Raw genomic sequence first — 72,089 nt, 5'->3', positions numbered from 1 at the left:
AAGTTTGGTGCACACACTCACAACTCTAGATTTGTTTAAAGTAATTTTGATAACTCTTATTTACTTGTTACTAACATTTTGTGTTACTTAAGTTCTTTTATAATTTTTGACCTCGAATATATCATGTTGACATTTATCATTTCGCTTGAATTGCTAGAGACTAGCAATAAGCTGGTTGAGGGTTGTGATTAGTGCTCAAAATATCATTTTATTAGTTTTAAAGTTTAAAATTAATTAAGTTTTAATTAATATTTTCATGGATTTATTGTAATATATTTTATATTTGAAAATATTCGTTTTAATTTAATTTGTGTTCAAATTTTCAGGAAATAAAATGTATTTTGACACAAAGAAAAATAAAAAATAAAAAAAGAATTATAATTGAAGAAATCATGAAAAAGTAGAAATTTTTAAGATGAACCAGGCCCAATCTGGCCCAGCTTCCCTTCCACTATCAGCTGCCACGTGTGGGCTTCTGATTCGTTGAGACAAGCTAAGCCCAAGCCAAGCCGCCTACCCAAGCTCCTCTACAAAATGTGACAGGTGTCCCAAGCCAAGCAGTGCTACACGCCTGACAATGCTGCAACCTCCTGATGCAGCGGGCCCCACTCGCCTGACACGGTCCCACTCTGCCTGACGAAAACCTGCAGCTGCTCCCCACGTGCCTGGCCACTCACCACACAACATGTGTCCTAGTTGTCTCTCACTAGTCCCATTTTCCATCAATTTTTGTAGCCATTTTTCCCACTCTTTTGTACACGATTTTACACATGATCAGATGGTGGAATTAAGAGTAGAGAGTAGAGATTGTGAGCAATACACTTATTTCTTATTTTTCTTTCATTTCTTTTATACATTTTGGGTGAAAACAATGTCTATTTTAGGCTAAATTCTATCGTGGAATAGCTAGAGTGAAGTTCATGTTTCACATTATATTTTTTAATATATTGAGTCTTTTTTGTTCTTCATTTCTATATATGTATTACAATTAAATTTATTTTCTTCTAATTTTTATTCTAAGTATGTTGGTATCTTTTACATAAGTCTAGTCATGTTCTTCTTATGTAATTTACGCTCTTGATTTAATTTAGGATATTTGTTATATTCAATGTTTTTTACTGCATTCTGCCATTGGTATTTTTTCGCTCTAAGATATATAATATGATAGGTTTTTAAAATTAGAAGTTAGTATAATTTAATTAAGAGCATATTTTAAGGTGAGCTTTATTATTTATATTTTCCAACTATAATTAATGGTGTAGAATTATAGTTAAGTAGAATGAATCAATTTTATTGAAATATATATATATGTTTGCATGAATGAAACTTGTGTCTTTCATATTTTTTTCCGACTCTAATTCTTTAATTTTGTTTATTTAGTGTTTAAAAATTATTATTTTTCAAAGTTATATTATTTCTAGGTTTCTTATTTCTAATTTACTAATCTTTATTTATACTTGTATTTTACCTCTCTATGGATACAACATAATTGATTACTACTACGACCGCTTAGGAGTTTAATGGGCGATATCAGGTACCAAATATATACAATTTCAAATTTTAGAGTACCATATAAGTATTTACCCTATACATTATCTAAAAAAGAGTGCCACTCTTGAAAAAATTTGAGAGCAACAAATAAATAATCATAAGAAAGGTTTTTTTTTTCTCAAAACCCATCAAAAAAAGAAAGGAAATGTCACGAAAGCCTTTCTTTCGTGAGAAGATTAAAAAAAAAAAAAAATTTAAATAAAAGCTAATTTTCATTAAGATAATCTCTAATAGAGATGCAAATATATGATGCATTGTTAAAATATAACACACTTCAATAAAATTTCTCCAATGTTATGTTAAAAGTGTTGTCAAATTTGACATAAGCTAAAAGTTTATCCAAATTTGAATCAGAATATAACATGATCTAAATTTAGATTTGCAATAAATGATCACTTTTTATTTACTTTTTTGCTATTAATTATTATTTTTAGTATCTTATTTATTATTAGCATTAAAAATATAAGAAAGAACATTATTATTTTTTATATTTACAATAAATATTAAATGGATCATTAATTCAAGATTAATTCATTTTTACTTCTATGTACATTAGAGCACAATTGTAAAAGTTGTGCCATATATATCATTTATTAATTTTTTGTGCTAAATTTAGCACTATTTTTACATCTTCCATGAAAGATGATCTAATAAGATCAACCATATAGCGCCGATAATAGGTAAAATTGCTTACAAAATAAATTAAAATGACCAACATAGGTTTATCAAGCTATTTACAATATTCAAACATCAAAATATTATCAACCCCAAAAACGCTCAAATACCAAAGCTACCATTATTAAAAATAAAATAACGATCTGTAGATTCCATGAAAGCCGATGTATCACACCAATCAATCATTAGCTAAGGGATCAATAACCACTGTTATCCAAAAAATTGGCATTGATGACGTGGCAAGTGATCCTGGACACGTGGCTGACATCTGGAGGAACTCTGCTAGTGTATCGACCAGAAGGTACATTATAAGCAGGAGGCGGCCCAGTCTCACCTATGACCAGTCTGGTCGATGGTTCCGCATGCAATGTAATATTACTATAAAAGATCTTTGTAGATCCCGAATTTAACTCACACAATCTTCTGAGTATCCAATTATTTAGGAGAGAATATCTGTAACAATCTTGTGTAATCCCCCTTGAGCCTATAAATAGAGAAAGATAGCTCAAGGAAGGGATTTTTGGCTTTCGAATGACTAGAGACTAGTGTAATTCTATTTGAAATATTGTATTGTTCTTCAGAGGTTGGTGAAACTCATTGAACCCTTGTTCTTTGATCACTCCTTTGATTCTCACATCAATAACAATCTAAGTGGAGGTAGGTCATTACTAGTTCTTGGGGCCGAACCACTATAAAAATATCGTGTTCTTATTATTTTTGTCATTCGATTCTTTTCAACACATTCATTCACATCAAGCATATTCTGACTCCGTGTCAGTTGACCAAAATCTGGGTCAACAACCACCTAAACAATGCCAAGATCTAGAGTTGAAAATGTTGCGATATTTTTGCTATGCAAGTGCACACAATCGCAAACTCGTAATAAAATGGTAAAACCAAGTATCGTCCTCAAGGACTGATTTATCAATTACCAGTCAATTAATTTCTTGTTCTATTTGATGAATTGAAATTCTTGATTTTTGCAAATACACCAAAAGAAACTATAAATTGCAGAAACAATAATTAAAAATTAAATGGAATAACAACTAATAGAAAAACTTTTAATTTAATCACTGAGAAACAATTAGGATATTCAATCTCATCAACTATCCTCCCTATTATTCTCTAATGCAAAGTGTGAATTCTTCTTCTTTTGACCTAATTCAATTAACAAGTTGATACAGCAGCCTATAATCATACTATGAATTATAAACTCAACCTAGGTGACAATTTCCTATATTTCTATGGTAAATTGAACCACACAGGTAGCATTAATCTCAACAGTTAATAACAGTTACACAATTAATTCAGATACTTTCGTTCTAAATTAGAATTATGTCCGATATAACCACAGCAGAATTAAATCTCACTTCTCAGATTTTGACTTAAAAACATATGTAAATGGCTAAAGATGGCCAACCAATAATCAATCTATAAGAACAGGTTATATGGAATTGAAGAAGATTGAAGAAGAAGAATATTAAAATTGCATTAGTTCATAACAGAGATTCAAGTGATTCAATTAAACATCCTAAACAGAAAATTAGTTCATAGCCATAGTGCCAATCACAACAGAAATTAAGAATAACATCAGGAAGAAGAAAAACATGTAAAAATACTCTAAGCTTGAGTCTTCAAAACCAGCCCTTTTCTCCTTCGTCCGTACGTCCCCCTTTGCTTCTCCTTTTCGCCATATTAAAACCTAGGATTTCAAATTTTAAAGAGGCGGGCCGCGGCTCTACATACACTATGCCGCGGCCCGTGTCCAAATTCCTGGGCGAAAAGCCCTTTCCATGCCGCGGCCCTCTGAAGCCATGCCGCGGCCCGCATTGACGAGTTCTGGGCAAAATGCCCATCTATGCCGTGGCCCGAGGACTTCCTTAAAAAACAATGCTTATGTTCCCCCCCTAGCCGCGGCTCCCCTTTGCTCATGTCGTGGCTCTTAAGGGATTTCTCAATTTTTCAAGTTTTCATCCCAAAATTTCACCGACACTTCCAAATTGTGTTGAGAACCATTCTTTATCAAAATATGATGAAAAACTTGGTTATTTCTTCCCTTTCTTTGGCATTTTCTTCCACATGCTCAATTCTTCCTGATATTCACAAAGACAAACAAACAAAGCATAAACCCGCACTAAATGAAAGAAAAACGAAATAAAAGACTACTAAAAACATCACCAAAACATAACAAAAACTAGACTCAACAGAAAACAATCAATCTCAGTATTGTCCAAGATAAATACACCAAGTGGCTCTAATAAAAAACCACAACAAAACACCGCCATAAAAATCACTATTCCCATTAATAAGCTATTGAGACGGTGGGTGATAGACACCATTATTACAAAATCTAAACAACTAAACAAAATAACACATAAAATAAAACACATGTTAGCAACAATGTGAAGCCTACAAAGACCCTGCCCCTCAACAACCACTGGTGTCTCCAAGCCCCCTGAACCCAACCCCATACGTTGAGCCACTAAGCCTACCCAACCAACATAGAGACCGCCAGGCACAAGCCACTGCCAACGGGAAGAAGGACAACTCAACCATAGAATATTGTGTCACCCTCACCATATGGTACCAAATAAGGCTGGAGACAACCACAAATTACGCCACCAGAAACGAGGAACCATAACTCTATTAGAGATAATAATATCGTCTTAATGGAAAAGGAAAAACAAATACAACTCTAGACAAAAAGATACAATTGACTAGATGATTAATTAAATAAATTTACAACTCTATTACAAAAATACAAGTAAATAGAGAAAGGTATAAATGAAAAAAAATAATAGAAACAATAACTCTATAACAAAAGATACAAAGAAACTAGAAAATGTAGACTAAAAAATGTAGATGGAAATACAACTCTATAGCAAACGATACAACTAAATATATAAAGAAGAAGAAGAAGAAGAAGAAAGATTTAACAAAAGTAATAGAAGAAATAAGATAAAAACAAGAACAAAGTAGAAAAGCTCTTCTTACTCACACAACCAAAGTAAAGAGCATTGGGAATCACCAACTTGAACAAGGTTTACAACATTTGTCAAAAAGCTTATTTCTCTTTATCTCAAGCACTAAGGGACCTCACAAATGAAAATAACTCTCTGGAATAAACAAGCCTATGGTAAATTTCTACCCAAGTGCTTTAGTGGATAGAAATGGTGTTTCTTACAAGTGAGCTTTAAGCTCCTATTTATAGAGTTTTGAGACACCTTTGAATTTCAAATTCCACCAACCCTCTTGGCTGTTACTAATGTTTAATTGAATGTTTATGGAATTAAAATGAAGATTTGAGAGTTACTTGGGATGTTAGAAACATTCAAAACTGAAAAAGAGAATGAGAATTCGGCTGTTAGCTAGCCTGGCCACAACTGTTGTCCCCGAGGCCGCAGTCAGGGATGATAGTGGCCGCGGCCACAATCATTTTCAGCCTCCTAAATTCTCACAAATTTCTAAAACGTCACAAACTCATTTCCACTTGATTTTGAAGCCTCCATACACATAATGGGAGTTAAAATCATATCTTCAACAACCATATCACATTATGACTTTGTGAAATTCAAACTTAAATGTGTAACTCTCAATCTACACATTATGTAATATTTGAGAGTTATACCAATTTGTAACTAAATTGTAACTTCAAAATACATTACACTTCGGACACACGCATGTGTTTAATTTGTGTAATTCTCAATACTATGTTACAATGTATGACAAATCATATTTATGTGAAAAATCACATTTTGTCACATTATTCAATCTAACGTTATATTATATAAAATAATATAACAGACTCTCTACACCAACAACAAAAGGAATAATCAGGCACCAAAGAGGAAGAACCACTGGATAGAGGATGAAGAACAAGCTATTGGACCACCGTCTGTATGGAAATGCGCTCTCTCAGCCGGAGCCATTGTCCAAGCCAAGTCGTCGAGTCTGACGACACACTAGCACGAGTGAGAGTGAAAGAAACTCAGGGTTTCTCTCCAAAAAAAATACTAATATTTAGAAGAAAAAAAAAAGCAACAAGTAATTTTTTTTAAAACTCTAATGATGATGATGATAAAACATAGTGATTCTAACGATGATAACAATGATATAATGGTTCAGATGACGATGTCAATGACTATGACAATTGATAAAAACGACTTGGACTAACATCGGTTTATTATTTGATGGCCTCTTTGGTCGTGAGGTAATCATAGTTCATGGAGAAATTCCTATGAAGCATAAAAAACGAATGACTATACATAGACATGCACATGTCATTCATACTGAGTTTACGTATTGAATAATAAAAAATTATTCAGCATCATCAATACATATATTTAATTGTTTTTTTTTTCTTTTCAACTTAGCACCTTGACGGGTGTAATGCACATTTTATGGATGATGCTAAGCGGCATTATTAGTGTCTAACACCACCTTATATGGCATACCATTATTGATGTATTTTAGTATTAGGTCCTATATATTTAAATTTAAAATAGAATAAATTGGTTCGATGCTAAATTGCACCAATCAACATAGAGTGGTGTTGGACACCTTGGGTTCCCTATAATAATGCTCACATTTTATGCATATATACATATATTGTAACGCCCTGATTACCCCAAGACAGTTACGGTGAACTTTGAACCGTGATTTAACTCGCTAATCAAGTTCTTTTGTTAAAAACGTGCTTCTAGGTGTTATTAATAGGCTAAGGTGGAAAACCAATCAAAAGGAAATGATATATTTTATTTAAAACATAAAACTGTTCATGGGCCCATAAAAACGTTTACAAATTATTTACGATACAAAATTGTCATTACAGTATAAAATTTACAACCTGCCAATCTAAGCGACAAAAATACGGTAAACCCCCTAGTTCCTCTGAGAACTCCTTGGCCGCAATGGTCAAGCGGCCGCATATGTATGCATCACCACCTAAGCTCTCCACTCAAGGCTAGGTTAGCTTTTCTTTCCCTTTACCTGCACCACATAACACCCATGAGCCAAAGGCCAGCAAGAAAACTCAATACAACAAGAAAATAATATCAAACAATGATCATAATAACCATCCAGGACTTTCAGTCTAAAATAGAGGAGTGACAGTTGTAAAAGTCACTAAAGTGGGTTCCGTTCCCTTTACAAATAAGTGATCATTTCACTAGCTTAAATAGGATAGGAATCTGATGAAATAGTCACCAACATAAACCTACCGAGTGACCATAGAGTCACCAAAGTGGGATTCCGTTTCCTCAGCCATGTGACAAAACAGTCACCTAGGCCTTTGGCCTTGACTATGAGTAACTATTCACATACTAGACAAACGCTTATAATTTTCATCGAACTTAGGGTAGGTCCAGCATTAATGCTCCATATGAGTCATTCAATGCAGATGTCGATTAGATCTAATCTTTTATCGGCTCTGCGTTCATGACGCTTATGCCGTTTCTGACTCTTAGGTCAGTAACACGCGACCAATGTCGATTCAGATTAATCAGTGCCATACACAAGTAAGCAAGATTTGCTAAGCATTTAATATGCAATCGATGTCCACATTTAAACAATCAACATGCCTCTATAATAACCACGCATGTCATATACACAAAGTGCAGTTTTCATACCTTTGGTTCGAGCGAGAATTAATAAAAGAGCGGCCCTTGAGAACGATCAACATTTTAGTTCCTTAACGGTCACCTGGTCATAACCAAATATGGGATTCCATCAATAAAATGAATAACAAAGGTTCTCGAACCAAAACCTAGCCTCCAAGACATCGAATTCTACTAAACTGGGTAGTAGGATCAATCTCGAGGCCTAAGGCTTGAATCCCCAAGCCAAAAACCTACTTTTGGCCAAAATGCCACTAAGGGTCGCGGCCCTCCCTCGCCATGTCGCGGCCCTCCCCTAAACCAGAAGCGGCCCCCCCCTTCTCTTCCCCAGCACGGGCCGCGACCCTCCATCTTCATGTCGCGGCCCAACGGCCTCGTAGCTTCTCCCTTCCTCTTCCTTGAGCTTGGGCCGCGACGCTCTAGAACAGAGCCGTGGCCCCACCTGAAACTCAGCTAAAAACCCATGTTTTACCCCTTCGAACTCATTCTAAAACCTCATTAAAACTCCCCCAACATCACCAAGCAAAGCCACCAATTGTTACTACAACTTACCCACCATACAAGCATCAAAACCCAAGTAAATTTCCTCAAAACTTCCATTGACTCTCAACTAAACACTTCAGATTTCTCAACTGAAAACCTTTAGAAAAACAGAGTATAGCTAAGGTTTCATGGATGAATTCTTATCTCAAGCTGGATTTAATTCCTCTTCAATGGATGAACTAGAGTCCTAAGCTCCAAACTTTAATTCCTAGCTTGGTTCTTCAAATTGAGGTTCAAAACTTGCAAAGAAGAAGAGAGAGGAGTGATGATCGGATGAAGGAATGAGAAAGCTCTATTTTGGTAAGCTTCTACAATATACAAGCTCGATATATATCTTAGGGGTGAAAAGACTATTTTGCCCCTAGGTCATTTAAAGATTTCTAAAGACTCACAAGGGTAAAATCGTCATTTTCCACCTATTGTGTTAATCATAATTAACGCCCTCCAATTCCTGTTATTCTCAATATCCTCAAATACCAATAATTCATATCTTGTTACCCTTTAATTCCCAGCAATGCTCTAATCACCAAATTACCCCGAGACTCATCCCGAGCCTCGAACTCAAACCTGTTATGACCAAATCGATAATTTATATTCAAAGATCTACTCATGTCGAATAACTCGAACAAATCCACATTATAATGTGGCATCAACAACAGTTCACCGACATGCATACAAATATACAATTATGCCCTCAGCGGGCCAAATTACCAAAATACCCCTGTGACGAAACGTGGACCCACATGCATGCATTTAACATTATATTATAATATAATTCACATAAACATGCATATAATAGTTTAATGGCATAATAAAACAATTATGGCCCTCCCGGCCTACTAATCCAACCATTAAACCACATTAGAGATTTTGGGGCATTACATATATATACTAAAATTTATTATATATAAAAAAATTATTCAATGATAGTAATTTACTAAGCTTTACATTATTCTGTAAGTTACTATGAGTTACAATTTAGTTACTATAAGGTATGATTTATTAAAAATTATTTGTTACTATTTATAATTATTTCAAAATAATAAATAAACAATAACATAAAAATAAGTAAATAAATATTTAAAAGATAAAAAAATTAAATGGTTACATAAAAAAAAATCAATACTTGAAAAAATAACATATTTTTACCAATTACAAAACACACAATAACATTATATTGCTATTATGTTTAATTATATAGTCTTTCGACTCTATAGTCTTCTATTGTGCTTAATTAAACAATAAAATCCTTTTATATGAATGTTTTAAAAAAGAAAAATTACAAAAATTAAAACAAATCATAAAAAAAATCAATAATAATAAAACAATTAGTTACTAGATTCATAAAAAAAACAATTATTAAAAAAAATGAACATAGTGGTTGATGATTAATCTAATACTTGATTTAAATTATTTGAAACTCATAGTTACAAGTGTCCAATCTATTTGTAATTTATAGTTACAAAAGAAATTATTTAGATGTGTATTTTAACTTATAGTTACAAAATTGTAACTTAGTGTTGAAAAATTGTTAGTGACGGATTTTGTAACTCGACCAATCTATTTGTAACTCATAGTTACAAAAACAATTATTTAGGAGTATTCATAACTCGTAGTAAGAAAAATCGTAATTCATAGTTACAAACAAAATTATTTATGAGTATTCGTAACTCGTAGTTACAAAACCGTTGGGGACTAATCTCGTAACTTATCCAATCTTCAATATCTCAACATGGTTACAAAATGTAGCAAACAGAATATTTAATTAATTAATTATTTTATAGAAATATGTTTAATTTATGATTATTTAAATAATGGCTTTGTTGTATGATTCTATTTAATTAGGATGTGAGTGTGACAACAACAGTTACTTTCTTTTTGTGGATTTTATTTTACTTTTCGAATAATTTTTTATTTGTTTAATTTGATTTTTTTTTTTTTAAATAAATGATAGTTTGTTTCTTTTTCTTTTTCTTTTTCCTTGTTTGGTCGAGTGTGTAGTGTGTGGGTGTGCCTGCATGAATCTGGTCTCCATAAGGACCAAGAACATGGTGAATAATAGTTTCTTTTATTTAATTACTTTGTGTTTAATTGTTTTTTTTTAAAAAAAAATCAAAATTGAGTTGTCATTTTTGGAATTCTTGTAACTTTGTACTCAACCTTAGTAAAATGATCATAACGTGAGTTGTAGGTACTCGACTTAGACAAACTTAGTACTATTGGAAAGATAATTCGATAATCTACAACTTTGTAGAAGGGACTAAACTTTAGTTTACAAGATATATATGTCAAAACTAAGCCTCAAAGTAGCAGGCTCTTAGAGCCACGAAAATTAATAATATTCCCTTTATTAGTTAATAAATTGAATACTTTTATTATTTGATTTATTATAAAATAAAAGTAATAAAGAAAAGAAAGGAAAACAAAACTTTCTTGTCTTGGCTCCATAGGGTTTTAGACTTGAATGGTATATGAGGAATTAAATGAGTCTTTTTCTTTCATTTCGCTACTGTGGTCGCAGCACACAACAAGGGAAAAGAGAGTGATATTGAAGAAGAAGAAGAAGAAGAGAAAGAAGGAGATCGGTGTGTTCTTCAAGCTAAGGTGCTGGGTTCAAAAGATAGTAAAGGGAGGAAGAGTCATCTAGGGTTCGGTCACCACTAGATCAAGAAGTAAGAGAAGTTGATTCTTTGTTTTATTTTCTCATCGTCTCTCCTTAGAAATCATTTTAGGGACTCTTGTTGATCAATGTGCAATGATGGATGTTTATGTTTTATTAATTATTATATTATTTTCTTGTGAATTGTATAATGATTTTGGCTATGGTGCATGCTAGGGTGTGGCATATTTCTTTTGATCTTGTGAGGAGCATGTGGAAATTTTACAAGCTTTGATTTAAAATTTAAGAAAGGTGTAGTGATTTTCACGAATATATTGATGAAAGCAAAAGTGTGCATTGGTGATGTAATAGGGAGCATATTAGTTTTCTATTAATTACTTTATGTGTTATTTTGTGATGCCTAGTATTGTAATTTTTGTAAGTATGCATGAAAGAAATATAGACAAGTTTTGTGTTTGTTTTCCTTGAGGTTTCAGCCATGATTAAAAATAGGCTTGAGACTCTATTTTAAATTAATTCAAGGCATGATGAATATTTATGTACTATATCTAATATAAAAGCATGCTTGGTTTTGTGTATTACTATTGTTGACGCCATTTTTCGTCCACTTAAAGAAGAAGAGCAATTAAACAAAAATATACCAGAGGATATAAAAAATGTAGACAGAATCTTTTACGTGGTTCAGCAGTTAAAATCTGCCTAGTCCACGAGTCTGTGTTATTAACTCTTTGGGATTCTTTGATAGCTTTCTGGAAGCAATTGTACAGAGTTTATCCAATATCCATATTTCGGTCCCTTACAAATGAATTACCCCACTTTATTTATAGAGGGGTCTTCCGAATCTCTTCCCACATATTTTGGGAAGTTATTCTCTAAATGAAATAAAATCATTCCATTAAATCCATACAATTATCACGTACGCGGTAATATCCCATAATATGTGGGATTTAATAACAAATTACATCAGATCCCTTAAACATAGGGAATTTATAACAATAAATACGTTTACACACAGCCGACGAGCTTAGACACAAGATTCATGTGCCTTCATGACCGTTTTCCTATTACGAGCTCGTCATCTTGGTTCGCCTATGCTCCCAACAAGTAATTATTTACGAAACCATCCTCTTCGACCTTACACCTCTCGAGCTCGAACCGTCTTGTCTGAGGGTAGGAAATAAATCAAGGAGTTTATACAAGTGTTGAACCATTACCACTGTGAGTTACGAGCCTAACTTATAAGCTCGGAGCATTTTCGAGGCTACATAATGCTTGAGCGCACCAATCCGAGATTGTCACTTACAACTTTAGCGAGACTGTCTCTAACTTGTGGATCACATGATGACTGTGTTAGTCTCGAGCATACACCTTACGAGACTGAGCTTCGAGACGAAGATTCCTATTCTCAAAATCGGGTGGTAACATTTTGCCCCCTCAAAAGTATCAGTTCGAATACTATGAGAAGTAAACTTTTGAACTGCTTCTATCGAAAAATGAGCCGCTTAATATACTCGAGTGTGGACACGAGTCATCCATGGGCTGCTCAACCAGGGTACTCAAGTACCTTTTCACCATACCCACGTCTATTCACCTGCCAACTTTTTGGGCCATTGGCACTTTTGCACCTGACCGTTCGATCAGATATTGAATCCGGCCCATGGTCCAGATCAGTTTGACCCTTGACATTCCTTGGGGCCTATAAATACACCCATATCATCTTCTTCCTTCTACTTTCGTGTCTTGAATTTTCAAAGAGAAAGAGAGAAAAACCAGAACTTAAAAAGTGTGTTTCATCTTTGGATGCTTTCCAAACCAAAGAAGCAAACTATCCCTGGTATTTTCAACTCTGTGAGAGCTTCTCTGACACCGCTCCTTCAATCGTCGATCTTACTATACCCGCAAGTTGCTTCTGTGTGTAAGTTCCATTTCTTATTCTTTATTTTTTTCATGCATTTTTTTTGTACTTCCTTTCCTTATGAACGCATTCACTTGTTTGTAGCCTCAACCATATAGTGTAGCTAATACTACATAAACTTTGGAATTTCTTTTTGAAATCATGGGTTTCAAACCCAGATTTAGTGCAAAAAACGTAGATGTAGGTTTTTTTATTTTATTTTATGGGTAAGGTGGCCTTCTTATGAAAAACCGTACAACGTGGTTGCACAAGTTTTTAGGTCACGAAGCGCAAGTCCCATCTTTTATAGAGTGTTTATAGAGGATATTCACCGAGCTCTCATTATCAATCAAGACTCAGTGTACCGTCTTGTTCGCGAGCTAGAGGGTTATGACCAGGGGGTCGTTATGGGGAAACTGGACGTGTGATGCGTCCTCTTCAGTAAAGGTTATAGGATGAGTTTCAACCCTTTTTTGTTTCGGAGCTCTTGGTTCAGGTTCGTAGGGGGAACCATCACCTGTCTTGAGCTCATTTACATAACTCTTTTGGGAATTCTTGCCCGATCCTGCGATATGGGGTCCCCCCTAGATGGTTATTACATCTTCTCCATAAATCGGAGGGGGTCACTCATCCTCCCGAGCTCGAGAGTTACTGTTTTGGGCAGGTGGTGCAGCCGCTGCCTTTTGGTTGGTAGAAGCCTGATTGGGGTTTCGGTTTCTTACGTATTGTTTGAAATAACCCCTCGAGATCAAACCTTCGATCTCTTCTTTTAACTATCGACACTCATTGGTTGTATGTCCGATATCTCGGTGAAATCTACAATATTTATTAGAATCTCTCTTTGCTTTTATGTTCCTCATTGGTTCAGGTCGTCTTAATGGAACCTGGTTTTCATTAGCCAGGTAGATGTTCTCCCGAGGCTCATTGATCTCAGTATGCACTTTGTATACGGAGAAGTATCTTTCCCCTTTCTTCTTCTTTCCCCCATCTGCCTCGGGGTTACTCCCTTCGTTTTTATTCCTTTTAGAAGGGTTGTCCCTGGGGGGTTTCAAAGTTGAGGGGTCTGCTGAGGTCAAAGCAGAGTTTGCGTTCGACGTTGTAGTTACGGGTTGAGAGGTCATGTTCAACGCTGACCTCGCCTCTTCTACATTGAAAAACCTCTGGGCTCTTCGATTGAACTCAGTTAAAGACTTGACAGGTTTCCTTTGTAAGTCTTCCCAGAGGGGACTTCCTGGCATTACACCAGCTCTAACCGCAATCAGGTGACCACTATCGTCGACATCTCGAGCTCGAGCCACCTCTAAGTTAAACCTCATGAGGTAACTTTTTAGTGACTCGTTTTGTTGTTGTCGGACATTGGTCAAGGCTGAAGCCTTGGACCTAATGCCAACCATAGCTTTAAATTGTTTTTTGAAGTCCCTAGATAATTGATCCCAAGACGTGATCGAATGCCTTTTGAACTTCTCAACCCTATTTTTTGTTGGTCCTGTAAGTGTTGCTGGGAACAACATGCATTTGAGCTCATAGCCCACATTGCTGGCTCACATGATCGTGTTGAATGTGCTCAGATGGCTATATGGATCTGAGTTTTTGTCAAATGGCATGACATGAGGTATTCTAAATCCCTGGGGAAATGGGGTTTTGGAGATATACGGGGCAAATGTGTAATGACCCACTACTCTAGACTTTTGGACCATTAACGAAACTATACATACAAATCCTTAATAAAACATACATTTGCGAAAATACCATAAATTTATTAGAAACTTGTAGAAATAAAAGTTACTCTCATAAAATAAGTAGGATATGGGATCCCATTGTCTTTAAAACAAAACATAATTTAAAGTGAAAAGGAGTTACATAGAAAGTGCGGAAAAATACATGTAAAACCATAAAAAAGGTAAAACAAGACTACATCCTCGAAAATCGAACTCTCGACTCCTTGACTCCATTCACCACCGATACACATTCTCCCAAGCATCCATGAATCTTACCGCCACTATAGCTATTTTCCTGCACATATAAACAAAAAGGAATGAGCCTAATGCCCAGCAAGAAAAAATCTAACACATAGTTCATATACATAAATTTCATAAGAAACATAAAAACTTAACATAACACTTATATCATACACATACTATAATGGCCATTATTACTTGGGGTCCCATAGACTAAACAAGTCATATGCCCATGAGATTAGTGGGGTCCTACTAGCTAAGTAGGTCATATGCCCATAATCTATTTGGGGTCTTGTTAGTCATATGGGTCATATGCCCAAGCCTACAAACATACATATCATAACACTTGTCATAACATAAGAAACATAAGATAACATATAGAACATATAACATATGCATTTCTATCCTATTTTCCTTACCAAAGTTACCGGGATAAGAGGACAGCGTTGGGACTTTTGGAACACTCCTAAAACCATATATAACAGGGTGAGTAGATTGAAGAAAAAGTAATGAAAAGAATGGAAGGAATGAAATGACTAAACCTTTGAGAAACATACTTACCAAAAACTTATGTGTAAGTTCTTAGATTTCCTAACCAAAATAAGAATAAGGTTAGAAGACTGAGTAGAAGACTATGAGAAAGAAAATAACATAATACCAATGAACTAGGGTATAGAATACCTTGAAGACTTGTAGACCAATCTAAACCTCGAACCGAAATACTATAGAACCTTACTTCCCAAAGTGTTTGATAAGCTTATGATGATCAAGCTTATGATTTCCCCAAACCAGGTGTTTACACTCTCACACTCACTTAGCACTTGCAGCCTCTGAACTTAGAGCAAAAGATGAATAATGGCTGGGTACTAGGTCCTATTTATAGAGTTTAGGAATGAAAGGATCTAAATTTTACTTGAATAAAAATAATAGCTTTTTAGGTGAAAATAATTTGAATAATCGTTCAGCAGAGGCTGAAGACTCGTTCAAAAAGGTGCTGGACTTATCAAGAGGTTGAATGGCTGAAAGGAAAAAGAATTCAAAAACTTTTGAAATATACTGAAGGAGGCGATATATTGCCTGGGCCAGTATGCCCGAGGCTGTCGTGCATCGTCTCGTGTTTTCCGTATCTACGTGCTGCGATATATCGCCCCCCATAGCTGCGATATATCGGCACACGCAAATTAATTAAACACGAAATTACACATTTTTAGCTAAGTTTGAATGGAGTAAACAGCCTTGACTAAGCCCTCAACGTATTCAAAGCTGCTGACTGACCTTATAGCATTCAAACTTTTACCCTTATTAAATTTAATCCTCAAAATACTTAATCCTTAATCATCCATACATAACATGTGCTTAAAATCCTATTGGTCCTTATCTAAACCTTATAGTATAATAAATATTATTCTTAATATCAGTCATATAATCAAACCTTAGGTTAACATTAATATTCTTAAACTATAGGTTAAACTTAGAAAATCTACAAGTACTACTATGAGTGTCCAAATAATTCCCAGTCTGAACCAAAAATCCACAGTTACAAAGATAATGCTATAAATACTATAATACTACTATCTAACTAGCTAAGTAAAGTTCTTGGACTCTACAATTCTCCCCTACTAAAAAGAATTTCGTCCTCGAAATTTACTTACCAAATAATTCCGGATACCGGCCTTGCATGTCCTCCTCCAACTCCCACGTTGCCTCTCGTTCAGAACTATTACTCCATAGGACTTTGACTATAGGAAAGCTCTTGGACCGTAACTGCTTCATCCCTCTATCTAGGATGCTAACCGGTCGTTCCTAGTAACTTAAGTTTTTCTGGAGCGCTATCGTATCGTACTTGAGGACGTGAGATGGGTCTGACACATATTTGCGTAGCATCGAAATGTGGAAGACGTTGTGACTATCGGCTAATGCTGGCGGTAGGGCTAGTCTATACGCAACTGGTCCCACTTTGTCCAATATCTCAAAAGGACCTATGAATCGGGGACTAAGCTTGCCTTTCTTCCCGAAACGCTTGACACCTTTCATAGGAGATATCTTCAGGAAGACTTAATCTCCGACTTGGAATTCCACATCGCATCGCTTGGCATCCGCATAGCTTTTCTGACGGCTTTGAGCAGCAAGCATACGCTGTCTAATAAGCGCTACTGCTTCTTGAGCTTGTCTAACAGCTTCGGGCCCTAGAAGCTGCCTTTCTCCTACCTCGTCCCAGTACAACGGTGATCAGAACCTTCTTCCATACAGCAACTCATAAGGTGCCATCCCGATCGTTGACTGGTAGCTGTTGTTGTACGAGAACTCGATCAGCGGCAAGTACTTGTTCCATGATCCTCCGAAATCGAGTACACACGCGCGTAGCATATCCTCTAAAATCTGAATCGTACGCTCGGACTGCCCATCTGTTTGAGGATGGAAAGCTGTACTAAGGATTAACTTAGTACCCATAGCTTGCTGTAAACTTCCCCAAAATCTCGATGTAAACACCGATCCTCTATCTGACACTATCGTCTTGGGGACTCCATGCAACCGTACAATCTCTTGGATGTAGATGTCTGCATATTGGTCTGCCGTGTATGAAGTCTTAACAGGCAGGAAATGAGCCGACTTGGTTAGTCTATCTATCACTATCCAAGCGGAATCATGCTGCTTATTCGTCTTTGGCAGACCCATCACGAAGTCCATGGCTATATCGTCCCACTTCCATTCTGGCACGCTAAGTGGTTGCAATAAGCCTGCAGGGCATTGATGCTCCGCTTTCACTTGCTGGCACACCAGACACTTAGATACATACTCCGCTATGTCCTTCTTCATCCCTGGCCACCAATAGATTGCCTTGATGTCATGAGTCATCTTGGTAGACCCTGGATGAACTGAGTACGGGGTGTTGTGCGCTTCTTCCAGAATCTTCTTCTTAATACTTTGATCATTTGGCACACATACACGATCCTTATAGCTCAATAAGCCTTGGCTAGATATTGAGAAATCAGTATTCTTGCCTTCTTTGACTGCTTCCATATGTGGTGCTAGCGATTCATCATGTCTCTGACCAATCCGTATGTCCTCTAGCAGATTCGATTGGGTAGACAAGTTAGCCAGCTTGCCTATAACTACTTCTATTTCGGCACTAATAAGCCCCTGCTGTAGCGGCTTTTCTATTCCGGATAAGGCTGCTAAGTTCCCATAGCTTTTCCTACTAAGCACATCGGCAACTACATTCACCTTTCCTTGGTGGTATAGGATTTCGCAGTCGTAATCCTTTACTAACTCTAACCACCCGCGCTGCCTCATGTTGAGCTCCTTCTGCGTAAAGAAGTATTTTAAACTCTTGTGGTCCATATAAATCTCGCACCGTTCTCCGTAAAGATAATGGCACCAGATTTTTAATGCAAAGACCACTGCTGCCAACTCCATATTGTGAGTTGGATAGCGTTGTCCATACTCCTTCAACTGACGTGAGGCGTAGGCTATCACCTTGTCATTTTGCATCAGCACGCATCCCAATCCTTGCTTCGATGCATCGCAGTAGACAACGAACTTATCGTTGGGTGTCGGTACGCTGAGTACTGGTGTTGAGCAAAGCTTATCCTTAAGCAACTGGAAGCTTTCTTCACACTTATCGTTCCAGTTAAACTTTTGTTGCTTCCAGGTCAGGTTAGTGAGTGGAGTGGCTATCTTTGAAAAGCCCTCTACAAACTTCCTATAATAACCTGCTAACCCTAGGAAGCTTCTTACTTCAGATGCGTTCTTCGTTCTGGGCCAATCCTTCACTGCCTCTACCTTTGATGGATCTACTGCAACTCCATCTTTCGATATAATGTGTCCGAGGAACGCCACTTGCGAAAGCTAAAATTCGCACTTCTTGAACTTTGCGTAGAGTTGATGTTCCTTCAATCGTGTCAAAATCAACCTCAAATGTTCCTCGTGCTCTACTTCATCCTTGGAGTAAATTAAAATGTCATCGATGAACACAACGACGAATTTATCCAAGTAGTCTTTGAAGACCCTATTCATTAAGTCCATAAACGCGGCTGGCGCGTTAGTAAGACCAAAAGACATAACCAAGAACTCGTAATGTCCATAACAAGTCCTAAAGGCTGTCTTAGGAATATCTTCTCCCTTGACCTTGAGCTGATGATACCCGGACCGTAAATCGATCTTTGAAAATACAGTCGCGCCTCGGAGTTGATCAAACAAATCGTCAATCCGAGGTAGCGGGTACTTGTTCTTAATCGTTACTTTGTTCAGCTCACGATATTCTATGCACATCCGCATACTTCCGTCCTTCTTCATCACGAATAGTACCGGAGCTCCCCATGGTGAATGGCTTGGCCTAATAAAACCCAAGTCTAGGAGTTCTTGTAGCTGCGTCTTTAACTCCTTGAGTTCCGTAGGTGCCATCTGGTATGGTGCCTTAGAGATAGGCTCGGTGCCTGGTACTAATTCTATCGTGAAGTCTATTTCTCGATTTGGCGGCAATCCTGGCAAGTCATCGGGAAATACCTCTGGAAATTCCTGTATAACTCGAACATCTCCAACCTTGAGTGGTGCCTCCCTTTCCACATTCGTGATGCTAGCTAAGAACGCTTGACATCCTTTTTCCATCATTCTCTGAGCTTTGAGAGATGATACTAACGGGGTGTGCAATCCTGAAGCTTGTCCCATGAAGCATCGTCTCTGGCCGTCAGGAGTCTCGAACATCACCTTCTTGCATTTGCAGTCGATCGTTGCGCCATGCCGTGCTAGCCAATCCATGCCTAGTATTACGTCGAAGTCCTTGATCACTAGTTCTATCAGGTCTCCTTCTAGTTCTATTTCCTCGATCTTGATCGGTACGCCTCGTACTATTCGTCAACTTAAAGAAGAAAATCAATTAAACAAAAATATACCAGAGGAAATAAAAAATGTAGATGTGGATGCTCAAATTCCACCAATGGAAAATATGGAGGTCGACCCTCATTAGCCTCAGACAGTTCAAGCAACCCGATATTTTTCCCTCAACCCATGTCTCATAGGAGGCCTTAATAAAAATGCATCAGGAGATCCGAGGAGCCACGCGAGGCTCCTCCGCGTGCCCCGCGCAAAGCCCCCGCCTCGCTCCACGGTGCGCCCATGCGAGCCCCGCCTCGCTCTGCGGCACGCCCACGCGAGGCCCTCGCCTCGCTCCACGGTGCGCCCACGCGAGCCCCGCCTCACTCCACGGCATGCCCACGCGAGGCCCCCGCCTCGCTCCACGGTGCGCCCACGGGAGCCCCGCCTCGCTCCACGACACGCCCACGCGAAGGCCCCGCCTCGCTCCACGGCACACCCACGCGAGGCGCCCGTCTCGCTCGACAGCACGCCAATAGGTCAGCCGCGCCGGGGGGACGCGAGGTTGACACCACACCCTCGTCACGCCTGCGCACCCGCCACGCTAAGGGCTCACGAGGCCAGCGCCTCGCCCGCATACAAGTTGCACCAGGGGCTCGCAAGAGACACCCCCACCATATGAAGGGGAATGACCAAGTATGATTCATAAAGGTCATGCTAGTGTAATCTTGTACGGGGTACGACTTTTAGGAACCCATACGCCTGACCATAGCCCTCACGTTAGACAAGCGGTTGGAGCACTAGGAGAGAGGACATGGCCTACATGCTCCCAACCAGATGCCAGAGCCGACACCACTACCACCTGCACCACTCCTCTGACATTCGTACGGTCAAGTAGTGGAGACATCCTCCTCGCACCTGTCCCAGTACTAGTTGCAAGACCACTACCTCTGAAACCACTCTCCTAACAGTGTACTTATGTACTACCTGGTCCCCTGGACCACAGTGTATCTAGGGCCATTAGAGCCCACTATAAAAGGAACCACACTTCCACATGGGAAGGGGTTGGAAAATTTACTGTAGCAAGTGCACCATAGTGAATACGAACTGATTTCACCATTGTTCTTCTGCAATTGTTCTTGGAGTTTATACTTAGATTTCTAAAGCTTTTCTTTTGATAATCTTTACTTTGCACTTTTTCTAACCTAACTTAGTTGACGAGTTCTTACCGTCAACAGTAGACATGATCTTTTACGTGGTTCAGCAGTTAAAATCTACCTAGTCCACGAGTCTATGTTATTAACTCTTTGGGATTCTCTGATAGCTTTCTGGAAGCAATTGTACATAGTTTATCCAATATCCATATTTTGGTCCCTTACAAATGAATTACCCCACTCTATTTATAGAGGGGTCTTCCGAATCTCTTCCCACATATTTTGGGAAGTTATTCTCTAAATGAAATAAAATCATTCCATTAAATGCATACAATTATCACGTACGCGGTAATATCCCATAATATGTGGGATTTAGTAACAAATTACATCAGATCCCTTAAACATAGGGAATTTATAATAATAAATACGTTCACACGCATCCAACGAGCTTAGACACTAGATTCATGTGCCTTCAAGACCGTTTGCCTATTACAAGCTCGTCATCTTGGTTTACCTATCCTCCCAACAAGTAATTATTGACGAAACCATCCTCTTCGAGCTTACACCTCTCGAGCTTGAACCGTCTTGTCTGAGGGTAGGAAATAAATCAAGGAGTTTATACAAGTGTTGAACCATTACAACTGTGAGTTGCGAGCCTAACTTATAAGCTCGGAGCATTTTTGAGGCTACATGATGTTTGAGCTCACCAATCCGAGATTGTCACTTACAGCTTTAGCGAGACTGTCTCTGACTTGTGGATCACGTGATGACTTGTTAGGCTCGAGCATACGCTTTACGAACCTGAGCTTCGAGACGAAGATTCCTATTCTGAGCGACCTAAAAGCTTGTGCAACAACGTTGTACAGTTTTTGAGGAAAAGAGATTGCCTGTATGGGATCCATTGAACTCCCTGTGACCTTGGGAGACTATCCAGTCTCTGTAACCAAGATGATGGAGTTCGACGTGGTGGATCTCTCATCTGCCTACAATGTACTGCTCGGGAGACACGCCCTAGTAGGGCTGGGGGCAGTATCATTTGTTAGACACTTGGCCATCAAGTTCCTGACTTCTAGTGGCATTGGGATGTTGAAAGGGGACCAGCTTGCGGGGAGGGAATGTTATAGCATCTCCATTAGAGGAAAGAAGCAAACAAGCGCACATGCACTTGTAATAATACAGAATAAGGATGGGATGATCTTCAAGATAGATGAAGAGATTGACCCCAGAATAGAGGAAAGGACTGACCTCGAACCTCTAGAGGAGCTCGAGGAGGTCAAGCTCGAAGACCCCCAAAAAATTGTAAAGGTGGACAAGAATCTTTCTAGAAGAAGCGAAATAGCAATTAATTCTCTTCTTAAAAGAAAACCAAGATGTATTCGCATGGTCACATTCAAACATGGTGGGAGTCAGTCCAAATGTCATGAGTCATGCACTAAACATCGACAATAGCTTCCCCTCGAAGTAGCAAAAGTGAAGACTCCTGGACGACGACAGAAAGAAGGCCCTTAAGGAGGAAGTCGATAGGTTAAAGGCAAATCGATTCATACGAGATGCCTTCTATCCTGATTGGAATGTCAATCCAGTGTTGGTTCCAAAACCCAACGGAACGTGGTGAACTTGTATTGACTATTCTGACCTTAATATGGCGTTCCCCAAAGATTGTTTTCCCTTACCTCGGGTCGATCAGCTCGTAGATGCCACAGCAGGTCACAGCCTCATGTCGTTCATGGACGCCTATTCAGGATATAACCAGATTGCCATGCACACACCAGACCAAGAGCATATGAGCTTTGTAACCGATAAGGGACTGTACTGCTACAATGTCATGCCTTTCGGGCTTAAAAATGCTGGAGCAATGTACCAAAGACTTGTGAACAGAATGTTCTTCGAGCAGATAGGTAATAACATGGAAGTTTATGTTGACAACATGCTAGTCAAGTCTAAACATGTCGATAACCATGTGGACAATCTCGCAGAATGCTTCGCCGCATTGTGAAAATATAACATGAAACTCAACCCACAAAAATGCTCTTTTGGAGTATCTTCGAGAAAGTTTCTAGGTTTTATAGTGAACATGTGAGGGATAGAGGTCAATCGTGACAAGATCAAGGCATTGATTGATATGCCCTCACCTCGAAAACATAAAGATGTCCAGAGTTTAACTGGACGAATGGCGGCACTAAGTAGGTTTGTTTCAAAATTTATAGACAGTTGTCTTCCTTTCTTCAACCTTTTGAGAGGGGGTAAAAATTTTGAGTGGACAGAGGAATGCGAGCTTGCATTCCAGGATTTAAAGAAACATCTCGCCGAACCTCCGATCTTGTCGAAGCCTATCATAGGAGAGTTCTTATACTTGTATCTCGCTACTACCGAGCACGCCATTAGTGTTGTGCTCGTCCGAGAAGACAAGAAGGTATAAAAACCAGTATACTATGTCAGCAAAAGGTTACTGGGGACAGAATCGAGATACCCTTTAATGGAAAAACTGACTCTCAGCCTGATCCACTCATCTCGAAAGCTCCAAACTTATTTCCAAGAACATTCTATTCATGTGTTAACTGATCAACCACTGCGACAAGTTTTATCTAAACCAGAAGCCTCTGGAAGATTGTTAAAGTGGGCGGTTGAACTCGGACAGTTCGAGATCACATATCACCCGAGAACGAACATAAAGGGACAAGCCCTGGCGGATTTCATCATAGAATGTACTGGAGTATCTAACAACGAAATTATAACCCCAACCCGCGAGCTGATGAAACTTTATGTCGATGGATCCTCCAACAAAAATGGATGGGGGGCAGGTATCATATTGATCACTTCTGCGGGAAGTCGATTTCACTCCGCATTAAGGTTCAACTTCGAGGCATCAAATAACGAAGCTGAATATGAAGCATTATTAGCAGGATTTCAAATAGTCAAAGAACTCAAGGCAAAGGCTATACACTGCTATAATGATTCACAGTTAGTGGTCAACCAAATTTTAGGGGAATATCAAGCTCGTGGCATGAGGATGGCTATGAATTTAGAGAAATCCAAGGCTGCACTCATACAATTTGAGTTCTACGCTATAGAGCAAGTTCCCCGAGAGCAAAACTCAAATGCAGATGCATTGGCCAGGCTTGCTACGACCAACGAGGCCGACACATTGAACGTGGTCCCAATAGAATTTCTATCGAACCCGAGTATCAGCGAGCCTGACAAAGAAGACGTGTGCATGATTGACTCCCAACCGACCTGGATGACCCTAATAGTTAATTACCTCGAAACTGACATTCTCCCAGCAGAGCGGAACGAGGCTCGAAAATTGATGTATCAGATCCCGAGATACACTATTATGGAAGGAAGGTTGTACAGAAGAGGATATTCTATGCCACTACTCTGATGTGTAACTCCGCCCGAGGCAAAGAAAATTCTGGAAGAAATTCATGAAGGATTTTGTGGAGATGACACTGGGGGCATAGTCTGTCCAAAAAAGTTATGAGACAAGGATATTTCTGGCCCACAGTCAAGGCAGACGCATTCGAGTATGTCAAAAGATGTGATAAGTGCCAGCGATTTGCCTCGATTCCACGAGCTCCACCAACTGAGCTAACCATGATGACCTCCCCATGGCCATTTCCGGTATGGGGAATCGATCTCATAGGCTCATTACCAACAGGAAAAGATGGAGTGAAGTATGTTGTGGTCGCAGTCGATTATTTTACAAAATGGATTGAGGTCGAACCCCTGGCAACAATTACCTCGAAAAAAGTTTTAGACTTTGTGGTAAAAAACCATCATCTGCTGATACAAAATGCCTAGAGAGATAGTGTCGGACAATGGTACCCAGTTTGACAGTGATTTATTTACCCATTTCTGTGAAAAAAAAAAGGAATAATAAAAAGCTTCTCCTCTGTCGCCCATCCCCAAAAAAATGGCCAGGTCGAAGCGATCAACAAAACCCTTAAAAGCTTCATGAAAAAATATTGGAGGAGGCTAAAGGAAGATGGCACGAGAAGTTACCCCAAGTTTTGTGGGCTTATCGAACCATAGTTCGCACTTCCACAGGACATACTCCCTTTTCCCTGGCATATGGATGCGAAGCCATGTTGCCAATTGAGGTTGAAATACCCACAATTCGGAGCCATGCTTACGATCGGGCCTCGAACCAATCTCAGCTCAAAGAAAGTTTGGACCTTATTGAAGAAAGGCAAGATGAAGCTCAACTGAAAAATGCCGCATATCAGAAATGAACTACTCGATACTTCAATAAAAAGGTTCGAAATAGAATATTCAGATTAGGAGACTTGGTATTAAGACATGTATTCCTGGCTACAAGGGACCCATCTGTTGGAGTACTCGGACCTAATTGGGAAGGACCTTACCAGATCGAGTCTATTATTCGACCTGGCGTATATAAATTGGCCAAATTAAATGGAGGATTAGTATCGCAAGCTTAGAATGGCGAACATCTACAACCTTACTATCAGTAGTATAGGAAAGATGCTTTTGTTGTAACCAAGCTTGTTTATTTTTCAGAATTTTGTTAATAAAGTGTTCAACTTTGCTTAAAAGTTATTTTCTTTAATAAATGTTGTATTTTTTGCAAACTCTCTTAATTCAATAACCTATGGTCACACTCATAGGATATTAAGGGGGAATCAGTGGTATACAATAATACCATAAGTTTGAAAAAATAAATAACATATAATAAAAAAGTGTATACGCAAGCTAAAGTTGTCTGGACATAACCAGATGCGCGAGCTAAGATGGCCTGGATATAGCCAGATTATCAAAATTACAAGTGTATGGAATACAAACCAGACACGGGCTAAATAAGTTTGGAACAAACCAGCTAAAACTAATCAACAGAAAGTTGGAATATAAATAAACCTACTTCGAGCTAAGTCTAAGTCGAGGCTGGAATATTTTTTGCAAAAAGGTAGTTTCGACCACACAACCTTGAGGAGCTACTCGAGGAAGAGGAAAAGTAACTAGAAAATCAGGATATAACTAAACTACCTATCTTGCACGCCATATGAGTACTTTCGAGTGCATGGTAAAAGTAAGGTCCGACCTTGATAAATAACGAGATCAGACATGGATACATCGAGTAAATTGTGCATGAATGCATTGAAACTCGAGCTTAAATCCGACAGATGTGTTTGTATGAATAAACAAGCATAGAAGCGGACCTTTAATATGAAATGCTTAAAATATTTTGACCCAGAAATGTAAAGCAAAAATGTTAAAGTAAAAGTTTAATAAAGGTTTTCGAGCAAAGAAAATCATATACATAAATGACTCTGAATAAATATAAAATATCCCTTAAACGAGCTATAGATTGTCTTGTCCCCAAGGGCATAAATAAAAAGTATTACAAAAATATTAATGGGACACAACCCATGGCATCGCTTCTATGAAGCAGGTGCATCCCCCCCAGCAGTATCCGGCTTCTCCGTTGCCCTTTCAGCCTCCTCCTTGGCATCCTCCACATCGAGTCGAGCTTGCCACCTCGCCAAGAATTCCTCTTCAAGAGTATCAAGAAAGCTCGTATTGAGATCAGCATTGTTGGCCCAGATTCGGTACATGGTCATATCAACCGCGTGATCCTTCTTTTGCTTGAATTCCTCAAGGAGGTGAGCTTTCTCACCCTTGATGATGTCAAAGGTGGCCTTCTTATCCTCCTCGAGCTTGGCATTTAGCTTTTCAAGCTCCTTGATTCTAGAGTCCCTCTCCTTGATCTCAGCATCTTTAGCCTCTAGCTTTGACTTTGTGGCCTTAAGCTCGTCTGCGAGCTTGATCTGGAGATTATTTGACTCATGACCATAGGACATGCTCGAGTGGGCTACATTGTTCAGCTTGTAGTTAAGCTGAGCAAATGCAGCAAGGGCCTATACACAAAAAAATTGAGTTCGAATACATATAGAATGAACTTGAACAGACAACATGACAGAGTAAAAAGAGAGAATTACTGAGGATACGAGCTCGCTACCCTTATCGTAAAGGGTGCTGGTGTCCTGGCTGGTAGTTAGGAACTGCCATTGAGGAGCGTCGAGATTGCTAAAACTCTGACTAACTCGAGATAGAACGTCCGAGCCAAGGGTGGCTCTGTGTTTCCCCATGGCATTGTCAATCACGTACTCATTGGAATGATTCAAAATCGACAATAGGAGTTCCTAAGTGGGAACTAGCTTAGAAGGTCGGGGTAGTTTTGTGAGACATCTGGATGGCAGGAGGCAGGGGGAGTGTGACTTCGGCAGATACCCCGGCCTTAGGATCTGCAGCAGTAGCTTGGCTCGAGCCCTAGGAGTCTGGAGGAGGAGGGGTCTCCTCAGTTCTCTTAGGGACCTTAGAAGGTCGTCCCGCTCTCTGTAACGCTCTCGGGCGCTTGCTTTGTTTTGCTCCCGAGCGGCGGTTGAGCACATTGTCGAGATCGGACTCCATATCACCTGCATACACAAGTCGCGCATTAGTTAATGAGTTTAAACTACAAAAAGAAATGAATGTTCAAGTAAAAAGAAACCTAACTGGAACTCTCCCCTGAGCTTGTGCTCGACAACCATGTAATCCCCCTATCATCCGAGGAGGCTAGGGGAGTCCCTTCCCTATACGAGGGTGACAGACTCGAAAGGTCCCTATACTCGTTGGTACCGTACTGAACGACGACCCCATCCTAGACTTCATTTAAACTATACATAGTCTAGAATTTTCCTAGCAAACTATCGAACCTATGAACCCTCTCATCTACCCAAGACCGTACATAGAAATTATCCCTGGAATCCAGGAATAGGATCAAGGTATCGCGTTTATGCTTTAACAGGGAGGGGGACCACATAGCCGAGCTAAGAATGACTTTACCTCCACCACTCGAGCTCGTAGCCTCGTCATTGGCTTCATTTCCCAAGCAAGGGCGTTCATGACGACGAGCCACTGGGGAGCGGGCCCTTGAGCTCGTTGACCTCTGTCTTGGAGGAAGCTTCTTGGTGGGAAGGGGTACGTGCTCCCACTCAATATACTTACGATAAGCGACGTCGTCTATCGACTGATCCTGCTCCAGGAGGCAGGAGGCTCGAAGTTTATCTTCATGAAGAAGATAAGACAGAGAACACCTATCGTAAGGAAACTGGAGTAGAGCCTTCTTGTGCTCCACCATCGAGTCCGTAGGTGTGGGACGGTGATAATTGGCTGAATAAATGGATATGTGTCATTAGTTCGAGCCTAATCACTAATCGAAATAAGGAAAAATAATAAGTATGTGAACTTACGAATTCGTTGGAACAAATAAAATTTGGAGGGAGCAAGGCTGTCCATCCAGAAGAAGCCTAGCTTGAAGTTTGGAGGATGGTTGGGCATGTCCTCGAAGATCTTCTTCTCCTTTGGGTAGCTCGATAGATAGTAGAAATTGTCTCCTCCCCGAGCTCAAGAGGGATTGCTTTTTAAACAAAAGAGATAGAGGATCTCTTTTGGTGAGGGTCCTTCCCACTTTAACTCATGGTATGACGACCTCAGGGCAGACAAGACCCTGTATGAATTGGTCTGAAGTTTGAAGGGCGCGAGCCCGACAAAATCCAGAAAATCCTCAAAAAAGGATTTCAGGGGCAGTAGAGCCCCTGCCTTCATATGCTCGCGACTCCAGGCCGTGAGCTTAATCTTATTATCAGGTCGATCATCACTCAGGGCGTAGTAGCTCTGCTCATTTGGAGTAACAACTCAACACATCAGTGAGGCAGATAGTCTCAAGTCGTGGCGAGCGAGGATGTCATAAAGTTGTCCCGTTGAAGTCACCAAGCCGAAATGGTTAAGGTCGTGCCTCTGACCACCAATTCAGATTTTCTATAAGCAGGGAGGGATGAATACCTTGCCATTGACGAAAGTCTATTCCTCAAAGAGTCAAGTAACGAGGAGGAGGAAGACATGTTCCTAGATGACTAGGGTTCCAGTAGACAGAGTTCTAGATTTTTAGCATGAATAAAAGTTAGGAACTTCCTTTTAACATTCTTAATAAGTAGTATAGAACACAATTTCAGTCTCAGTTGAATTTTGATTTTAGTAAGTAATTAACACAAAAAAAACCTTGTGTATGACATTAATTAAATGGATTTAGTATTTATGAATTGAAGGTTGTTACACCCGAATTTCAAGAATAAATAAACAGCCTCGAAGTATAGGCTCATAAGGTGTCAACTCAGGATCAACATGTGTTAGCATCACAGTTGTATAATTTGTCACAATGTTCCAGAGCTATGTCATCAGCACTCAAGCATGAGTTGCAGACTCAAAGGCAACAAGGATCTTCCTCGAAAGACCAACCAAGCAATGAGGCAGCGACAACTGGAATGATGAGCTCGAAGCTATGTGTGATCTCGAAAGCACATTGGAGTGGTGTTCAAGCTCAAATACGCGTTAATTTAATGCACGAAGATGTTATTGGGAAATCCCTGCAATTAGGGGATTTAGTCTAAAACCATATAATTAACCCTATTGTTTAGGGATGTTTATTCACAATAAATGCGATCGATTGTTTTTATACTATGGGATTTGTTATTCTGATTTAGACCTGATATGTATCTTGTGATATCCCTAAGATTAAGGAAGAATTCTTATAACCACACCTATAAATAGTATGGGAATAGTCATTTGTAGGGACACGCCATTTTGTACTGAAAAACACTTTGTGAAATTGCTCTTCCTTGAAGCTTTCACGTAGAGTTCAATAAAAGTAACTCGTGGATGTAGGCAGATTTTAACTGCTAAACCACGTTGAAATTGTTGTTCTTATTTTCTTACTAAATTATATATTTGCTTAATTGCTCTTATTTTTAGTTGAAGAAAAACATCGTCAAACAATTTTGTGCTTTCATTGAGAGCATTAAGCAACTCTTTTCTTCCCAAACCTTGCGTTGAACAAGCAATGGTTGTGCCCGCTGGAAGCGTTCCTGGAACTGGAAATGGTCCACCACTGCCAAAAATCCTGAGGAGAACACTCCCCAAATAGAGGTACCTCCCCAACGGCCTGGAAAGTAGCCAGTGAATGAGGAAAATCCTGTTGAAAGGAGTGTGTCATTAACTCCACGAGAGCCTGGCCAGGGGTCTAAGCCTCCTGATGAGGATTACTACAATCCTGAGAGATATGTGCCAATAGTGGAGCTGGAGAATCAAAGGCTGAGAGAAATTTTGGCTGAGGCCTTGCGGCTGAATGAAGAAATGATGAGGATGGCCGCAGAAGTCCGAGCGCCCCCACGTCGGGCAATGGGGTGCCCTCAAGGTAGCACTACCGCAAGGGCAGCCCAGCAAAATAAAATACCAAGAGCTGGAGAAAATGATGAAATTAACCAGTCTAGGGTGCCATCTCAAAACCCCTCGCGAACCAACCATCCAAGAGAAGTTCTGGTCTTCATTGGGAACAACCAAGCTACCCTTCAAGTAGCCCGGAATCATAACCAAGAACCAACAAGGCCGACCGCGAACAATGAGAGACCACCTCACTCTCCAATAAGGCATCCTCCATCTCCAATAAGGTATCCTCCATCACTTATTAGACATCCATCTCTGGCTCAAAACATATCCCAGCAAGCTCCTAGTGGAGACCGAGCTGGGGACGGGCACCTCAGGGGCCTGCCCAAAGTGTTAGGAGTGGAATTCGGGACATAAGCCATCAAGCTTAGCCCGAATAAAGGAATGATTGCGAGATCCAACCAGGGGCACGCCAAGGACAAAGACAAGCTAGGCCACCCCAGTCGTCAGGTTTTCATGTATCTAGGTCACGTAGTACCAAAGTTAGAGTCACGTGAATAATCCACCTCCAAGAGATGCCGCGCAATGACAGTCGCAAAGGACTGTTAGCTTCCTAGAGGAAAGCCATGATTATAGAAAGTCGGTGTGTATCTATAACACCAAGCATGGGTATTATGAGAACTATCTGAATGATCATCCTGATCTTTGAGACCAATTGAACCAGAGCCAGGGGCAATTCAACCAGCAAAACCCGGACTTAAGGGCACACTTAAATGCTCAAAGGGAGCCCCTACATGTGGCATACGGGAATTATTATAACCCTATGCAGCCACAAGGAGCTGGAGTTCCTAGGAAAAATAACCAGCTCCCAGTGGTACAGGCTCACCCCTCGGTGGAATCAGTCCAATAAAGAATTAACTAACTCGAGGAAGCATTCATGCTTCTTCAAGAAAGGAAAAAGAATGAGGAGGCTTATGACACAGATGAAGAGCTCGAACCCTTTGCTCCACATATCTTGAGTACGTCTTTCCCTAATGGGTTCAAGATACCTCAAGTGGGGCCTTACGACGGGACTACCGACCCAAGTAGCCTCCTGAGCACTTTCAACATAGTAATGAGGGCTAGCAAAGTTAGATACGAGCTCAGATGCATGTTGTTCCCAACCACACACAATGGACCAGCAAATAGTTGGTTTGAAAAATTTCATAAACACTCGATCTCACCCTGGGAACAAATCTTTAAGGAATTCAAGAAGCAATTCCAAGCTGCAAAAAGCATCAAGCTCAAGGCTTCCTCCTTGACAAATATAAGACAATATCCAGGGGAATCATTGAAAAGTTACTTGGCGAGGTTTAACATAGAAGAAGCCCAAGCTCACAATGGTGATGTTGAAAGGTTACTTGGTTGTGAAGTTCCCAACACCCATCAGTATTGGGATGTTGAGAGGGGATCAATTAGAACTCGAGAATGCTGCAATATCTCCGTGAGGGGAAAAGACTGAACCAAGGCATAGGCACTGGTTGTCATAGGGGAAATTTAAGAGAGAATCTATCAAGTTGGAGAAGAAATCAAGCCTAGAATAGAAAAAGACAGGGTCGATCTCGGTCCCATTGAAGAGCTCGAAGATATTAAGCTCGAGGATAAGGACACCACCAAGGTGGTAACGAATGGGAAGAACCTCGCAAAGGAAGCAAAATAACAATTAATTCACTTCCCGAGGGAAAACTAGTATGTATTTGCATGGTTGCACTCAAATATGGTTGGAATCAATCCCAACGTTATAAGACACACACTAAACATCGATGAAAAAACTTCTCTCTAAAACAACAAAAAGAGAAGACTTCTCGACGATGAGAGGAAGAAGGTTTTGAAAGAGGAGGTTGACAGATTAAAAGCAAATCAGTTTATCCGAGATGCTTTCTACCCAGAGTGGGTTTCCAACCCAGTATTTGTCCCAAAACCAAACGGTAAGTGGCGAACTTGCATCGATTATTCTGACCTTAACAAAGCATGCTCGAAAGATTTTTTTCTGTTGCTTCAAATTGATCAGCTCGTGGATGTTAGAATTAATGCCCTAAAAGAATGTAAAGACATTTTATTGAATTGAATAAAAGAACAATTTTATTGTATTTGAATATTATAATTATTGTTTGAATTAATTATATGACAATACCAAGGAAATTCCTTATTCATTCATGAGAATATGATCTTGTCTTAATACGAGAGAATTTAGATCATATACAATGACTAAAATAGGCAGTATCACATTAAAGTATGGAATCTTTAATGAATGGTTACTAGTGCGGTTTACTAAGCATACATGATGCAAGTGATCTAGATTCAAATTACTGATGTGGATAGACATATTAGTAAAGATGCAGTATATAAGAAAGATTATATATAACAGGACTGATAAGAATTAATTATCTTTATAAACTTATCGTTTGACATATAGATTTGATTCTTATCATAATAGAATATCTTTTGTAGACCAGTCTAAATCCTGAGTATTCATGAACTCATGTTTGTGTTTGTTGGATCGTTGGATTCACTCGTTAAGGTTTCTTAGTATGATGAGGCTAATGACTTTTGTTTTGGAGATTCAATATCATGAATGACTTGGAAGATGAATTACAATAATGGAATCCATACTTTCATAAGGGGTCGAATATTGGTTCCCTTAAGGGTTAATTCTGGAACTGAATAGTTATTGAGCTGAAATCTATAATTTGAATATAGATTAATTATTTGCTAGTAAATTAATGGCACTTAAGGATCAAGAGGTAATTAGAAGGGTCAAACGGTAATTTTGACCAGCTCTAATTAATGAACTAATAAATGGACGGCAGAACTACATTTATTGATTATATCAATGGACTACAAGAGAAAACTTTGTAAATATAATTCTATAAATACTTAGAGTGAAATTCCATATTTATAGTGGAGTGATTATAGAATTAATAAATAAGATTATTGAATTAAAGAATTTAATTAATAATCTGGTTTATTGGAGCTTCGTATTACAGGTCCATGGCCCCCAAATCACCTCTGTCCTACACTGTCAAGGGTAAGGATGTCAAAAGAAAGATTTGTAGAGAGAATGACTTAATTGCAAATAAATTAATTTTCCAGGGCTGGGAAATAATTATGTAGTAATTATAGGAAATTGATTAATTATGAATTAATTAATTATTTAACTATATAGTTTTTATTTTGAAAAACTATACGGTAAAATAAATATTAATCTTATTTGGATTAATATATAAAAAAATATTAATAATTATCTTATTTAGAATAATATATTTATTTATTTATTTAAAATTAAAATTATAAGATAAAGTTAACATTGAATTAACTGATATTTATGTTGGAAAAAATATATTTTCTTAAAAGTTGATTACACAAACAAATGAAAAAAATTAGGGAAAATCCTAATATGTGGGGCGATACACTTACTATACAATGAGTGAGTGTGGCGCCACACACAGGGATTCTCCAATCCCTGGGATTTGAATTTTGAATTTCAAATTATTTTTTTAATTAGTTATTTAATTATTCCCTTTTAAATATGATTTAAATTAAATAGTTATAATAGATCAATTTTAATTTGAATTCTATTTTTAATAAAATAAATATTAATTAATTAGATTAATTATCTTTATAAAAGTTGATAGAGGGATACTTAAAAATCAAAAAGAATATTTTTTGATGTGATTAAAAATAGACTCTCTCTGAGACAAAAACAATAGTTTTCCTAAACCTGAAAATTGTTCAATTCCTCTTCTCTCAATCAAATCACTCTAGGTCTCATGTGTTGAGTACATCTAGAGAGTCATAAATCAACCTTTTGAATCCGTCCTTGTGTGTTTGAGGATTGGTATGGAAGATCAAGGTGTGAGCTTTCAGAACTTGGATAGGAAGATCGTCGATTTTATACAAAACAATTCGAGGACACTTGATAAGCTACAAGAGGTAATATCTAATCTGATTGTAAGTGATTTAATATATGTATATATATATTTGTATGGTCTTAGCTGATATTAATATTATTAAAATGGCCCATTCCCAGTTGTGTATCTTTGATTTAATATTTTAATACCAATAGTGGATGCAACCTTAAGACAAGCATCATGTCACTCATGGATGCGTATTCTGGATATTACCTGATATTCATGCATGCACCTGACCAAGATCATACGAGCTTCATGACAGATAAATGGCTATATTGTTACAACGTGATGCCATGCGGGCTCAAAAATATTGGGGCTACATACCAGAGACTGGTGACTAGAATGTTTGTTGAACATATAGGAAATAACACAGAATTATATGTGGATGACATGATGGTCAAGTCCAAACACAATAATAACCATGTTGATGACCTAGCGAAGTGATTTTTTATACTTCAGAAATACAACATGCGACTTAACCCACAAAAATGCTCGTTCGGGGTATCTTTGGGGAAGTTTCTAAGATTTATAGTAAACGCTCGAGGCATCGACGCAAACCCGGATAAGATAAAAGCCTTAATTGATATGCCTTCACCTCAAAAGCACAAACATGTTCAGAGCCTAATTGGATGAATGGCGACGTTATGTAGGTTTGTTTCAAAATCTACGGACAAGTGTCTGTCGTTCTTTAATCTTTTGAGAGGAGGCAAGAAGTTTGAGTGGTCAGACGAGTGCGAGGTTTCCTTTCAGGCTCTAAAAAAACATCTCCCTGAGCCACCAATCTTAACCAAACCAGTCATGGGGAAATATTGTACTTGTACCTCGCTAAAACCGAGCATGCAATAAGTGCATCGCTCATTCGGGATGATAAAAAAGTACAAAGTCCGGTCTAGTATGTCAGCAAAAGACTATTGGGAGCTTAATCGAGATATCCACTAATAGAAAAACTAGCACTATACCTGGTCCATGCATCTCGAAAGTTTCAATCTTACCAAGCGCATCTTATTCATGTGTTGACCGAACAGCCCCTAAGACAGATATTAGCAAAACTTGAAACATCCAGCAAACTATTAAAATGGGCGGTCGAACTTGGGCAATTTGAAATCACATATCACCCGAGAACGACAATAAAAGGTCAGGCCTTGGCTAACTTTATAGTTGAATGTACAGAAATCACTGTCTAAGGAGTCATAACCCCAGCCCACGAGCTGTGGAGACTTTATGTTGATGGATCTTCCAACGAAACTGGATCAAGGGCAAGCATTATCCTCATAACCCCGTCAAAAAGCATGTTTCACTCAGCCTTAAGGTTCGGCTTCGAGGCTACAAATAACGAAGTTGAATATGAGGCATTGTTATCAAGACTACGAATATCTTCCGAGCTAAAAGCTAATGCCATACACTTTTATAGCGATTCTCAGTCGGTAGTTAACCAAGTGTTAGGGGAGTACCAGGCTCGGGGGATTATGATGGCAGCATACCTTGAAAAAGTCAAAAAGGCATTCGAAAAATTCGAGTTCTAGGTGATCAAGCAAGTTCTGCTAGAACACAACTCAAACGCAGATGTCCTAGCTCAACTCACCACAACTAGGGAGGTTGACACGCTCAACGTGGTGCCTGTAACGCCCCAAATTTGTTATTAAGGCTTAGTGCTTTGATTAGTATGACGGGAGGGCCTAATTGGATTTATATGTGAATTATGTGAAATTAATTAAATATATGTGTAATTATGTGGCATACATGATTTATATGGTGATATGAGTATTTATGCATGTTTATGTGTATTAAATATGTACGTGGGCCCGCTTTTGTTAATAAGGGCATATTTGTAACTTTGACCCATTGAGGGTATAAATATAATTATATGTGTTATGTGATTGAGACCACATTATTATGTGGATATATTTGCGATATTCGGCTCGAGGCGATCCTTATGAGCGAGGTAGTAGAAAAAGTCACAACGGGGTCAAATACCCGATTCGGGGTGAGCCTAGGGGTATTTGGGGAAAACCTAGTGCGTAGTCAGGATTTATTAGGTGATGGGTAGTAATTTGGTGATTATTTGAGTATGTCGGGATTAATTGGGAATTTACAAACTACTTGAGGATTAGCGGAAATATGGTACAAGGACGATTTTCCCCTTTGGGGCGTTAGAGAACCAAGGTTAAGGATAGGGATAGTTGGGTCTTTTCCCTAGCCTTGGACTGCCTTAGCCACTTAGGGACTTTAGGATACCTTTAGAAACAAGCAGAAAAACACTCAGTCTCACTCTACCTTGTTTTCTCTCTCTTACTCCCACACTTGAGGCTTTGGAAAATTGAAGGGAAAAAGCATTGATTCTCTTAATTTTGGGGCAAGGATTGTTGGGGAATTGAAGCTCAGTTGGAGCTGGGAGTTTCTAAGCTTAAGGGAGCAGCTAGGAACGATTTGAACAGAGGTAATTTGAAGTTTTAGGTTCTGAGTTTTAAAAGTTCTTTATGAATTCTTAGTTTCTATGAGGATTTTGGTTAAGTTTTTAGGTGTTCGTGTTGCTCTGAGTGTAGTATTGAGGTGTAGGGGTTTAATTTTGGCTTTGGTTCATGTTTGGGGTGAATTTTGATGATTTTGGCTTGGGTAAACACAGGAAAAATCCTAGAATTTCTGGGTTTGCGGGTTGCGCTGCAACGTTGTTCCTGGAGCGCTGCAACCCGCATGAACTCAAAGGCTAAGGGGGGTTCATTGAATCGCCTTAGCGCAGCGGCGCATGTCTAGAAACTATGGGGATTTTTCTCTCTGTCTTGTTGAGGGCCGCAACGATTGTGGGGGGCGTCGCGGCTCAAATAGACAAATTTGCCCAAATAGGGTTTTTAAGCTCGATAACTCAAATCTAAAGGTTCGGGAAGGATTCTACTACCCGTTTTAGTAGAATTCGAGATCCTAAAGGTTAGAAATTTACCTTTAAGCTCTTAAATCGTCTAAGTGATTGATGGTTGTCTGTTATTGCGTTGTGACTAGGTTATACCACTAGGGCTCAGGAGTAAGGATCATGCTCGGGATCGCCATACATTATCTGCTTGGGACTCGAGGTAAGAAAATTGCACCCTGGTTGTAATCAGGGCTCAGACTCTTGTTAATGAATATGATTGTGGTTATAAATGTGATAATTCGTTAGGCATGCTTGTATATGCTGCATCTAATTGTGTTATGCAATTTTGAGGACGAAATTCCTTTTAAGGATGGTATAATTTAACAACCATGAATATTGGTTTTGTTGTTTATTTAATGGATTTAATTGTTCATGTAATAATTGATTTTTTTTGTGACAATTATTTCAATCAAGAAACGTAATTCCACACTTGAAGGCATTGTACTGCTGGGAATGAAGAGGAATATAGTTGAAGTTGTAGCCAAGTGCCCGACTTATCGACAAGTGAAGGTGGAACACCAGAGACCATTAGGGTTACTACAATTGTTGTACACTTCAGGGTAGAAATGGGAAGATATAGCCATGGGTTTTTTGGTAGGGTTATTAAGGACCACAAAGGAACACGGCTCTGCTTGGATAATAATAGATCGACTCACCAATTTCGCTCACTACATACCATTCAAGGCGACTTATACCACAAATCAATACGCAAAATTGTATGTGAGTGAGATTGTGAGACTTCATGGGGTGCCAAATTCAGTAGTCCCTGATAGAGAATTCATTTTCACTTCAAGCTTTTGAAAGGGATTTCAAAAAGCTCTGGGTACAAGATTAAAGCTTAGTACTATTTTCCATTTGCGAGTTGATGGATGGTCTAACAGGATTGTACAGATCTTATAAGACATGTTGAGATCAGGTGCATTGGACTTTTCAGAGTCATGGAGTTGGTACTTACCCCTAATTGAGTTCTCAAACAACAATAGTTATCAGTCTACCACAGGTATGGATCCCTACGAGATGTTATCTGGGCGCAAGTTCAGATCGCCTCTACACTAGGATGAAGTAGGAGAGAAACAGACATTGGGCCCGGAGGCAGTAAGGGAAGCCAGTGAAGCAGTGGAGAAGATCCATCAGCGGATGCTGACTGCTCAGAGTAGACAATTTAGATATGCAGATCTGAAAGAGATTAAACATCAAGTTGTCAGTAAGGGAACATGTGTTTATGGGAGCTTTGCCAAGAAAGGAGCTAAAAATTTCGTGAAGAAAGGAAAGTTTAGCCCGAGGTATATAGGTCCAATTGAGATTTTGGACAGGGTTGGGCAAGTTGCTTATCGCCTAGTATTACCGCCATCGCTCACTGAAATGTACAACGTCTTTTATATCTCGATGTTGCACAAGCATGTGTCTGATCCCTCCCATGTGTTGAAATATGAATTGTTAGAGCTGAAGCAAGACCTGAGTACGATAAGCCACCATAGCAAATCAACGAAAGGGGAGTTAAGGAATTGAGGTTCAAGAAGATCTCACTAGTAAAGGTCTTGTGGAAGAACAGTACGGTGAGAGAATCAACCTGGGAGCGAGAGGATAACACGAAAGAGAGATACCCTGAGATAATCTGGAAGAAGAAAAATTTCGAGGAAGAAATTCCTTTTAAGGGTGGGTATATTGTAGCGACTGGAATATTTAATTGATTATTACTTTTTATAGAAATGTGTATTATTTGTGATTATTTAAATAATGACTTTATTGTATAATTTTATTCAATTAAGATGAAAGTGTGACAATAATTGAGTTACTTTATTTTCATGGATTTTATTTTACTTTTCGAATGATTTTTTATTTGCTTAATTTGATTTTTTTTTAAATAAATGATAGTTTGTTTCCATTTCTTTTTCTTTTTCCTTGTTTGGCCGAATGTGTAGTGTGTGGGTGTGCATGCATGAATCTGGTCTCCATAAGGACCAAGAACATGGTGAATAATAGTTTCCTTTATTTAATTACTTCGTGTTTACATTTTTTTTAAAAAAATCAAAATTGAGTTGCCATTTTTTGAATTCCTGTAACTTTGTACTCAGACTCAGTAAAATGACCATAATGTGAGATTTAGGTACCCGATTTAGATAAACTTTGTACTGTTGGAAAGCTAATTCGATAATATACAATTTTGTAGAAGAGACCAAACTTTATCTCGCAAGATATCTATGTCAAAACTAAGCCTCAAAGTAGCAGGATGCTAGAACCACGAAAATTAGCAATATTCCCTAAATGAGTTGTCTACTTAAGGAAAGAATGAATGAAGATTTGGCTTGGTGTGCTCACAATTAGTTAATAAATTGAATACTTTTATTATTTGATTTATTAGAAAATAAAAATAATAAAGAAAAGATAGGAAAATAAAACTTTCTTGTTTTTGCTCCATAGGGTTTTAGACTAGGATGATATATGAGGAATGAGATGAGTCTTTTTCTCTCATTTTGCTATTGTGGCTGCAGCACACAAGAAGGGAAAAGATACAGTGATATTGAAGAAGCAAGAGAAGGAGATCGATGTGCTCTTCAAGCTAAGGTGTTGGGTTCAAAGAAGGAGATCGATGTGCTCTTCAAGCTAAGGTGTTGGGTTCAAAAGATAGTCAAGGGAGGAAGAGTCATCTAGGGTTCAGTCACCACTAGATCAAGAAATAAGAGAAGTTGATTCGTTGTTTTCTTTTCTCATCTTCTCTCCCTAGAAATCATGTTAAGGACTCTTTTTTATCTATGTGAAATGATGTATGTTTATGTTTTATTAGTGATTATATTGTTTTCTTGTGAAATTTTATAATGATTTTGGCAATGGTGCATGCTAGGGTGTGACATATTTCTTTTGATCTTGTGAGGAGCATGTGGAAATTTTACAAGCTTTTATTTAAAATTTAAGAAAGGTGTAGTTATTTTCATGAATATATTGATGCAAGCAAAGGTGTGTGCATTGGTGATGTAATAGGGAGCATGTTAATTTTCTATTACCTTATGTGTTATTTTATTTACTAGAAATCATGTTAATAATATGATGATGATTGTTGCCCTGTTTTGGTGTTGGAGAGGTGTTTGTCCTACACTAGATTATAGGGTTGGGAGTTTTGTTTATTAAATTCTCATGTTTAATGATGTCTATGAGGTATTGGCATGTTTTGGTAGTGGTGATTAAGTGGATCTTTGCACTATGAGAATAGAGGGAACCCTATGTGTTTTGGCCATACATGTGTAATTAGGGTTTTTGTTTTAGTTTTAGTTTTTTTTTTAAGAATGTTAATGATGATTAGTGGTGAAAATGTACATTTATTAGTCTCAAACGTTAAATTAAATTAATATTTAATTAATTTTTTCCAGGAATTAATGAAATATATTTTTACAATTGAAAATATTAAGTGTGAATTTAATTTGGTTTATTTTGCATGAATTATGTTGCATTTTGGTACAAATAAAAAGAAAGAATCAATTGTGAAAGAAAGAAATGGAAATTTGATATTTTTGCAAAGAAAAGCCCATGAAGTAGCAGACCAGTTCGCCAGCCTTTCTTCACGGTTGAGCCTGGTCGTAAGTCGTTTTTTCCCTTCAGATGTCACGCGACAAGCTCTAGTACATTAGCCAAATACTTTATTTCCTTCACTTATGTATGAAGCGCATGAAGCTTCCTGGAAAAATTGATTGCACAAAAATCCAAATTAAGCATTTATTGTGTTGATTTACGCGGATTCTGAGGCAACATTCACAAAACAATAGTCTTGATTCTCTCCACCAAATTCAGATTGATTCCAATCACAAATTGAAGAATATTAAAAGATTGCAATTGAATTTTGATGCATTTTCATTGGGATAACCGAATAAGCTAATTTATTTGGAATTAAATTAGTTGTTTATTTTTTTTTAAATTTAGGTATTTCAAAACACTATAAATAGAAGTATGTTTACTTCTTTTTTATTTGTAATTTTTCTTTAGTCTCATTTTGTTTATTTTTTCTCGTATTATCTCTTTGGAATATTGTGAAAATGATTAGCATTCTAGGCTAATTTCCTAGATAAGGTAAAAGATGATCATATATGTGAGGTAAATTTTATTTGTGTTTTGATTCACCAAATGCCTAAAGTTTATACATTTGAATAATATATTTTCTTCTATTTTTTTCTTCATCTCTATATCAATATATTTATCTATTTAGTATTACATAGAAATAGTCATGTTTTTTCTATGTGAATATAATTAGTACAAATATATTGATATATATTCTAATTTTATAATTAGTCTTTTATTGCATTATTGCCAATAATAAAGCATATTGTCATTCTTAGATATTTCGTAAGATTATTTTCTAAGTTCTTAAGGTGAGAATTTTTATTACTCAAATATATTTTAGTATATATGTTTTTCAAGTTTAATCTTCCAATTAAATTGTTGGAAAGTGAATAATTTAATTGTGTTATATGTGTGAATTAAAACCCAAATAAATGAGCTAAATATATAGGTGATTCTTGAAACCTTATCACTTTTGTTATTGAATTTTCCTACCAATTTTATTGGCTTTAATTTTATTATCAATATTTTCTGAAAAACCACCAACGATTTCTTTACTTTTTGTGCTTTTGTTATTCTAATCATCTTTTGATTAAGATATCTTTATGTGGACACGACCGCTCATATTATACTACAACAACCGCTTTGTGAAGACAAGTTTGGGCATTAATCAATTGTCATGATGAATTATATGTGATTGGTATTTTGTGTAGCAACATGCTAGGTATATATTTTTTATGCCTAATATTGTAATTTTGGTAAGTATGCATGAAAGAAATACAGGCAACTCTTGTGTTTGTTTTCCTTGAGGTTTCAGCCATGATTAAAAATAGGTTTGGGGTTCTATTTTAAATTAATTCAAGGCATGATGAATATTTATGTACTATATCTAATAGAAAAGCATGCTAGATTTTGTGTATTACCATTTATTTTTACGAGCATGTTTTATTATGGTTCTTATCTTGATGATTTGGATGGGAGCATGATTAGAATTTTAAAATGTGTTAAAAATTTATGGTAGGCTATGAAAAGTTATGATTTTATGATAAGATTTAAAATTGGGAATTAAGTGTATCATTCATTATAGAGCTTCGGCCATAGGATGTATCTATGCATGAATTCTTGCTCATGATTTTATGTAACATTGTTTCATGATGATAAGGTGTTGAATTGGCTATAGGCATCTTTTAGATTTACCCTATGATTTTATAGGGTTTTCGACCCATGTTTATTAAAAGGGAAAATACCAGTTTGTCCCATGTGTTTTTCCCAAATGTGCGATTAGTCGATATGTTTTGTTAAATGACAATTCAGACTCTGTGTTTTACAAAATGGATCAAAATAGTACCTTATACCCAATTTTGGCCAAAAAAGATTCAAATATAATCTTTCATTCTTAGCTCCTTGACCACTTTCTCCACTTCCCTGAATCCATCGCATTACTAACGACCCGAGAATTGTTCTTATAATTGAACATATTTTAACCGGAATTGGGTCTAGGATACTATTTTGATCCATTTTGTAAAACACAGGGTCCGGATTGTCATTTAACAAAACACAGGGGCGGATAGAGTATTCGGAAAAAACACATGGGCCAAAATGGTATTTTCCCTTATTAAAAAGAATTTTGATTTTTCTTCGAGTTATTTGTCAAATAATTATCATGATTTGTTGCTATGAGTTATTTGCATGGTTTGAAAGATGATTGTGTTTGAAATCTTTTTATTTTTGCTATAGTTGGTTTGACTATACGGTGTGAATATGCATGTGATATTGTTTTCATGACCTTATGTATTATGCAATCATGTTTAAATGTTGTGTGTGCCTATGATGGTTTCAGCCTAGGCTTTAGTTTGCTTCGAAGGCTTATTTCCAACTAATTGAATCAATTATGTGTTCTAAGTTTTGATAGTAGAGACATACTTAGTATTGTGTAATTTTTCTTAAGGTGATTGTCATGTTTGCATGGCCCATGCAAACGTGGGATATATTTCTCAATAGTTAGGTGTGATTTTATGTGATATTAAGACACATATTTTGTTATAATTCTAGGCTCTTTGTGAAGTATTTCTGCTCTTTGAATATTGCTTGGAATCAAGGTAAGTAAGTTAGCTAGATTTCTGTTTTGCTTTTTAATGGACTCTAGTTATGAGATATGTATGGATTTGTTTGTGTTTGCCTAACCTAGTGCTGCAACATTATTAAAGGCAGACGTGCCTAAAGTCTGGACAATAGTGGTGTCAGGTAAAACATGGACAATATGGGCACCATGTAAATGACCAAAGGAGAGTCACATGTGCCATGGACAATAGGGTACCATGATCTTATGTTGTATAATTATAGTTATGTTTCATACAATCTTATGTTTATGAATATGACTTATGTTATTATGGTTATGCTTTCATATGACTTATGGTTATAAATGATTGTTATAAGAAAGGTATGTTACGAATCTATGAGATAGGTTGTTTATGCTGTATGATGAGTTTTTCCTTCATTGTTTGTACTTCCTTACTAGGCTTTTAGCTCACCCCTTTAGTTTCTCCCTTGCAGAATTATACTTAGAACGTTTGATTGTTGATGTGGAGCACGATGTGTCGGGGCCACTCCATTGTGAAAGTGTGTACTACTATGAGGGGTCATTCTACCAAAGAAAAGATCCTAGAACACCGTGGTTTAATGTTTTCAATATTCAATTATATTTAATAAAAGTGTTGTAATTTATTTCTTTTAGTTTATTTTATTATCTGAAGTTATATTTTGTTTTGAAAATCGAGATTCAACCTAACTGTATTTTAGAACTTGTATTTTAAAGGAATTTTCAAGATCAATTTTCTTATGTAAGGTATTTCGCTAAGGAAGAGAAACTTAGGGAATTACACAAAAATAATCATTTGAAGTATTTGTAACTATGAGTTACAAAAATTTTGGTGACTAATTTGGCAACTTGACCAATTTATTTGTAACTCATGTTACAAAAACAATGAGTACTCACAGTGGATGAATTATAATAGCTAAAATTATAAAATTTAGCTCAAAATCATCGAAAACACATTCCATTGGATGAGTTAAATCACTCCTTTATTTTAGCTCATCATATTTCCAACTCCACATGTAGTTAAGGTTTACCTCTCTTTCAAACATTTTTTATTATTATTTTAGTCCTTTTCATTCTTTCTCTTTCTAAATTAATTGCTTTTTATTCTTTCTCTCATATTTCTATTATTTTAATTAATAAAGATATTTAAAGATATATTATTTAAATAATGTAGAGAGAAAATATAGAAAAGCTAATGTATGGTATAATGTAAAAGTTAGAGGTAAAAAAAAAAAAAAAAAAAAAAACTTTTGTGAGTTATTCATAACCTGGTACCAGCTATGAAAATGTCAACCATCAAAACCTGCTATGACAAGACTAGTCATTCAAATCATTAATATACAACACCCTTTGTGATTATAGGGTCATTTGGCACACAAACTTGATTGGATTAGATGGAATTATGTGAGTATTACATTATGTTTAGTGTAGTTCGGGACTAAATAAATATTTGAATTTTTCTGTGGTGCGAGCGTACGAAATGTCTACACTTTGTGCAGCTCTTTTTCCTGAATTGTGATTGGTTAAAAGTTTGAAGTGGTTATTTACGAAGGTGTGGATGCATGTATTCTAAAAATTTTCTCATAACTCTTTCCAAAAAAAAAGCACGCGTGTGATACGAGTTTTCTATTTTTTAAAATTTAAAGTGGGCCATCTCATTTGACAGGCAGAAGTATTTTGTTTTATATATATATATATTTATTTTTTTTGCGCATCTAACTCATTCATAGAGTCATCAGATCAAGAAATTAAGAGGGTGTTTGACTCCTTAACTAAAAAATTGTTTTTTGTTTTTAAAACCTAAAAATTATTTTCTGAAAACAAGTAAGGGTGTTTGAAATTGTTTTCAGAAAACAAAGTTACAAAAAATATAAAATTTTGAGAACAACAAAATGTTGTTTTTAGCTGTTCTCAATTTTTTTTTTGTCAATTTTTTTTCACATAACATTTTTAATTATTATTATCATCTCACATCACTTTCTCTCTCATTAATTTATCTTTCCTCATTTTTTCTAACATCACTTTCTCTCTCCTCATTGTCTCTAACATCACTTTCTCTCTCATCAATTTTGATCTCCTTATTTTCTCTCTCATCACTTATTATATCATTATTTTCTCTCTCATCACTTCCTATATTCTCATTTTCTCTCTCCTCATTTTTTCTATCCAACCATTTTCTCTCTCTTTTTTTTTTCTCGCATCAATTTTTCTTCCTCAAAATTTCTCTCCTTACTTTCTCTCTCCTTATTTTTCATCATTTTTTCTTTCACATTACTTTATCTCATTATTTATTCAAACTTTTAAAAGATTTTTCTCTTTGTAAATATATTTATTTAAGATTTTTTTTAAAAAATTATTTTAGAAAACATTAAACAAATACATGTTGTTTTTTGAAAACCAAAAATATTGTCTGTTCTCATTTCTGAAAACACAATTTTGAAAACAAAAAAACGGAAAACAAAGCCAAACATGCCCCAATATTTTTTTTCTTTTTTCACATAAACGTCTTCCTTTGACTCAATTCAATCTCACTCTATTCTATCTATTTGTTATTATCCATGATTGCTCGGAGGCTATGCTAGAGGTGGGTCATCGTCTCCGTCCGCCACTACCTTTCTCCTTCTGTATTTCGAGGTGGTTCGTCCATGGTGGGGAAGGGTTTGTGACTGTGATAGAGTAGACGATTCTCAAGCTTGCCTACAGTTTTGCCAAAAGCAGAAAGTGCTTACTTGGAATATCTAAGTCAAACAAACAATATTCCACCACACTATTATTTCTCACTAACTTCTCACGATGGAATCAATGAAGAAATTATTCTACTTTAGCATTCAAAATCATCTACCGATACATTAAATATATATATATATATACATATACACCCTTTCTCTCTGTCTCACGCCCTCATCATTTTTTTCCTAAAAGAAGTAGGCCCAAGAGCTTTGGAGAGACTGAACCAAAGCGTCGGGCAACAAAGTGTCACCTTACCTCTGCAATTGGGTCAAAGATTTATCTGACGTCTTTCCTGTGTTGAAGTGCTTTTCGTCTTGTCTTAAGACTTTTTCCTAAATACACCGAAGAACAAAAAAATTATATATTAATATAATTAGAAATAGATTAAAACAAAGAATATATATATAGTACATCCATCTCCACTGTACAAAATAACACATAATGCTTGAACCAATCACAACCCAAAGAAAACACCCGCACATATGCAACCCTTTCGTACACCCACACGAAAGCCATACCCTAAATATTTATATGTATAATTAAATTTTATCAAATAAATATTTTTTTTTGACAAAAATCAAATAAATAAATTTAAAAATTACATAACATTTCAAAAAATATATATAAATTTAAAATACATATTTGAAAAATAAGTTATATTGATATTTTAAAATTTGTTATTTAAAATTTCACATTGGACTAATAGTAAAAAAAATATTCTAATAATAGTAATAAACAATGTCTCATCATTGGACTATTTTAACCCACTCAACCCATCTTTTTTATTAGTTAAAATAGTCCCTCTTTGGAACTATTTTGGTGTCTGGACAAAATTGTCTAACCCCCAAAATCACCCAAAAATGAACTTGAATAAACAGTCAAGTCTCATTCTCTTTTCCTGCAAACCAAGCAGGGTCATAGAGAACTAGATTTGCTCCAAAATATTCTACATCATGTGCTCATTCAATTCTTAGTGTTGAGCCCATGTGCCCTTTGAAATTTGACCAAAGATAGCCTAAAATTGTTATTTTATCTGTTGAATATATGTTTCAATCCATTGCATCATCGAGTTCAGAATGGAGATCATATGTAAACCAAGAATATTTGAAGCCTGGATTATCGGGTTCCTCACACCCCAACCACACGCAGCCTTATTGATGCCCGAAACGATGAACACTCACCACTTCGCACTACCATTGACAACAAGAATTCATACTCCACTGTTGATTGAAATCATAGACTCGCACAACACAGCTATATGCTCCACAACCAGCCAAAACTACAAATCTACATCGTCAACGACATACATGTTGAGCAAGGCGCCCATAATGTATGTAGTAAATACAATATTTATGAAATTTGTAAAAGTAATATTTTTATATAATTAATATTTATAATATATTTAATAATATTTAAATATATATAAAAAATCTGAATTAATTAATGTAATATTGTATAAGTACAAAATGATTAAAATTATAGATAATTAATTAAATAGTTCACAATTTATATTGAAGTTATGAAATATTTAATTAAATAATACTAGTATTATAAATATATGACAGTTCTTCTATAGGGCTTCACTTTAAGCCCTACTAGTGGGGCTCTTCACTGTTTTTGACTCATGAACAGGTTTCGGTGCAATTTTTTTTTTCTAACCGTGTATATTGTAGTTGTTTAGAACATCCTGCAAATTGTTAGAAAATTCTAAATAGTTTACAGTACCGAAAATTAGGTTCAAACATGTTGTTTTCCACGCACATAAAAAAAATTAGTCACGCGTGCAACAACATGTTTGAACCTAGTTTTCGGTACTGTAAACTATTCATAATTTTCTAAAAATTGCGTCGATGCTCTAAATAGCTACAATATACACAGTCATAAAAATAATCGCGCCAAAAATTGTTCAAATGTCGAGAACACTGAGAGTCTCACCAATAGGGCTTAAAGTGAAGCTTCTATAGGAGAATTGTCCTATAAATATATGTGATCTAGATTATGATCACTGAATATAAGATTGAACCAGATATGCATTTAGCTCTTTAACAAATATCGTATGCCTTAAAGAGTATAATCATATCACTTGATGATCATATGCATATCAATTTGAATTCTGAAGTGCTCATTAATTTTTGTTTATGTCATTTGGATCTTTTGATTCACTCGTTAAAGTCCGATAGAAAAATCAAGCTAATGACTTTTAATTTGAAGGCTTATTGGTGTAAATGGCTGGGGGCACATGATTTGCAGATGTGACTGAAATTCCATTTTTTATAATTACTAACTTAATTATTCTAATTAAATAATTAATTGTTGAACTGTTACAGAAATGTTTAAACGGACACAAAGACTGTTTGAACAGAAATCAGATATGTTTAAACAGTTTATCACCAGAAGATAAAAACAAACATAAAGTAAAGAACACACGAAATTATACGTGGTATCAGCAATCTTTGCAGATTGCTACTAGTCCACGGGGCCACGCCCAGAGAATGAAATTTATTAGAAGAATATCTAAACGATTACAAAACCAAATTGACTTATACAAATAGAGACTCCCTCTTGAATTTATCACAACTGTTGTAATCTAAACTCCTAATCAAATTTCTGAAGTGCTAAGATCTTGAACTCCCTTCAAATCATAACACTTGCACTTTTTCTCCTGAAAAGTGACTCACGAGCAAGACTTCTCCCGAAGCTTGAAGAACAATTCCCAAGTGTGTTCAACCTGCACAATTAGCACAAAGAAAACAATACAGAAGTACACTGTAATAAACCACTAAAAACTTGCTGGACTCAAGTTCTTCACACAATAAAAACTCTCTCTAAAACTTGAAAAATATTTGGAAACTAATACACCAAAAGAGATGATCAAAACTAACGACCTAATGATGACTATATACCCTTTAGAATCCCTTTAGGTCGTGGACAACAAATCAGAAACCAATCCGCCAATAAATGGAAAATCTTCCCAAAAAGGAAAGTCAGAATCAGTTCAAACAGACTAGTAATTCGTTCAAACAAATTCATTGAACCTGGACAGTTTTTAAACCCACTTTCCTTAAATAAATGAGGAAACAATATATACATTATCTTTGCAAGCTGTACACGGTTTCTAGCCAAACAAATCAGATCAAAAAATAAATACCAATAATTTCCATATATACAAAAGTTAAGACAAGATAATCTTTTATAGGAAATTATATATTCATTTTATTAACATATATAGAATAATCTGATTTAGAAAACATTTCACACCAAACCATTTCAAAAATACCACACAATATATTTCAAAAATACATCTTAGTGAGATCTTGTGGTTATTTTCTGTTTGATTTGTTCTATGTGAAAGGTCTTTCTTTGCAGAAGGTAGTTCGGTGTCTCGACCTTCATTGCTTAATGACTCAAACTATCCATATTGGAAAGTTAGGATGAGAGCTTTCATAAAAGCTCAAGATGAGAAAGCATGGAGAGCAATTTTGTCTGGATGGTCACCTCCTACCGAAAAAGGTGAAGATGGAAGCACAAATATAAAATCTGAACTTATTTGGGATACAGAAGAAGAAAAATTATCCAGTTATAAGAATAAAGCTCTTCACGCCATTTTCAATGGTGTTGGAGAAAGTTTTATTAAAATTGTTTCCACATGTGTCACGGCTAAAGATGCTTGGACAATTCTTCAAACTCAGTTTGAAGGAACTGTAGATGTCAAAAGGTCTAGATTTATTATGTTACAAACTAGGTTTAATGACCTTAGGATGTCTGATTCTGAAACACTATCTGAATTTTATGAGAGATAATATGATATTTCTAATGAGTATTTTGCACTTGGTGAGAAACTTGATGATTCTGTTCTTGTTAGAAAAATCGTTCGAGTTCTTCCTGACAGGTTCAATGTTAAGCTCACTGCTATGGAAGAGGCAAAAAACTTTAGTACTATGAAAGTAGAAGAATTGATGGGGTCACTTCGTACCTTTGAGTTAAATCAAAAGATTCGTCAAAAAGACAAGCCAAGTACTTCCAAAGAAAAAGAGAAAACCATAGCTTTCAAAAGTACTAAAAAAGAAGCGTTAGATGATGAAGATGGTGATAATGAAATGGCAATGCTTGCAAAGAATTTTAAAAAATATATGAAGAAGATAGGAGATATGAAGTTCAATGGCAAGCCGTCAAAAGGTAATCCTTCTTCTCTTAAACCTTTTCAAACTAATAAAAATGGTATTCAATGCAGGGAATGTGAGGGATTTGGCCACATCCAGTCTGAATGTGCAAACACCTTGAAAAAGAACAAAAAATGTATGATTGCTACTTGGAGTGATAATGACTCTAAAAGTAGTGAAGATGAGGAAGGTAATGTCGCTTTCACTTCTATTTTACTTGTTTCTAAATCTGAAAATGAGAAAATTGTTTGCTTGAATAATGTTTCAAAAGATGAAGAATATTCTGATAGTGATGAATCTGAATTGAATGATGAGTCTTTGAGTGAATCTTACAAAAAGATGTATGGTTCATGGGTGAAAGTGTGTTCTAAAAATCGGTCATTGGTAAGCAAAAATAAATATTTATCCTTTGAAATTAAACAACTTACTGACTTAAATGAAAATTTTGAAAAAGAAATAATTTCAAAAAATGTTGAAATTAATAAGTTGTCTAAAGATTTGGATACTATTGAGAAAAATGTTAGAATGCTTAATCCTGGTTCAACTGTTTTTGAGAAAATACAGAATGCGGGTCAAAGAAGTCATGTGGGACTTGGTGCTTCAAGTTCTCAAAAATCAAAGAAAACTGTCTTTATCTCGTCTGGGATGTTATCGTTTGATGTTCTTGTGTCAACTTCACTGAAATCTGTTGCATCCAGTACTCGGATTGTTCCAACAGAAAGGACACAGTCAGCAGGTAAATTCAATGGAAAGTTCAAAAAATTCATTCCAATCTGTCATTTTTGTGGTAGGAAGGGTCATATTCGTCCTAAGTGTTTTACTCTTATGAATTTTGCCAAAAATGAATATTTTGATAAATTCAATTATTTTGATAATTCCAAAAGAGTAAAAAAGGAAAATGTCCAATCAAAGAAAATATGGATAAAAAGGAATAATTGTTTTGCTGGTTTTACTAGTGAATATGATAGATCTGCTTCTTCATATTTTTGGTATTTTGACAGTGGTTGTTCAAGACATATGACAGGTGACAGGTCTATTCTTACAGACATAAAACCTATGCATTATGGATCTGTTACTTTTTGGAATGGAGTTGAATGTAATGTTCTTGGAATGGGTACTTTTAACTTTGAAGGGTTACCTAGAATCAAAAGAGTGTTACTTGTGGAAAGACTTAAAGTTAACTTGCTTAGCATAAGTCAAATTTATGATCAATGTTATACTGTTAACTTTGATAAAGAGAATTGTTTTTTTTTAAACAAGAATGGTGAGAATGTTCTTGAAGCTTTTAGATCTAATGACAATTGCTATACTCTTCTGCCTTCTATTATGTGTCAATTTATTATGAGTAATAACACTGATGTGTGGCATGCTAAACTTGGTCACATAAACTTCAAAACTTTGAAAAAATTGTCACATGCGGGGGTTGTTCATGGTTTACCTAAGCTAGGTAAAGAATCTGATGGTAAGTGCAAGAGTTGTCAACTTGGTAAGCAATTAAAAATTACACATAAAAGTGTTTCTGGCATAAGCACTTTGAAAGTATTAGAATTGCTTCACATAGATCTTATGGGTCCAATTCAAATTGAGAGTTTAAATGGGAAAATGTATATTTTTGTTTGTGTGGATGATTTTTCTAGATATACTTGGGTGGATTTCTTAAAAGAAAAATCTGATACTTTTGATGCATTTAAAACTCTTTGCTTAAAATTAAAAGTTGAAAAAGATTGCAACATTAGAAAAATTGTTCGTATAAGAAGTGATCATGGTAAAGAGTTTGAGAACTCTGTCTATGATGACTTTTGTAAGTCTGTAGGTATTTCTCATAAGTTTTCAGTTCCCAAAATTCCTCAATAGAATGGAGTTGTAGAAAGGAAAAATTACACTCTTCAAGAAATGGCTAGAGTGATGATAAATAGCAAAAAAATTGACCAAAAGGTTATGGGCAGAAGCAATTAATACTGCTTGCTATATCATAAACCGTATTTTTCTCCGTCCAGGTACATATAAAACATCTTATGAAATTTGGAAAGGTAAGAAACCAAGCGTGGCTTATTTTCATGTTTTTGGATGTGTTTGTTACATTTTGAGAGATAGAGAAAATCTTGGTAAATTTGATGCTAAGAGTGGTGAAGATGTTTTTATTGGATACTCCACTAACAGTAGGGCCTATCGTGTGTATAACATGAGAACCCAAACAGTAATGGAGTCGGCTAATGTTGTTATTGATGATGCCAGGGATTTTTTTGAGTTTTCTACTGAGGAAGAAATCGATAGGTTTATTGATGAACCTACTGAAAAACACGAAGAAGCTTCTGTCAGTGATATTACTGTTGCAACATCTGGTCCATTTATTCCAACAGATCACGAATCTGATGAAACAGATTCTGGACAGACAAAAAAGAAATTTCCAGATATTATTTCGGATGAAGTCCAAAAGAAGCCATCAACCAGAGTTAAATTAAATCATCCAGCAGATTTAATACTTGGAAATCCAAAAGACAATATGGTCACAAGAAGAAGGTTTAGTAATGTTGTTCAATTTGTTTGTTTCCTATCTTTACTTGAGCCTAAAAATGTGAAAAAAGATTTAACTGATGAAAAATGGATTAAAGCTATGCAGGGGGAATTGGAACAATTTTTTAGAAACAAAGTGTGGATTATTGTGCCAAGACCGTTGTATACCAATATTATTGGTACAAAATGGATTTTCAAGAATAAATCTAATGAATTTGGTACAGTTGTGCGAAATAAAGCAAGATTAGTGGCACAAGGGTACACACAAGTGGAAGGAATGGACTTTGATGAAACATTTGCACCTGTTGCAAGACTTGAATCAATTAGATTATTATTGTCTATTGCTTGTTTGATTGGTTTCAGCTTGTTCCAAATGAATGTCAAATCCACATTTCTCAATGGGATCTTGAATGAAGAGGCATATGTTGAACAACCCAAAGGCTTTGAAGATCCCCATGCACCTGATCATGTTTACAAATTGGAGAAAGCTCTTTATGGTTTGAAGCAAGTCCCTCGGGCTTGGTATGAGAGACTCACTCAATTTCTTGTTTGTCATGGATATAAAAGGGATGGAGTAGATAAAACTTTATTTATCAAAAATATTAAATCTAACATAATTATTGCTCAGATTTATGTTGATGATATTGTGTTTAGTTCTACTTCTGGCAATGAGGTGCAGGTATTTGTGAAACAAATGAAAGAGGAATTTGAAATGAGCATGGTGGGAGAATTGACCTATTTCTTAGGTTTGCAAGTCAAGCAGTTAGATGAAGGCACATTTGTTTCTCAAAGAAAATATGCTAAGAACTTGGTCAAAAAGTTTGGACTTGAAAGTTCAAAGATTGCCAAAACACCAATGGGAACGAATGTGAAGCTATCCAAAGATGAAAATGGCGTCAAAGTTGATCCTACACTGTATAGGAGCATGATTGGTAGTCTTCTTTATCTCACTGCTAGTAGACCTGATTTGAGTTATAGTGTTGGTGTGTGTGCCAGGTACCAAGGAAATCCCATGGAGTCTCATGTTGCAGCTGTCAAATGAATCATTCGATATGTTCATGGGACTGTTGATTATGGTATTTGGTATTCAAAAGAAACTAACTCTAATCTAGTGTGTTTTAGTGATGCTGATTGGGCAGGTAACACTGATGACAGAAAAAGCACTAGTGGAGGTTGTTTCTTCTTGGGAAATAATCTAGTTTCTTGGCACAGCAAGAAACAGAATTATATTTCTCTCTCAACACATGAGGTCGAATACATTGCAGCAGGAAGTTGGTGTGCACAACTTTTTTGGATGAAGCAAATGATGGTGGATTATGGGTTTGATCTTCACATTTTAACTATTTTTTGTGATAATACAAGTGCAATTAATATTTCAAAAAACCTTGTGCAACATTCACGTACTAAACATATTGATATTCTTCATCATTTCATAAGAGAATTAGTTGAAAATAAAGTTCTTATCTTGGAATATATTGAAACACATAAACAAATTGCTGATATTTTCACTAAAGCTCTTGATTCGGTTCGCTTTGATTTCCTCTGAAAATCTTTGGGGGTTTGTTCTCTTTAAATTTCCTTGTTATTGTGTTGTTCTCTTGATCAAATGTGTGTTGTTTAAGTTTAAGAAAATTTTCAATTAATTTGAAAATTTTGTTGTGTGTCAAGCTAGATAATCTGACTTGTATTTATGAGTTTTTAGTTGTATATTCTTGAGAGAAAAATAATCAATTCCTCCGAGGAATATTCTATTCAATCAATCAATGTTTAATGTTTTGAGGTTCCTTTTGTGTAGCATTGTTTCAAGCTCCTATACAAGAATAGAGCTACCTACATCAGTGTGTGAAAGTCGTCTTTTGAGTAAGTTGGAACTTTGTAATTTGGAGTTATGAAGAGGATACGCTACCATAGAAAAGAGCTACCACTGGTGTAGTGTGACAGCGTTTTCATGGGTTACAATTATTTACAATTTCGAAAACGACTTATTTGTCATTGGGCAATGTTCCCTTGCATACACTGTCACACACTTATGCTTGAAACTATGCAAGAAAAATTGTACACAGTTTATAATAAAAAATGTGTGTAAGACTCATACATGTTGATTGATTCACTTAAGAATATGTGTTTGTGACTGAATTTTGCATTATTTCTCTTGAATATTCTTTCTAATTTTTCATTTTCACAAGTGTTCTTATCCATGTTATACACTAACACTTATTTTCAGTTGCTTGATTCTATTTTTTTTTCAGGATGACACTCATTGATCAAAGCAGATATTTTTTGTTGGGTTTATTTTTGTGCTTTTTTATATATAAATAAAAAAATATTTGATTGACAAGGAAATTCTTGGTGGACCGAATCTTTGTGGTAATTTGTGAAATTGTGCATTTATTTTGTGTGATTTAATATATTCTTTGTCTCAAAGGAATTTATTTTGTCCACTTACTCCATTTTGAATAACATGATTAGTCTCTTTAATGTTTTGTACTTTGTTTAGCATTTAAAAACAAAAAAACAAAAAAATGGGAAAGATCACATCTGATCGTGTAGGGGTAGAGTTTGTATTCTTTCCTTTTTTGTTCTCCTCAATTTTCTTTTTTCATTTAATAAAAAAAAAGTGAAAAGTTCAATAGGAAGATCGTGTGGGGTTTTGGTTACCTTTTTAGTGTTGGCATTCCTTACTTATTTTATTTCCTTTTATAAAATAAAATCAACAAAAAAAGGGGTAAGCTTGTTATTTTGATCGTGTGTAATAAGATTTGTTTCCTTTTATTTTTTAAATAAACCAAAAAAAAGGGAAACCTCTTTTTGTCATGGGTGTCTTAAAATGGGAAAGTTATGTCCTTAAAAAGCTTGTCACCTACCCACTTTCTCCTCACCCACGATCCCCCTAAACCTCTTCTTCTTCTTATTTTTTTCTCATTGTTTTTGTAAGTGTTTGCTGCTTTTCAGAGAAGGAACAATGGTGAAAATTCGTGGAGCTTCCTCTAAGAAGACCCCTGCTACTCAATCCAGGAAGCTGCCATCTCCGTTGCCTCCTCCATCTGTGTCAACGGCGCCTCCATCTTCTCCAGCATCAGCGGCATCTGTTGGGAAAACTCCCAAATTCAAGGCGCACAAGAAGGTGTTCTCTCTCTCTCTATTGAACACCCCATGGTGTTTCCAGATATCACGGTTGATATTGTCAACGACGCACCACCATCTGAAGTGGTGGTGCCCTTTCAAGCCAAGAACCAATCTCCTTTTCTGATTGAATCGTCTCTGGCGACTAAGGAAAAATCCAAATATGTTGCGGCTGGGTTACTCAAGCTGCCCATGAAGTCAAGCCAGTCTAAGAAAAACTCTGTGGCTCCAAAAAGAAAATTGGGGTTGGACTCGTCTTCTTCCCCCTTGACTGTTGCCAAGAAAAGATTGAAGGCTCATCCCCTTTCTCCGTCTTCCTCTGAATCTGAACCTGAGGAAGCAAAATCCGAGTCTGAAGACACCCATGATACTACCTTATCTGATGAATCTGTTCTTGACAATGCCGAGTCAGAGGCTGAGTCTGATGAGCCAGAACAGGAAGACGCTGTCCCTACTGAACAAGAAGTTGAATCTAACACAGAGCCAGTTGCAACTCCATTGTCATCCAAGGCTAAAGGCAAGAAACCTATTTATGATTCTACACCATCTCCAAGACTCCCAGGGGTTAATTTCAAACCTCATTCTTCTATTTTTTGTTATAATGACAATGCTCGTGATATGGTTCTCTATGCTCAACAGAAATTTCTCATTGAGAGAAATTATGTCTTGAGTGATCATCGTCCTTATGGTGTGCTAACAATGCTTCAAGATCGAAAATGGGCAGGTTCTTTGGTTAAATTTACTAGTTTTGTGGATAGAATAGTCAAGGAATTCTATGCCAATCTTACTAATGAAATTATTGACCCTAAAGTGACAACCAAACCTTCTTCATAAGAAGATTGAAGAATGGTTCATTTAAGTGTTAATTTTGGAATTGAAACAATTTGAGGTCTTTAATTTGTAAAAAATTTATAAACTAATTATTCGCTAGTGAATTAATGGTACTTAAGGATAAATAGGTAATTGGAGGGGGAAAATAGTAGTTTAACCCAACTTTAATTATAAATCAATTATTGGAGGAATGAATTGCATGCAATGATTAAAAACTATTTGAAGTATCCAATAAATTATTCTATAATTTCATAAGTGCAATCTCATAATTATAGTAGAATAATATTTAGATTAATAAATGAATATTCATTATATTTAATAATCTAATCTATTAAAGCTTGAAATGATAGGTTCATAGATACCCTAGCCTCATGGTCGACTCAAGAATAAACTAGGCCTTAGGCAAAAGTAATAATAGAGGCCTTGATTATGTTGTAATTCATTTAAATTAGTTTGTTTATTTTTTTTTCATCATATGAGTTACTTAAATCCTTCTTATTATTTGTAAAAAAAATATCAAGAGTTCTTTCTAGGGATTGAATAATTTTTTTTTAAGTTGCTGATATCTTAATTCATGCCTTATATTATTAGTGCATAAAAATAGTAACAAGTATTAAACAAAATAAAACAACAATAACAGTAACAAAATCTATTTAAAAAAAAGACAATAATAAAAACTAGAATAACTATAATAAAATTTTAAATTCAAATAAAGTGCAATTTAACTATAAATAAAAATTAGATAGGAGACTGAGAAAGAAAAAACATGAAATGTGAAATCCTAATTTAGAACTAAGGCATTCAAAAATTCTCCAAAAAAAAAAATCAAACTTCTTGCTTATTTTTCTTTCCTTATTACATGAAAAACTTGACGGATATCATGTAATTATTCATTTCCAATAAAACACAGTCGTTAATTTTAATTTTTTTTATATCATTTGTGCTATTTTTTCAATAATAGTTGATACTTCAAAAAATTTAGGCAAACATTAAAGTAAAATAAGTCCTTTTTATGTGAAATTTGTGTTCAAATAAGCATCTATCCATTACAATTATAATAAGTGTGAAATGTCATATTTAATTATATCCAGTACAGTTACAATAAAGGTGAAATGTCTTATTCAATTACTTTTATAATTAAAGAAACAAAAATCCCACATTTAGGTGATGCATAGGTAATAACCTATTTTGCAGAAGGCTAAAACTAGACCTGCCTAGCTAACTTTATAAAAAATAAAGCAACAATAATAGAAACAAAATTTATTTTTTTTAAAAACAACAATAATAAAAATTAAGATAACTACAATAAAATTTTGAATTCAAATAACATGCAATTTAACACCAAATAAAAATTAGACAGGAGCGTGAGATAGAAAAAATTTAGAAAGATAATATAAATGGGGAATCCTAATTTAGGACCAAGGGATTCAAGAAAAAAATTCAAACTTTTTGTTTATTTTTCTTTTCTTGTTGCTTGAAAGACTTCCGATATAGTGAAATTATTCATTTCCAATAAAAAATAGAATTGATTTTTAATTTGCTATATAATTTGTGATATTTTTTCTTTAATAGTTTATACTTCCAAAAATTTAGGCCTAAATTAAAGTAAAATAAGCATTTTTTAATGTGAAATTTGTGTTCAACTGAACTTCTATGCAATATAGTTATAAGGAGAAAATGCAGCAAAACTACAAAATGTTTATTGTTTGTTGTGATTCAATACCTAAACTTTTTTTTCTTGGGAAAACAACCTAATATCATGAAAACGTGTTTTCGTTACTACTCAAGCGTTAGTTGATGTTAAATACTGACTATGTACACACGTGTTGTCACATAATTCTTCTGTAGAAGTGTTTTTCTACAATTGATTCTTTGGGCACTAGCAGCCTGTCAAGGAGAAAAGAACGAGGCTAGAGTTCACTTGGGAGCACTAGTGGAGTGTCAGCCAAAGGAACTCTGACGCTTAAGTCAGTCGGATTCAATAGAGTAGTGAGACTGAAATAAGTAATAAAACGAATAATGATAAATAACAAGTAAAACAAATAGACGGTGGAGCTTGGGAGTGATGACTAGGTCAGAAAACTGGCCAGGTTCGTTGAGTATGAGTGACTAGTCTGAGTATTCCATATATCACGACCTGAGGGCTCCTTTTAGTTTTATTTATAGAGTTCTCTCAGGTGTTGTTCCTTTTGACCCATTCAGGGGCCTCATCCCTAGAATCTCGCCTGACGGATAACGTCCTTATTGACTGAATACTTTTGGTTATTTATTTGACCCGTCTGGATGACTTGGTGGATTTAGACTCAGGTGCGGGTTAAGTCATTTTTTTGGGCCTATTACACGAATATGGGCTTCGTTTGTATTTTGGACCTGATAATTCTGTCTGATTACCTTGGGCCTTACGTGTCATATTGCATTAACATCGATACTGTGTTACTTTGGATTGTACTTAATCGTCTGGCTGGGCTTAATATGCGTACTAATGTTATATTTGCATGTTTACCACTACAGGTTGTCTCTCACTCTTTAATGCAGAATTCACTCTAGACAAATAGTTAAAAATAAGTTGATTAATATGTATCGAAAGGTGCATAGCTAGGTTGGTTTGAATAAATGAAGAAGAAAACAGAAGCTGAGTCTACGTTGGCCATCTAGCCGGCTGCACGCATGCATGCTTGCAAACCAACTGACTGGCTACGTGCCTGCACGCGTGCGTGGGTGCTGGTCAGCTGTGCGTCCGTGAGTGTGCACGCACGTGCTTGCTAGTTGGTCGGTTGCATACAGTGATGGGATGCACGTACGTGGCTTTTGGCTAATCAATTGGTTGAGTGGCCAACTCTATCGATGCATGATGTAAAGCTTGCGTGACTCGATGGCATCCTAGGTAAGATTTTAGAAGGTGTCAATAATTTAGTGTTTGTCCAGTCCGAGTGGGACATTAAAGAGTTCTCCTCTTCTTGAAAAAATATTGTGTGCTTCATGTCCTAAGTGATGGAAGGATGCCCTAGTCGACTTACCTGGTGCCCAAACAAGGACGAACTTGCCTTTGGAATGTTTTATGTCTTGTAAATATGAGTGTTCTTGATGGTTGACACTTGTCACCCATCCATGGCTTCTCTCTTCCTATAAATGAGTGATGTTGTTTTTACCCTTGGGTCATTCTTTGGGGGCCTTGGAGGAGTGGAGCTATAGAGTGGTGGAAGGAGGCTTCAAGAGGTAAGTTTTCCTCCTTCGAATGTTCTTCGGTCGTTCTTCGCGTTCTTATTGGTATTAATTTCCAAATTCATGCTTTAGGATTGTAGTTTTTATTTAATCTGCCTTCTTTTTCGGTTACGTTTGATCCGAGTAGGTAGTAAAAATTGTGAACTTTTTCGTTTTTCCTTGGTAATAATTTACTTGTTAATTTTTTTACATGATGTGTGTAATGACCCAAATTTGCTAATAAGGCTTAGGGCCTTGATTAGTGTGCCTGGAGGGCAATAAGTGATTTATTGTTATAATATGTGAATTTGTGTGAATATGTGATTAGAGATGCATGTTTAGGTGAATTAAATATGTATGTGGGCCCGTCTGGTTATTAGGGGCATGATTGTAATTTTAGCCCGTTGAGGGCATAAATATCATAATTGTGAATAATTGTGATATGTTCGTGATATATCTGTGTTGCACGATCCGAGACAGTCCCAGGGAGTAGTTAGCTGGAAAGTCACAACGAGGTCGAAAATCTGACTCGGGGTGAGTCGAGGGGCATTTTGGGTATTAGACATTTTATAGGGTTATCGGGTTATGGAAATAAATATTTGGAGATATATTTGAGGTTAGAATGTTTAGGAGGGAAAATTGGGGAAATTTACTATTCTGCCGTCGGGGACGTTTTTTGTCACCCCGGGCTTTGAGGTAACCTTAGAAGCTTAAGTTGAATAAAACAAAGTTAAGGAAACACTCAGAACTTAGGAACCGACCCACCCACTCTATATCTCTGTCTTATCTTCTTCCTTGGAAGCTTGGAGGTTCTTTTTGTGAAAACTAATTGGAAACTAAGAATCAAGTTAGAACTTTGGAGGCTGGAGCTTGGAGCTTAGGAGATCAACTCAGAGACTCAATTAAGCAAGGGTAAGCTTTTAAATTATTTGAATTGTGCTTGAAATTTCTGCTGGTGTGTTAAGAGTTTTGCATGTTGGAGAGATGAAGATTCATCCTTGAGTTTGATGAGGCTTTGAGCTAGAATCCTTGTTAGGTTTTGTTGCTGAATCTATAGTATAACCTATGTGATGATTAATTTGGATTGTTGGCTTGATTTTGGGGTTAATTGGATTGATTTTTGAGGTAAAAATGGTGAGTTTTTATGGGCTCGAGGGGTCAGGCCACGACGCTGTTCTTGCTGAGCCGCGACCCTTTAGAACATAGGGGCGTCTGGAATTGGAGGCACGCCGCGGCGCCTTTCAGGAAGGGCCGCGGCGCGTGTAGGTTGATTTGAGGCAGGGCCTCGGGTTGAGCTGGGGGTCGCGGCATGAGTTCCTAGGGTCGCGGCGCTTAGTGCATTTTTTGGGTTCTAGAGAGGTTTTAGGCTCGGGAATTCAATAGTTAAGGCTTGGGATGGATTTTATCACCCGGATTGATAGAATTCAATGTTCCAGAGACTAGAATTATGACCCAAAGCTATTCAATGGATTAGAACTTGATGGGTGGAGTTTGTTAATACGTTGTGACTAGGGTTTCAGCGAGGCTCGGACTAGGGGACTGTGCTCGGGACATCGGTGCTTGGAAAGCTTGGGACACAGGTAAGAAAACAACTGTTCCCATAGAGCTTGAGTTGCAAGGCACGTCCCTTAATGATTGAGTTGCAGGGCTCGGCCCTATATGATTATGTTGCAGGGCGTAGCCCTTTGATTGAATTTATATGTGTTTAAGTATCTGTTTAGTTATGTTATGTGTACATATAAATGAATGAACGGCGATGGCCGGGAATGGCGAAGGTCGAGAACGGCAAAGGCCGGGGACGGCAAAGGCCGAGAACAGCAAGGGGCTGGGGGTAGCGTTTAGCACGCGCAGTGCGAGTTGCCAGGGCGAGACCCCAAAGGATACCTGGGATATCCTCACGGTGTGGACCGCGAACACAGGGCCTAGTAAAGCGCCTGGGACGTCATGGCCGTATGTGTATAGCTTGATGATGGCTTGTTTATATGTTAAGTACTTGATATGCATATATTATCTGCTTGTGAGGGTTTTCTTGCTGGTCTTCGGCTCACGGGTGCTCTATGGTGTAAAGGCAAGGGGAAAGTCGACCAACCTTAAGTATGGTGAGTGTGATGAGCGGCACGCACATGTCTGGTCTACTTGGCTGCCACGGCCAGGGGTACTTTTGGGGGATGATTGTATAAACTTAAATTTTGTCGTTTAGCCGACTCTGGTTATATTTTTGAATTGTAAATATTTCTAAACAATATTTTTTTTGGGATCTCAAGTGTTAAACGCTTCATAATTTTCAATGAATGGTTTATTTTCAAGTTTATGACTCTGATCAAGGTTTAATTACACTTTTGTCCTAAAACCTCGATTAGCGAGTTAACTGCACATTTTAAACTCACTTAGTAACGACTGTAAGGCAGTAGGGTGTTACAACTTAGTATCAGAGCGAGCCAAGGTTTATGGTTTCTGGAGAATGACTGAACATGTACGCTCGCTGTCAGTGGCAAGCTCGACTCAGGGTTGGTTGGTAATAATTGAATTGTATGTCTGATTATGTGCTTAAATGCCCTGTTTGCCTTTTTTTTTTTCATATAGAGCATGATGAATGATTTAACGTATGCATGATGTCAGGGCATGGCCCATTGTGTGCTATATACTATCTGTGTGTTTTGTAGATTGTTGCTTATGGTTGATTGATGTGATTGTGAGGTGGTTTTGGATGTTGTTATCATGCCTGTTGAGCGGCGTCATTGATTTTAGGCATATTTGTTGAGATGCCTCGACAATCATCTAGACTCTGCGGCAGTTGGGCCGAGGATGATAACCAGGGTCAGGACCCTCCACCTGCCCCACAAAATTGGCAACAGATGTTTGCCGAAATGGAAGCAAGATTGCAATGAACAGAAGAAGAACTTCGACAGTTGAGGCAACAGGCCCCTCCACAGGTCACTGGGTTGCAAATTCAGCAGGTTATGGCGCTAGTGCCAGTTCAACCTATTGTGGAGAACAAGTGGGAACCTTTATATGAGAGGTTCAGAAAGCAGCATCCTCCCACCTTTGAGGGGGACCAAACCCACTGTGGGCAGAGCAGTGGATGAATGTGATTTCCTCTATTCTCGATTTTATGAGGGTTGAGGGAACGAGAGGGTAGCTTGTGCAAGCTACATGTTCAGAGAGGATGCTTGCATCTAGTGGGATGTAGTAGTTCAAAGGATAAATGTGACAGCTATGACCTGGGAAGAGTTCAGGAACATCTTCAACGAGAAGTATTATAGTGTTGCAGTCCGAGCTGAGAAGGTTGATGAGTTTATCAACCTGACTCAAAATCGGTTGACCGTGACAGAGTATGCTCTGAAATTTGACCGATTGGCGAAGTTTGCGCCAGATTTAGTGCCGACAGATGCGGCAAGAAGAGACAAATTCGTACGGGGATTGAATGTTATGATCGCCCGTGATGTGAAGATCACCTTGGATTCAGAGACTACTACCTATGCTCAGGTTGTAGACAAGGCCCTTACCACTGAGGGGGTCGAGGACCATATGTGGAGAGAGAGCACTGTTAGGCGCGATGCCAGGAGGACGATGCCTCCTTTTATTGGATCCAGTTGGGTAGTGACTCCAGCGAGCAGAAGAGGATGACCCCAGATTCCTTTGTTCCTCCCAGTTCAGATACGAGGGCACGGGGTGGTTCTAGTGGCCGTCAAGGTGGAAGTGACAACTGGAGGAGTTTTCCAGTGTGTCCTCGGTGCAGATGACGACATTAGGATGAGTTCAGGATTAGGGCCTTCTTTGTCTGTGGGAGTGCCAATCATCTGATGAAGGATTGCCCATAAGCTAGGAAGGAGGAGCCGAAGCAGGGCGACAGTCTCGCTCCTGCCAGGGTGTTTACTTTAACTCATACTGAGGCGGAGGCTAGCCCCTCAATTGTGACAGGTCAGATTTATAGTGCTGGTTCTTCTTATATTGCATTGTTTGATTCGGGAGCTACTCATTCGTTTGTGTCTGCTAGAGTGATAAATCAACTGTGTAGACCTAGTGTTCTGTATGCTAGGGGTTTTCAGACTTTGTTGCCGACTGGGAAACTGGTAGTCTCTAGGAGATGGATTAAAGCTTTACCAGTAAATGTAGATGGTAGGGAATTGTTTGCTGACCTGATTGAGCTTGCGATGGATGACTTCGATGTGATCCTAGGGATGGAATGGCTATCGAAGTACGGGGCAACGATTGACTACAAGCGCAAGATGGTGACCTTTGAACCGGAAAGGGAGGTGCCCTTTGTATTTGTGGGAACAACTAGTGGACCGCGGGTACCTATGATTTCATCATTGAAGGTTAGAGACCTGATGCAGGGAGGTTGCATAGGGTTCCTGGCGAATGTTGTGGATACCTCTAGGGTTGTGTCGGTTGGACCGGGGGAGACTAGATTGGTATGCCAGTTTCAAGATTTATTTCCAGTAGATCTGCCAGGGCTGCCGCTGCAGTGAGAGATTGATTTTGTTATAAAGTTGGTACCAGGAGCGGGGCCAGTATCTAGGACACCTTACAGATGGCTCCGGCGGAGTTGAAGATTCAGTTGCAGGAGTTACTGGATTTGGGGTTCATCAGACCGAGTTTCTCGCCATGGGGTGCTTCAGTGTTGTTTGTCATGAAGAAGGATGGATCTCTTAGGATGTGTATTGACTACATGGAGCTGAACAAGTTGACCATTAAGAATAAGTATCCACTGCCTAGGATTGATGCTTTATTCGACTGGTTACAGGGAAGAACAATGTTTTCCAAGATTGATCTCCGGTCAGGTTACCATCAGTTAAGGATCAAAGAGGAGGACATACCAAAGACCGCTTTCCGCACGAGGTATGGACACTATGAACAACCTAGTTATGTCCCTTGGATTAACCAATGCCCCAGCAGCTTTTATGGACATGATGAATAGGGTTTTCAAGGACTATTTAGACAAGTTCGTGATTGTGTTCATCGACGACATTCTGGTGTACTCTCAATAAGAGACAGAGCATGAGCAGCATCTACATCTGGTCTTGTAGCGGTTAAGAGAGCATATGTTATGTGCTATGTTCACCAAGTGCGAATTCTGGTTACCGCAAGTTACATTTCTAGGCCATATCGTCAATAAGGAGGGGATTCTGGTAAACCCAAATAAGATTGAGGCAGTGAGAGACTGGCCTAGACCGAGCAGTGTTCCTGAGGAGAGGAGTTTTTTGGGATTGGCAGGGTATTATCGGTGGTTTGTTAAGGGGTTCTCCAGGATAGCTACACCATTGACAGAATTGACAAAGAAGAAGACAAAGTATATTTGGATAGACAGATGTGAGAACAGTTTCAAAGAGTTGAAGCGGTGACTAATCACCGCGCCAGTGTTGAGTCTGCCGACGGACAATGAGAAGTTCGTGGTTTATTGTGATGCTTCCAGGCAGGGTTTAGGGTGTGTGCTAATGCAAGCTGGGAAGGTAATAGCCTACGCATCGAGGCAGTTAAAGGAGTATGAACAGTGATATCCCATGCATGATCTAGAATTGGCAGCGGTGGTATTCGCACTTAAGATTTGGAGACATTATCTATATGGTGAGAAGTGCGAGATATACACTGACCATAAGAGTTTGAAGTACTTCTTTACTTAGAAGGATCTGAATACGCGCTAGAGACGGTGGCTGGAGTTGGTTAAGGATTACGATTGTGACATCCTATACCATCCTGGGAAGGCTAATGTAGTTGCTGATGCATTGAGGCGGAAAGGCCCAAGACAGCTGTTCAGTTCGAGACAGATATCTGATAAGCTAGCTGAGGAGATGACTAGAGCGGGTATAGATTTGTTGGTTGGTCAATTAGCCAACATCACTCTTCATTCTACACTCCTTGAGAGGATCAAGGAGGCACAGGGGAATGATTCCCAATTGAGGGGTTACAGGGAGAACGTCATAGTCGGAGCGGCTAAGGACTTTTCTTTCTTGGAGATGGGGTTACTGAAGTATAAGGGTCGGATCTGTGTTCCGATGGATTCAAATATTCGGCGAGAGATCTTAGATGAACTGCATACCACTCCATATTCCTTACATCCAGGTACGACGAAGATGTACCAGGATTTGAGAGCTTTGTATTGGTGGTCGGGCATGAAGAGGGATGTGGTGGATTATGTGGCCAAGTGCTTAACTTGTCAGTAGGTCAAGGCTGAACATCAAAGGCCAGCAGGGTTGCTGCAGCCTCTAGGGATTCCGGAGTGGAAGTGGGAAGATATCGCCATGGACTTTGTGATTGGTTTGCCAAAGACTGTGGGACAGCATGACTCGGTGTGGGTGATTGTGGATAGGTACACCAAGTCCACCCACTTTTTACCAGTCAGGACGACTTATACTGTGGAGTAGTATGTTGAGTTATATGTGAAGGAAATTGTTCGACTTCATGGGGCTCCAAGGTCGATAGTATCCGACACGGACCCCACCTTCACTTCCAAGTTCTGGGAGAGTCTACAGAAGGCTATGGGCACACAGTTACAGTTTAGTACCACTTATCATCCTCAGACAGATGGTCAAACTGAGAGGACGATTCAGATATTGGAGGACATGTCACGAGCCTGTGTGCTAGATTTTGGGGGATCTTGGAGTAAGTATCTCCCTTTGATTGAGTTCTCATACAACAACAGTTATCAGGCGACTATCGGAGTGGCTCCGTATGAGATGCTATATGGGAGGAAGTGTAGATCACCTGTCCATTGGGATGAGACTGGTGAGAGAAAGTACTTAGGTCCAGAGATGGTTCAGAGGACCAATGATGCAATTGAGAAGATTAGAGCTCGAATGCTCGCCTCCCAAAGTCGCCAGAAGAGTTACTCAGATCTGAAACGCAGGAGCGTGGAATTTCAGGTTGGTGACCATGTATTTCACCTTTGAGGGGAGTGAAACGATTTGGTGTTCGGGGCAAGCTGAGCCCTAGATTTGTTGGCCCCTTTGAGATTCTGGAGCGGATTGGATAGGTAGATTACAAGTTGGCGATGCCTCCAGCCTTGTCAGGGGTTCATGATGTGTTTCACGTGTCCATGCTTCGGTAGTATGTGTTTGACGCGACACATGTTCTGAGTTATGAGAATTAGGAGCTGGATCAGGATTTGTCTTATGAAGAAAAGCCAGTTCAGATTCTCGACTAGAAGGATATAGTCTTGCGGAGCAAGACCATCGTCTTGGTAAAAGTGATGTGGAGGAACAGCAAGGTCGAGGAGGCGACGTGGGAACTTGAATTTGAGATGCGGGAACGGTATCCCGAGTTGTTCAGGTAATTTCGAGGGCGAAATTTTCTGTAAGGAGGGGATAGTTGTAATGACCCAAATTTGCTAATAAGGCTTAGGGCCTTGATTAGTGTGCCTGGAGGGCAATACGTGATTTATTGTTATAATACGTGAATTTGTGTGAATATGTGATTAGAGATGCATGTTTAGGTGAATTAAATATGCATGTGGGCCCCGTCTGGTTATTAGGGGCATGATTGTAATTTTAGCCCGTTGAGGGCATAAATGTCATAATTGTGAATAATTGTGATATGTTCGTGATACATCTGTGTTGCACAATCCGGACAGTCCCAGGGAGTGGTTAGCTGGAAAGTCACAACGAGGTCGAAAATCTGACTCGGGGTGAGTCGAGGGGCATTTCGGGTATTAGACATTTTATAGGGTTATCGGGTTATGGAAATAAATATTTGGAGATATATTTGAGGTTAGAATGTTTAGGAGGGAAAATTTGGGAAATTTGCTATTCTGCCCTCGGGGACGTTTTTCGTCACCCTGGGCTTTGAGGTAACCTTAGAAGCTTAAGTTGAATAAAACAAAGTTAAGGAAACACTCAGAACTTAGGAACCGACCCACCCACCCACTCTATCTCTCTCTCTTATCTTCTTCCTTGGAAGCTTGGAGGTTCTTTTTGTGAAAACTAATTGGAAACTAAGAATCAAGTTAGAACTTTGGAGGCTAGGAGCTTGAAGCTTAGGAGATCAACTCAGAGACTCAATTAAGCAAGGGTAAGCTTTTAAATTATTTGAATTGTGCTTGAAATTTCTGCTGGTGTGTTAAGAACTTTGCATGTTGGAGAGATGAAGATTCATCCTTGAGTTTGATGAGGCTTTGAGCTAGAATCCTTGTTAGGTTTTATTGCTGAATCTATAGTATAACCTCTGTGATGATTAGTTTGGATTGCTGGCTTGATTTTGGGGTTAATTGGATTGGTTTTTGAGGTAAAAATGGTGAGCTTTTCTGGGCTCGAGGGGTCAGGCCTCGGCGCTGTTCTTGCTAAGTCGCGGCCCCTTAGAACATAGGGGCATCTGGAATTGGAGGCACGCCGCGACACCCTTCAGGAAGGGTCGTGGCGCGTGTAGGCTGATCAAGCAGAGCCTCGGGTTGAGCTGGGGTTCGTTGCACTTAGTGTATTTTTTGGGTTCTAGAGAGGTTTTAAGCTCGGGAATTCAATAGTTAAGGCTCGGGATGGATTTTATCACCCGGATTGATAGAATTCAATGTTCCGAAGACTAGAATTATGACCCAAAGCTATTCAATGGATTAGAACTTGATTGGTTGAGTTTGTTAATGCGTTGTGACTAGGGTTTCGGTGAGGCTCGGACTAGGGGACTGTGCTCGGGACATCGGTGCTTGGAAAGCTTGGGACACAGGTAAGAAAACTACTGTTCCCATAGAACTTGAGTTGCAGGGCACAACCCTTAATGATTGAGTTGCAGGGCTCGGCCCAATATGATTGTGTTGCATGGCGTATCCCTTTAATTGAATTTATATGTGTTTAAGTATATGTTTAGTTATGTTATGTGTACATATAAATGAATGAACGACGATGGCCGGGAACGGCGAAGGCCGGGAACGGGGAAAGTCGGGAACGGCGAAGGCCGAGAACGGCGAAGGCCGAGAACGGCGAAGGCCGAGAACGGCAAGGGGCTGGGGGCAGTGTTTTGCACGCGGAGTGCGAGTTGCCAGGGTGAGACCCCAAAGGATACCTGGGATATCCTCACGGTGTGGACCGCGAACCCAGGGCCTGGTAAAGCGCCTGGGACGGCATGGTCGTATGTGTATAGCCTGATGATGGCTTGTTTATATGTTAAGTACTTGATATCCATATATTATATGATTGTGTGGGTTTTCTTGCTGGGCTTCGGCTCACGGGTGCTCTATGGTGCAGGTAAAGGCGAGGGGAAAGTCGACCAAACTTGAGTATGGTGAGCGTGATGAGCGGCGCGTACATGTCTGGTCTGCCTGGCTACCACGGCCAGGGGTACTTTTGGGGGATGATTGTACTAAACTTAAATTTTGTCGTTTAGCCGACTCTCGTTATATTTTTGAATTGTAAATATTTCTAAACATTATTTTTTTTGGGATCCCAAATATTAAACGCTTCATAATTTTCAATGAATGGTTTATTTTCAAGTTTATGACTTTGATCATGGTTTAATTACACTTTTGTCCTAAAACCCGATTAGCGAGTTAACTGCACATTTTAAACTCACTTAGTAACGGTTCTAAGGTAGTAGGACGTTACAATGTGTCTGTCTAAACACTTGAACTCTTCGTTAGTGCCTATCATGAAGTCTTGCATGTCAGACTGACTTATTGAATATGTTTGTTATTTCGTCGACATGCTTGGCTGAGAACAAGTTTGACTGACTTGGTGAATACTTTTCCTATTTTAAAAGTTCCTCTGGCTAGCTAGTTGGATGGTTATTATCTTGTTGGGTAGAATGTCTATGTTCAGGTGCGCTTGATCATGCTTGAATTTGTAACGCCCTACTGTCTTAGAGCCGTTACTAAGTGAGTTTAAAACGTGCATTTAACTCGCTAATCGATGTTTTAGGTCAAATAGTGTAATTGAGCCATAAACAGAGGAAAAACTCTAGAAACAATTCTATTTCATTGAAAATCATAAAAGTTTAACACCTGTGATCCCAAAATACAGTTTAGAAACATTTACAACATATAAATTGACCCAAGTCGACTAAACGACAAAATCTAGGTTTAATTACAAGCATCTCCCAAAATCCACTGGCTGTAGCAGCCAGGCTGGCCAAATATGTACACACCGCTTCACGCCTGCTACACTCATGGCTGGTTGGCTTTCTCCTTGCCCTTACCTGCACCACAGAGCATCTGTGAGCCGAAGCCCAGCAAGAAAACCCAAAACAGATAACATATGCAAAACATACACCAAGTATATAAACTGGCGATCAATAGGCTAAACACATACGGCCTAGCCGTCCCAGGCGCTTTACCAGGCCCTGGGTTCACAGTCCACACCATGAGGATATCCCATGTATCCTTTTAGGGACTCGCACTCCACGTGCTCAACGCTGCTCCCGGCCCCTTGCCGTACTCGGCCTTGCACTCAACGTGCCCAACACCGTTCCCGGCCCCTGCCGACCTCGGCCTACACCGTTTCTGGCTCTTTCCGATCATTCACATAATTGCACTCATGGCATAATAGACAAATACAGAATACTAGTAAATACAATCAAAGGTCTACGCCCTGCAATTCAAACACGTTGGGCTCAGCCCTGCACACAAGCTCTATGGGAACAAGGGTTTTCTTACCTGAGTCCCGAGCTCTCCGAGCACTGATGTCCCGAGCACAGTCCTCTAACTTGAGCCTTGCCGAAACCCTAGTCACAACACATTAACAATATCCATCCATCAAGTTCTAATCCAATAAATAACTTTGAGCCATAACCCTAACCTCCGGGACCTTGAATTCTATCAATCTGGGTGATAAAATCCATCCCGAGCCTTAACCATTGAGTTCCCAAGCCTAAACACCCTTAAAAACACAAGCTGGCACTAAGAGCCGCGACCCTATCCTCAAGCGCCGCGGATAGCCTCGAAATAGAGGCTAGCATCTTCCTGGAGCACACACGGGCCGCGGCACGCCTCAAGCATTTCGGCCTCCCATGGCCGCGCGTGCAGACGGGCCGCGGCGTTCTCATCCTAGGGCCGCGACCCTCACCTCCAAACCCAGAATTTTCATCATCTTCCCTGCATTTTTCCTCAAACCAACTCACCCAAAGCTTATCTAACAGTCCCAGATAATCAACACAAGCATCCAGCTCAGTATCAACATCAAAACCCATCAAAATCTGCTCCAAAACTCAATTAAAACACTCAAGAACAGATCAAACTTAACTAACATGCAAACTCTAACAAACCAGCAGCAATTCTAAACATAACCTGTATAATTAAAGCTTACCCTTGCTAGATAAAGCCTCAAAACCAATTCCCTATGCTCCAAGCTTCAAGCTCCCCTGAATCCCCAGCTGCAATCCCTTAGCTTCAAGTTAGTTTCCCCCAAGTTTTCCTTGAGTTTGTCTTAGAGAGTGAAAGAGAGAGGAAGATGAAAGCTATCTTCAGCTGAGAAGGAAAGTGTATGTCGGTTTCTCCAAGTTTCCCAACTATTCCTCTACTTTGTTTTATTTAACTTAATCTATGTGGTTACCTCAAGGCTCGGGGTACCAAAACGTCCCCGAGGGAAAAATGGTAAATTTCCCCAATATTCCCTCCTAGACATTCTATCCTCAAATATATCTCCAAATATTTATTTTCATAACCCGATAACCCCATAACACATCTAATACCCGAATTACTCCTCGACTCGCCCCGAGTCGGATTCTCTACACCGTTGTGACTTTCTGGCTAACCGCTCCCCAGGACTGTCTCGGATCATGCTGCGCAAACATATCACATATACAAAGCATTTATCACATTTATACCCCTAATATCCAGACGGGGCCCACATGCACATTTAACTCAACTAAACATGCATCATTATCATATATACACATTAATTCATATATCAACATATTAAATCATTTATTGCCCTCCAAGCACACTAATCAAGGCCCTAAGCCCTATTAGCAAATTCGGGTCGTTACAGAATTTGTATTATTCGTGACTCCTTAGAACTTGGTTAATATTTTGTTCTAGGTGATCTTCATTATGTCTACCAGCAATCACGGTAGTTGTGTTGGAAGCTTGAGCCAACTGTCTTATTTTTCTAGTGATGAAGACCTTACAGACCAACTAGAAAGCGAGGGTAACCTAGTTACAGTAGCAGGCTACGACAAGGATGATTTTAGAGATTATTACAGTAGGGTGGGATGCAACAATGATTTGCCTATAGATGGTGGCAAACACGAGTTACTTCTTTCAAACTCCAATCCACACTCTTTAGTCCGCCTAGATGAGCTACCAGTGATCCGTCAACGTTTTAATATCCCTCCTTACTTTGATCTTCATGCTCTTGCCCCTTCTAAGCGGGCTGACTGAAGCTTGCCAGACTGGGTTTGCTTATATGAACTCCCTTTTAAGGAGGGTTTTCGACTCCCTATCCCTAGGCTAATATTAGAATTATGTTCTTACCAAGTGTGAGAGTCATAACATTACTTTTGGGGTGGATAAGTTGTTGGAAGCTTATTATTTGAAAGAGCATTATCAGGATAAAGGTCGGTATCAGTTGACTT

This window comes from Humulus lupulus, chromosome 8 (genome assembly GCF_963169125.1).
Source record: "Humulus lupulus chromosome 8, drHumLupu1.1, whole genome shotgun sequence".
NCBI lineage: Eukaryota > Viridiplantae > Streptophyta > Magnoliopsida > Rosales > Cannabaceae > Humulus > Humulus lupulus.
The sequence above is the reverse complement of the archived record's forward strand: the minus strand, read 5'-3'. Positions refer to the sequence as shown.